Here is a 71,258-nt window from a genome sequence, read left to right on the forward strand (position 1 = left end):
ACCTGGGTCATCATTTGTGCAGTTGATCCTGAGTCCTTGGTGCTTAGGATTCCAACTAGCACCTTGCAATGGTTGTGCCCCAGCAGATATAGTGGATGCTGAGCATCTAGAGTTGGGTTAGGCATGTGCCCCTCAGCAGTGCTGCCTGCAAGGCTCTCTGCAGAGCAGGTGTGGCTGTTAACCTGGGACTCCCTTTGCAACGATGCTAGGAGGTTGAGTGCTGCACAATGCAGACTGATGTTGCGGGTCATCGTTGACGTGTGGTATTAGAGATTCTGGCTTCCCATCTGAGCATGGTAGCCACAGGGCTTGGATATCAGGTTTGGAATTCATTGCAAATGACATCTCTTGAGACTACATCTCTTAAAATTGTGCTCACACCCCCGAGGATCGCTGTGGTCTAAATTTGAACAGTGTGCAGTCTCTTGCTTGCTGTGTCTTCAGCAGGAAAACATCTCATCCTCTGTGGGTGAGGCCCCAATCTCATGATTCTCACTTAGGGGAGTCAGGGGCAGATGCGGAGGACCTGAGGGAGTTGATGGTCAGATTGGCCCCAGATCTGCCATTTTTTTGGGAACAGAGTTGGTTCCCCTGTGACACTTTGGCACAGAGGTTCTTCTGCACTTACCTGCAGAGGTGAAGGGTTTCAGCAAAGCACAGATATGAGGTCAGGAGAGACAGCCCTGGGACAGGGTGTCAGGCTTGCTCAGCAGGCGCCAGACTCAGTCTAGGCTAAGCTCCCAGTGAGGGCTGAGGACACTGCATCTTGACTGGTCAGCAGCAGAAAGCAGTAGTTTTATTGTGTGTGTGTGTGGGGGGGCGGTCCTTATACTGGTCAAAACAGTGATTTGGAACCCCAGACCTTAGACTATGGTCTGCCTTGTACCCTCTTGAGAAACAGAAGTTCTTATTTAGGGAAAGACTATGTTTTCTCAAAGGGTCTACGGGAACAGCAGGTGGAAGGAAGGGGAGGCACAGGATGTCCTCCTGATATCAGGGGTGGTGGTCTCCCTGGTGGGGTGATCATGGAACTCGTGGAAAGGATGGGCAGCCTGTGATGTCTAGCTCTGTTGAAGAGAAGGGTTTCTTGCCCCTGTGGTGGGGTCTCTGCTGAGCCCTAGGAAGTGGTGTTGGGGCCTCCAGCCTAGACAGGGTTCCTCCAGCAGGAAGAGAGATTCCACAGTTCAGGCAGTGGGTGGTGGTGGGGAGTTGGGCCTGGAGAATGCTCTGGAGATGGAGGGCATCTCCCAGGAAGTCTCTGGTGGCTGCTGTTTCTGGGAGCTGCTATGAGGGGCATGGTTTGTGGAAATGTCTTGGTTTTTCCTACAAGATGCCTCAGGTGGGCAGTTCTGAGTAGCCAGAGCTCTTTCACCCTCCTGAGCCATGAAGGAGGGTCTGCGGGTGTTCCTTGTAGACAGGACTGTGCATTCTACAAGACCTTTCTGTTGCTCTCGATTTTATCCAGGTCTGGGATTTGATGTTTGTGCATTTTCACTTCCTCAAGCAGCTTCTTCTCTTTCTCCTTCCTGACCAACTGTCTGTCCACCAACATGACGTGCTGCCTGTGGCCTCGGGGGGCCTCATGGTTTTACCTTCATTTTCCAGATGAGCACTGACCAGCAGCAAGTCGCGCCGGGCCTCTTCCTCGCCTTCCTCCCTCCTCCATCAATTGCCTGCTCCGACCTCTCATTGGGGACGGAAGGCTGCATCTTTTTCCAACCACCCTCTTTCTTCCTGACTTTGTTTGTGTTGCAGAGCCATGACTTGCTGCTGATGGCCTTCTGAAAGCTTGTTGTGAGGTTCCTCTTGATTTTTTGATAGAACATTGGCTGCCTGCCTTCCTTTTTCTTCCTGTGATGGCACAGTGAGAGCTCTTCTCTCCACTGGGAAGGGAACGGGGCTGCCCATTTTGAAACGTGGCAGACAGTATTTTGTCCTGGGATCATGATATGACTTGTCAGACTTCGAATTTTGTCACCCTGGTGTTCAATTGCTTTCTGACTTGTGGCGCATTGGATGCTAGGGGAAGGTGTGTAAGTGGGTGGTGGATGGACCCCCCCCCCCAGTCTCTCTTTGGTTGAGGGGTGCCCTGGGGGGGGGGTTAGCTCCCCAGAACTTGTGGCCTAGGGCCTGTTGGGCCATTTCTTTCCCTGTCTACACTTTTGCCTATGCCTCCTCAGCTCCTCAGCATGAACCAGTTGTGGCTTTAACTGCTCAGTCTCTGATGAGACTTCCTATCTTGTGAGGAGAGTCTGCTGACTTCACTATGAAACCAGAGCCTGAGAAAGGTCACACTGGGAAGGGAGTCCAGAGCAGTCCCCTTCCTTTGAGGACTTAACAGGGGTCTCCTCTGCTGCCTCCCTGGGAGCTCGCATCCTCTTGGCTTCTCCTTTCTGTCTGTTGACAGGAAGCCTCGGGTGACATCCACCAAGTCCCCACAGTCCCCATCTCAGAGGAGCAGCAAGAAGGGGGTTCTGTACCTTCAGAGCCATCCTAGCTGCAGTGAACCCTTGGAGGGGGGATTTTTGGTCAGGAAGGACTCTTCAAAACTTTAAAACTAATATTCAGAAACCTTGCTTTTCCTTAACTCTAAGTTCAGTTTGCGATTCTCTGCTCTGTCAAATTCTATCTTTCCCCTTGAAGGGAGGTGGTGAGATTCTGGGTCACTTTCAGAGCAGTTGGTGATGAGAGTCCCCACCCTTGCTCATGATATGCTGACAGCCACAGGCTGACTCAGCCTTCGGCTGACTGTTGATAAGTTCATTTCTTCCTTTATATTCAAAAGGTGCAGGGCCTGCTGGAGGACCCTGTGTCCCATGCACATGGCCTTAGGCTTGGCTTAATGCTCTGTGGCTGCCATCTTGAGATTGGGGGTTTTCGAAGCAGTGGGCTCTGTGTCTTTTAGCCCTGGGCCCTACAAATCAATTTCTGGATCTGAAGAGGGGCCGCATCAGTGGGAAGTGTGCTCTTAGAAGATTACTGAGGGCAGTGAGGGGAAGAACAGCTGGTGTCCAAGAGAACCAGTGGTCCAAAAAGGCCGGAGTGGAGGGGAGAGTGGAGCCCGCAGGAACGGAAAGACTCGGGGGTTTTCTTACTAAACAGGAGGAGCAGGGCGAGAGGACGGGCATTTCATTTGGGATTCAAGAAGTCAAGAATGCTGGCACATGACCTGTCAATCTGCCAGATAGGACCGTGCTAGCCCTCAGTGTGCGTGGAACACGGTGCATGGCCTGTTAGCAATGCTCCAATAAATAAGTTGCTAAACAGCCACACCTTCACATTGGGACCAAATGAGTTTCTGGTCAAGGGCACGGGTTAAGCAAAAACCTGTGGGTCATGTGGTGTTGGAGACAGTTTCTTCTAAGTGACGGAGCCTGCCTGCACCTAAGAGCAGTAGGTTGGGATCTGGTGGCTCTCACCTCTGGGTTAGCTCTGTGCTTGTGGAAGAGCTTTCTTCTCTCAGTTTCTGGCCCCCAACTCTGCAGTCTTTGGGACCCTGTCAAGTCCCATTTTCCTCCATCTTCCCCACCAGGGGCTCTGTGGCTTGCCCACTGTTGGCACCTTTAAAATGTCCCCTGAACAGAGAGAGCACTGCTGGTGCAGCCCACCGCTTCTTGCTTTTTCCCTATTTTTCATTACCTATGATGCTCCACACCCTGCTAGCATTCCTGCCCTGTCCCCACAACTGAACAAATGTGTAGGTGGTCTGTAAATGACCAACCTGCCTTCCTGGGGTGCTGCTCCCCGTGGGGCTGACCCTCATCCTTGGTGCCTCACTCTGTGTGACTTGCTGGAGAAAATCCTCCAGGCTGAGGCACCTTTGGGAAGGCGGTGATGCTGGGAGCCCTGGACAGGGACTCATACAGTGGCAACTCTGGCCTGGGCAACGTTGCAGGGTGGCCAGTGAAATTTTCCTTTGGAGAAGGTGTGTCCCGAGGGGTGAGCTCAGCATGCTCCATGGGTCCTGGCAGATCACCACTGATGGTCCAGGTAGGGTCTCTCTCCTCTTATTCCCTTCAAGCTGGGTTCCTCATTCTCTTGCCGCTGTGGGCGACTGTTGAGGTATGTCAGTGGTGCTTTTCTTGAGTGACCTAACAAACAGCATTGTTTGTTTAGGTGCTTGTGATTCACATAGATGGCATTATTTTACCAGTTCTTATTCTCTTTTCTTTCTCAGCATTGTGTTTTAAGATTTGCCCCTCCCCTCTGCACACTGAAAACTTATTGAGATTGCCCAAAGAGCTTTTGTTTATGTGGGTTAAAACTATTGATATTTGCTGCATTAGACATTAAAACGGAAACACTTAAAAATACTTCCCCATTCATTTGAATATAGCAACGATGGTAACATTGCAAGCGAAGGTAAATAATAATTTAGCATTATTATGAAAATAGTTTTTACCTTGCAGATTCCCTGTCCCAGTTAGGTGGCTTTTTGTTCCACAATATGAAAGGGCACCATGAAGGACTAAACTTAGAAAGTAAATTTAATTTGTGTTGCTTTATAATACCTGTGTCAAGAAGCTATGAAATGCATTCGATTGTAGCAAAATCTGCTCAGGTTTGGTGGAATTGCCTCTTTGGTTATTGATACTGTTGCCTGTAATATGAAAGGTCATTCTGGATGGCAGAGATTCTGTTTCTTACCGGAATACTTTTTGGTGCTTTATGTGGAATTTATAATGTCCTAGAACAGATTACTTAACATCTAGAAGAAAAAAATCTTCACATATGAGCAAACTATATGTATAAGTTCTCTACTAAGTTTACTTATTTTGCGGTCCATGTATCCATAGGCCTTTATTTTTAAGACTATTATTTTCCGTTTGGAAGAGTCAGTGGTTTTTAGTGTATTGTTGGGCTGTGAAAACATTACCACTATCTAATTTTAATTCCAGAACATTTTCCAAAATGAAATCTTCATGCTCCCTTCCCTCCTTGGCCTGTGGCATCCCCGAATCTACTTTGTCTTTTATGGGTTTGCCTATTCTGGACATTTCATATAAGTGGAATTGTGCACCACGTGGCCTTTTATGCCACAGATTTTATGCAGTATGTGGTTCCTCTTAGCATAATGTTTTCGAGGTTCGTCCATGTCAGTGCATGCATCAGCACTTTGTTCCATTTATGGATGAATAATACTCCATTGTATGGATATACCATGTTGTATTTCTCCATCAGTTGATGCACATTTGGGTTGTTTCCACTTTTTCTGCCTCCTTTTAAGAATGCTATGAACATTTGTGTGCAAGTTGTTATGTGGACACGTATCTTCAATCCCCTTGAGTCTGTTTCTTTTGACATGTTTTGTTATCAACCAAATGGGTAACTGAGGCCCATTTCCCAGGCAGCCATGACAGCTCTTCAGATGCTGCCTTCTCAAATCAGAAAGAAATGAAGGGGAAACAACAGGGTATCTTTTTACACTGGCAATGATCTTTGGGATTTCCCAGTGGGGTCTTGGAAAATCACAAAGATTTGTTCTTTCAGTTTAGAAGCAATCAGGTTTGTTCAGTATATTCCTGTGGTAAGATCTGCATGAGAAGAGTTGTCAAAAGAAATGCTCAGCCTGCCCAAGGTTACATTTACACAGACAAAACGTGATCCATAAATATTAAAGTGTTTTAGAAATTGTATATTTTGCGGGAAATCCTTGGAGATTGGTTGAGGCCCTGACTGCCCATAATATTGTTACTCTCAGGGGACACACTGAGAGGGGGATTTGCTGTGCTCCACTCTGATAAGGCTCTGCTGAGCTACGGCTGCAGCCTGTGTCTTCAGTGATAAATGACTGGAGTCTCATGGTAAACGGGTGCCAGGGGCACCTCAAACTGACCCATTTGAACAGACTTGTGGGTACAGGCTCCTGAGATGCTGCCACTTCAGCGGATGGAGTCGGGGCCCTTTTTAATCCAGAAGAGGACAGCTTCCCGAGCACAGACTGCTCACCCAAGATCCCATGGAACAGCCCTCCAGGCTGCAGGAAGGGGTGTGGGAATGCCGTGTGGTTATTGGTTTAAACTTTTGTTAATGTTGTTCAATGTTCTATTTTTAGGCTCTCTTCTTCAGCTCCTTGTAACCCACAGTGATTTAGTGGACTCTGCTTTGGTAAATGGAAATAAAACATGTAAAAATGACACTTTGACTGGTGTGCGGGGATATTTTGACTGGTGTGGGGGGGGTATCCCGGTTGCCACTTACTCTCCTCTTTCCTTTGGGCCTGAGGTGGTAACGGTGACCCCACTGTAACACTGTCCCTCCCGGTTCACCCACGTGTTTGTCAAAGACCTTTGTGAACACAGATCCTCCTTGAATGATCATTTGAAGTTGCCGTCTGTTTTCTACCGGGACCTGGACTGATTAGTAATTGGCACTAGAGATGGCCTTAGGAAACAGAGCCTGGATATTCTGGGATTGGGTTGATCCATTATTCAAGCGGGGTTGAGACAGCCTTCTCATCAGAGGGAAAATGGAACACGGATTCTCCATAGCAGGCGGTGACATCCCAAATCCTAGAGGATTATCTGTGGTAGCGATAGGGATGATAGGCAGGTAGAGGGTAAAGCACTGAGATTTCAAATGTTTGTGGCACTTGGTTTCTATGGCAATAAGAGGGGATTTAAAGATTTTGGAGTTGCCTGGATTCTATAGAAAGCACGCAGGGAAAAGAATCACAAAACCACAAACATACACTTGAGAGTGCGTGAACCAGATCTCTGGGGTGCTCTTGGAGAGTCATCTCCAGTGGTGAAGGACAAATGTGGTGGAGGACCAACCCCAGGTGACATGACATGTGCTGCATGCCTGCAGAGGTGAGTGTCTAACACGTGGACCTGAGACGGGGTGGCAGTGTCTCGACAGATGTGGGTAAGACAGAGGTTTGAAGCCTCCGTTTGTCCTGAACCTTCCTACTTTACTCCCAGAGGAAGCCCCTTCCCTGTCCAGTTTTCCTGGTCACTGTCCCCTGTGTAGGAACCTGCCCTCCTTAAAGTGGCTGCACGTGAGTCATTGGATCATGGGCTGATGACCCCTGGGCATGGTACCACCTTCTTTGTCCTCACTCCTCATTCACACCTTGACAGTTCCCCTGTCAACAAGCCCACCTCGAATTATCCCAGGACCATTGTGCCACCCGTTTCCTGTTGGCATCCCAATGGAGACGGCATGTTCAAAATCTGAATTCCCCGCCCAGCCTCTTCTAGGAATCATCCCACCTTGGCCTTAGGTTCCAGAGGATGCAACTAACTCCAGCTTACCGAGTCAAGGTTCTGTGGACTGTCTTCCTCATCAGCACTGGGCACTTCTATATTTCTGCCGTTCTCTGTGTTAGAAGCTGAGACAGTTGATGGGGTTGCCTGAAGAAAGCTTTAATCTATTTTCTGTTGCTATAATTGCATACCACAGACTGGGAAATTTTATAAAGAACAGAGGTTTATTTAACTTATGGTTCTGAAGGCAGAAAGGACCATGCACAAGATGCTGGCGTCTGGCAAGGGCTTTCTTTCTGAATCATAAGATGAGCATCAGATGGTGAGGTACAGCAAGCATGCTAGCTTGGGTCTCTTACCATCTTATAATGCTACTATTGCAATCATGGAGGCCCTGCCCTCATGGGCTCATCTAACCCTAATTACCTCCCAAAGAATCTACTTCCAAATACCATTGACATATGACTTTGGGGGTTGTGTTTCCAACACATGTATCCCAAACCACAGCCAAGGGTAACCTCTTAAAAAAATGTCAAAGAACCTTTGTGCCCTGGGGTCTGGGCCATTCCTGTGGTGGGCCAAGACATTGGGGCTCCACTCCAAAATATAGGATTATAAGGATTTGTGCCTGGATTTCAATAATCTTCCAACCAAAAGGAAATTGAGTGAATCTAGAATGTGCCTGGAGGTATCGCCTTTAGCTACTGTAGCTGTTTAGTTTTGGTATAGTTTCCAAGCTTCTATTTGGAGTGGGAAATGTTGGGATCCTGGCCTCTCAAGGGATAGGAGCTGGATGAGGATTTTCCTCCAAAGGGTTGTGCTTGGAGTTAAGGAACAGATAAGCCTGTGCCCCAGCTCCTAGGGCATCTGAGAGAGATGAACCGTGCCACCCATGCTCCCCGCCACCTCAGTCCTTGTCCTCTTAGTGTGGAGAGAGTCTGTAGACCACTAACTACAGACCACTAGTTTGTAGATGGCACCATGGTGACCTGTGGGTTTGTTCCTCTGTCCCTTTGTCCTGATGTGTGTGTGCTCAGAATTAGCCAAATGGCTCATTTAAAAAGACCATTTCTTCCTAAGAGCATGAGTTTCCCCTCCTCTGAAGGGAAAAGCATGCTGGGAGGTGGGCACCAGCAAAACTGCATCCCAGAGGTACAACAGGCAGACCCAGCTCTGCACCCACCATGGAAATGCCTTACCCTTCTTCCCCCCTCCAGGGAGCACTGGCTGAAGACCAGGGAGCCTGGATTCTGTCTGACGGCTCCCCTACCCACTCCTTCTATGTTCCAGTCTCTTTCTCTTCTCCTGTTCCTCCTCTTTTTTTCTCTCTGGCTTTTGGCTTCCCACCAGTGTTTCTCCTACATATCTTCTCCACTATTGTCTGGCTGGCTCCCTCTTCCCAGGGTCTGTATTTCTGTCCTTCCTAGCATCCAGATCCAAGCATTGGCTAGCCATATCACTACCTCTAGTCTCCAAGCTACGTTTCCACCAAATTTGAACCCCACACCTCTTGCCTGACAGTCCAGGCCTCAACCACACCCCATCTAGGATCATATATCTACTCTTGCCCAGTCAGTGGTGGGTGGGCGGGCAGGCTAGGCAGGCAGGCAAAGGTCATGGCCCACTGGGCTGTACCATCTAGCCCATGAGTAGACTGGGATCTTTCAGAAACCGGTGTGGCTGGGAAAGAAATAGGGATTAAATCTGATTCAGGGGCCAGGATCCTTGGTGGTTTCTTGGTGGGTTCCAGGATATCAAATCAAGTGACATTCCCACAGGTGACTTTGGAATCACACCAGCCCATATTTGAAGCCTAGTTATGTCACTTAGGAGTTACAGTACCTTGAACAAGTTAATGGTTTTTTGAGCCTTAGTTTCTTCATCTGAAAATAGTATCTATCTGTTGGGGACCACAAATCAAGATGGCGCCTGGCAGTTTGCCAGGAGGAGTGGTTTGTGAGGCGACGCCACCGAGCCATTAAGATGGTAGGGATTCCTTATTGGCTGACTGCTGTATCTAGATGATGCTAATTGAGTCAAGCTGTGTGTAATCAGGTATTTATACCTCTGCTGTTCTGCAATAAAGCGGCTCCCGCTACCTTGGGTGCGGGCTGAGTTCCCGCTGACACAATAAAGCAGTTCCGGCTTCAACCTTCACAAGTTACTTGTCACCTCCCGGTTAATTTGCCCAGCCGGACTGCGGCATCTATCTCATGGAATTGTTGTGAAATCAAATGAGGTAATTCTGTCAAAATGCATCTTGTGGACAATAAGTGAGTATTTAAAAAATATCAGTTATTTTTCTATTCTAGGATCTTAAACAGCTCTGTGAACTCAAAGCTCAACCTGGCCCTAAACCAAGGAGCTTCTGATCAGGTGTTACTGGATTATCTGCACATGGAACTCCTGGCTAGCAGTTCCCTGTGTTTGCGGTTGATCAATTAGTCCCAGCACGGCCACATCCCCTTGGTATCCCTACTACAAAGGGAGGCGATGGTTTAGAAAGTGGATTCCGTCTGCTGGATTCATAGTCTGGCCTGTCCCCAGCTGGCCATAGCTCAACCATTGTACAAAATCTTCAGTTTCCTTGACTGTGCTGAGAACAGTCAAGGTAAGTCTTAAATGGTTGAGACCAGCAGCCAGGCCAGCTGTTCGGCATAAAACCCGGACTTAATCAGCTTTCAGCGAACTGGTGGCTGCTGTCACCTGAGATGTCAAAACAAACCGGGAACAAAGAAGTGACTCAGGTTGGCGCAGGGACAGGCAGGGCATGGCGAGTGGCGGCCGTGAACCTTGGGTCCTGCCTGTCGGTTCGGTGGTCCCAGGGCCTTGCCCACCCGCTCGAGAGCAGCCCCCCGCCCTTGGCAGAGGAGAGCGGCTGAGAGGCGGTGACCCCTCGGCAGGACACGAGCTCCCACCGCAGAATGTTTGCACTTTATTGTCTGTAAACTCTTCTTTGGTAAACAGAAGACCAGAAACCCAAGAGAAAGGGAGCACGCACATACAGGAGGCGAGGAGAGGGCAGAGGCCCTCCGCAGCGGGAGCTCCGGGAGACAGCGACCCCAATACCGAGGCGGTGGGCGGAGCCGGAGCCGGGGTGGGCGTGGCCCAGGGAAAGGCGGGGCAGCGAGAGGGGGAGGGGCGCGCGCACCGTTGGACCGAGAAGCCTAAATCGTACAGCAAATGAGCTCATGCATCACAGCAGAGAGAACGAGGGAAGCTCCACCCCGGCCCCCACCCACCTTCCATGCAGTTGGCGATCCGCGAGGGCAGCGCTCTGTGCCTGGCCGGGCTCAAAGAGGCCCCTGGCCGCCCGCCCGGCCTCCATCTCTCCTGTCCTGCTCTGCAGGCTGGTGGTGTGCAGGTTGCAGGGGTGGGGGAGGGGCGCTCACAATCTCTGGGTCTGGGGAGAAGGATCAGGACAGCAGGGGCAGGGTTTGCGGGAGGTGGGGAATCAGCCCCTGCCTCCCCTTTACATGGGGGGTTCGCTGCAGAGCACAATCTCCAGGTCCTTTCGGTAGAGCTTCCCCGCCTCGGCCAAGGACATGACGCTCTTTCTGTAGTTAGTGAGTTGTTGGATGTTCATTTCCTAGGAGATGGAAGGAGAGGGTGAGAGCAGGCTCGGCGAAGGGCCCCACCCCAAGGAGCCCTCCTGCGCATTCATAAACACACTGGCCTGAGACTTTCTTCCCATCCCAGGGCAAGTGGCTCACAGGGACACAAAGCCCAGGCTTTGGATCCAGACAGACCTGGGTTAAAACCCTCTCACTCGCTGGCTGCATTCCTTTGGGGAGAGTCAGATTTTTCTGAGGCTCAGCTGCTTCACCTGTGAAGTGGGTGCCTCATTGAGGTGTTAGATGATTAGAGGGAGGAGAGAACGTGAACACTTGGTACAGAACCTGTGCCACGCACTTCAAAAAAGGGTACCCATCACCATGCTGGTTGCTATCTGTGCATAACTTGTAAACATCCCTCCATCTCATGGGGCTGCATTTACTCAGAGCAAATCTCTGTCCCCACAGGTGATGGAGGGATGGCCAGGAAAGCTCCCTGGTCTATTTCCAGGTGGTCTGGACCATAATTCCCTAAGTCTCCCCCATGTCTCCACCACAAACAAAACTCGCCATCCCACTTCTTGTTCACTGGCTTCTTGTGGGCCTCTAAGGTGATCCATGAACATACACTCATGGAAAACGGAGACCAAAATTAAACAATACTACACCTGACATGCCTTATGTTGAATGTATGGTGTGTGAAATAATTGCTTTGAATACAAACAACCAGTGGGTCTGAAATATAGCAAGGTCACCATCAACACTGGAAATATCACTTAAACTCGATTTCCCTTCCTTCCTTTTTACTACCTTTACTCTTCCTTCCTGATCCTGCCTCCCTTCTCTTTCTGGTATTTCTCTCTCTCTCTCTCTCTCTCTCTCTCTCTCTCTCTCTCTCTCTCTCTCTTTTTCCGTATTGAAAACATTGGCAGATACATAAAACAAACAAACAAACAAAAAAAACCTCTCTCCATTCTGCTATAAGAAAACGGAGGCATAAAGACTAAGATACTCACTAAAAGGTTGGACCAACTTGTCATAAATATCCTTAGTTTGTCCTCTGAGCCCTGAAGTCTACCTAATTATTTACCTGGCTTACCTGTCCTTGATCACCTCTTTTTCAGTTCCCAAAGTTCAGTCTTATTCATTGTTGTTTAGGGACATCCCCCCACATAACTGATTTCTGGTTTTGTACCACCACCCAGTCCAAGGGCACTTTGCAAGCATCTCTAGTCTGGGGGACATCTTTCCTAAAGTTGTAAAGTCCCTGGAAATGTCACCTGATTCATAACACTGGAGTGTGCCTTGGCTATCTGCCACTCAGGAACTAAGGAAGGGACCCTGCATTATCAACCCCATGCTTGAGAAAACTCCCATGGTGAAATGTGGCAGTGGAGAGACCTTGTGTCCTAGAGGGAGGGGCTGCTTACTTTCTATGTCTCAAAGTTTTGCTTGACACTGGGGAAGACGTTAGTGAGTTGCCATGGCCTTAGGTATGCTAAGAAATACTGAAGTCCAATCCCATCAGCCTGTCCCTTTAGGAGCCCCCAATATTAATCAGCTCAGAAACTTTATCATAGTCTGTGCAGGCACCATCAAAATGGAATTGCGTTACCATGTGAGCTCACCACAAATGGCCTTTCCTTTCCCAACTCAGGTGCTGTTCCGTTAGTCATGCAGCTTGCTCTACTGATTCATTCTCTCCATCCCCAGGTGCCAAATCTAGGGCCTGGTCCAGGTGGAAGGCTCTCAGGTAAACAGCTTCATTAATATCCCATCCTCTAACCTTCAGAGTTGTTTCTGAATCCTGACACCCGAATATTTGTCTTTGTTTCATATGTGGGGTCTGTGCAAGTCTATGCATGGTTCTTAGTCAAGAAAAAGCCTAGCAAGTTGATGACCAGGAAATTCAGGTCACTCTGAAATGTAATGCATGCCTCAGGGTTTATCAACCTCAGGTGTCAGACAGGGCCTTATGAAGAATAATTGTGCCTCATTAATTCAATTATAGTTAAAGACATTTTCCATTAAGGTGCCAGCATTCCTTGGACACCTAGGGGTGCCTAATTTTCTACTGGGTTATGGTACCAGTTCACGTACCTGGTAAGGATTTCCTTCTTCCTAGGAAGTCTTTGATTCCTTATATTTTCTGCCTCTTTCTAAAAGGACTTGTAGGACACACACACACACACACACACACACTGCAACATGAAATAAATGAAGGATGATATTCAAGATGAAGATAAAGAGATCAGAAAGCACTTGGAAAGACAGATAGACTCAAAGGCTGCAGCAAAATTTTTTTTTCCTGAAATTGAGCATTAAATTTAGCTCTTGCTTGGCAGCCAAGGCAGTCAGACAACTCAAGGAATTATAGAGCTTGCAACGTCTAATTAAGGAAAGCAGAAAAACCATTTGCTCTGTGAAAGACATTTTCCAGGGGGTGAAGAAAGACAACTGCAAAGGCCTGGTCTCCTAGTTGCAGTTTTCTCTGATCCCTCAACCAGGGCACCAGGGTGAGCCCACTGGGGGTGTCTGCAGGATGCCCAAGAGCCAACCCCAGGCAAAAGAGTGAACTTCACTTCTCAGCCTTTTCTTTGAGATGAACAAACTCCTCGGTGGCTCCTTTTAACTCCTTCCCCAGCTCTGGATTCTGTACTGAATCAATTCAGAATAGCTGCTCCCTCCTTCCCAGTGGCCCCTGCCCTCCAAAATTTCTATGTCAAAAGTCTTTTTTTGTGTGTTGGGGGGAGCAATTTGGCTAACACTGCCACAAGCTGGGCTGTGTCAAAACTGTCATTGCTTTGTAGCATTATTGGTGAGAGCCCACAAATGGAAGCAAGTGTCATAGGTGAGAAATGGGCAGACTAAATGTAGTTTCCATACGCAAAAGGACGGAGATTCTGACACACTACAACACGGATGAACCTCGAGGACATTACTCTGAGTGAAATAAGTGAGTCACAGAGGGATTGCATGATCTCCCTTCTATGAGGTACCTTCCCCGGGGCACCTGGCCCAGGCCTCTGGTTCACTTGCTTACCTTCTTGTTCTTCTCATACAGATCCTTCAAAAGGGCGTCCAGCTCATTCTCATCAATGTAGCCACTTCCATCCTGGAGGTGGCAGCAGAGAGTCAGCTCAGAGCTCTGAAACCCAAGCCCCTGCACCCGGCCTTGCCTTTTGCTTCCCCCAGCCCGGATCCCTTCCAGGGGTCTATCCCGAGGATCTATCCTTCCTGTTACTTTGTACAAAAGAGGCATTCAGACCATGTAATGATAGAATAATGTGTCACTCTGTCTACCAGCCAGTGCAGGAACCAGGCAGTTCAGGACAAGCCTTTTCTCATGAATATATATAAATGAGGTTCCAGAGGCATCTAATTAGCTCCTTGAGTCTGGGGGCTATTTCAAGTCACTTTCCTAGGCTGAGTATGTTGCTTAGTGGCAGAGTGCTTGCCACCATGTGCAAGGGCCTGGGTTCCATCCCAGGCACTGCAAACATAAATAAATGAAGTCTACCTCCGACCCTTTGGTCATGGATAAGACCACAGAGTCACATGGGTGTGGTGTGGGGTGTGTGTGGAGGAGGTCATCACAATCCCAGCACTGATTCTAGTGCAGCCAACTGGCTCTGTCTCCAACGTGATCACATTTAGCTTCATCAGCCTCTTCTAACTATTCTTTGCTGCACTTTAAAGAAGCCAAACCCTTGGGCTCCTCAGGCCATGGATAGAGGAGGACACTTGTGTAATCACAGAGCAGAAGATGCTGCAGGAAGGAACCACATGGCCCAGTGTCCCTCTGGAGAGCTGATCTCTTCCCACAGATGAAATTGAGCCCTTCTGGCCAGGGCTTGGGGGTGGGGTGGGGGGAGGTTAGGGGCAGGGGTAGGGCCCTGCTTTTCCATCCTGTGTGGATTTGCTTCTCTCACCTTGTCATAGAATGTGAAGATGGCATTGAACTCCTCTGAGGTCAGCTTCATGCCCTGTAAGGACCAAGGTATTAAAGACAGGAGCCGAAGCCCTGGAGGGTGTGAACACGAGCATGCGCGTGAGGCGTGAGGTATGAGGTGTGTGTTGGATCGGGGCAAAGGAGGGTAGAAGGCCCCGGAGCTCAGAGAGATGAGGGGCAGGGAGGAAAGGAAGAAAGGAAAAGTGGCTCTTTTTACCTGAAATTTAAGCAGAAAGTTTTCCTGGACAGGCAAGAGTCTGCAAGGAAAATGTCAGAGCAGAGATTAGGAGATGAAACGCAGGGAAGGACCATGCAGACAGGGGCAGCAGTGGAAATGATGTCTGAGCACCTTGTAATTAGGAGTTGATGAAAAATTGAAGAGGGAGAGGGACAAGGTGAGTTTTGGCTTTGTTTTGTGCTTCATGATACCTGGACCTGCCACTCTTTCCACCCCGCCATCTTGGCAATGGGAATGGAAGACAGGAAGTCTTGTTCAAGGTGTCACAGTGGTGAGGGCAGGCACTTACCGGGACATCTCTGAGAGGCCCAGTTTGCCATCCCCATTCAAGTCAAACATCCGTAGCTGTTGGGGACAGAAAGAGGGGCTGGCGTTATTTGCTTTGACCTTCTCTCATATGGGGCCTTGACCTGCCACCTCCTTCCACTGAAGAGGGGGAGGAAGGCAGAGTGTGCTCATGCCTCCTCTCAGGTCACCTGGAGGCTAGGGACCAACATGGTCTCAACCAGTGACTGGAAAGGACAGCAGGGCCTTGGTTCCTGCTCTTCTCTCCCCTTCTCAGGGAGAGGGGTGGTGGAGGGATACCAGCCAACACCAAAGGCCCAGCCTCTCCAGGTTTATCCTCTCCTGGGCCTCAGGGCTTGTCAGGGAAACAGATTGCCCCCACCCCGACCCCTCCAGCTCATACTGGCCCAGAAGTCAGCTTAGTGGGGATCTTGAAGGATGTGTGGGGCATGAACTCACATCCCTATGGACAGCTGCCACTGTGAGTTGCTTCACCCAGGCCAGAAGAACCAGCAAACAAAAGACCCTGCACACCAGGATTCTAGTGGCCTTCACCCCTGGGAGGGGGGACACTTCTGTTCACTCACTATGGTTTGGGTGTATTCCTGGAGCTTGGGTTCATCATATGGCCGGTTGGCCTTCTTCAGCAGGTCCGACAGGAATCCCTGGAACACAAAGGCCTCTTCAGAGCTTGACTCACTATTCTAGTCCCTCATTCAGACAGTTCACATTGTTCTTTGAGGTCTACCAGTTATGTAGCTTATGTCCCTCATAATTTCTTGATCTTTAACACTTGTGCAGTGAACTTAAAGACCTTAGGTAGCTTCTGGCTGCAACTTTTTCCCATGCAATAGGTGGTAGAGACTGGCTCTGTCACACAGGGCTCACCAGTGCCCCAAGATCAGTGGTTGCCCAGAGGAATTTAGGGATGGATGTACCCTCCACTACATGGCAGAAGACCAATCTTTCTGGAATTGCCTCCAGGATGCCTTTCCTGGGTTCCAGGGTGGAGAGGAGCATGGGGTGGTTGAACTCTGTGGCCCTACAGCTCCACGTTACTGATTTTACAGGGCTTCTCCGAACAAGTCCAACAATCCAGTGCCAAGCTCAAGTACTCCTAAGCAGGCCATGAATCCATGCTCTTGGTCCAACGTCCACGCCCTTCCCAGGTTCCTTAAACCCATGGCCACTCTAGCCTCTGGCTCATTCTCCACATTCTCCATACCTTCCCCAAGGCTCATCCTACCTTGAGCTCATTGGCTTCGATGTAGCCACTTCTGTCGGTGTCATACTTCCGCCAAGCCTGCAAGGGGAATGTCAGCCTGTTCATAACGATGTATCAAACCTACATGCCTCCTTCCATTTCTCCTTAATGGACCAGGCAGGATCTTATTGAAGGAGTAGAATGAGGACATAGGGATGGTCTAGCCCAGTTACAAAGGAGGAAATGAGGGGAAGTGTCTTAGTCAAGGTCACACAGAGAAGGAGAAAACTGCTTGAACAAGGTCACCCTACTCTAACTTGATGCAGGACTGGGTCCTTCTTTGGATCAACTTGTAACTGGTGTTGATGTTTTCTAAGGTGTTAAACCAAGTGGCTTCTACCAGGTCTAGAATGGGGATCTAGTGGATCTTATTTTTGTTCTGGGCACGTGGGTATCTTTTTTCTGCTCTGAAAGCTTCCCATACCAGGTGGAGGCTGGAAGTAAGGGGAAGAGCCCCCTGGTAAGGGAATGAACGGGCTCACTGTGCCCCCTCCTCCATCCCTCCACCACATGGCAGCCGTATCTGATGGTGAAGCAGAATTGGTAATCAGTTTCTTTTGTATGACTAAAGTCACTCCCCTACCTTATGATTAAAAACATCCTTTTAAAATAGGAAACCCCCTATCAATCCATATGGTTCAGGGAGGTTGACCCCATGTCCACAAGTGGGCATGTGACAAATGCCTGCCCAGTCAGATGGCCCCCTGGATGGATCCCATCCCACACTGATTGTGGGTTCTGATCTGAGTCTCAATTTGGTGTCTATTGGAACCAGGCACAACTTTCTGAACATAGAAACTGTAGTCTTCAGAGAGGCAGCAGTGACATGGATTTGACTGCCTCTCTGTTCTGTCCGCTGGAGCAGGAACAGACATTACGCAGGAGACACAAACACAGTAGCCATGGTCTTAAGATATTCAGAGTTCTTTACCTCCCTTCCAAAGGTAGAACCTAGTTCTCCTTCCTTGGCTGTAGAGTGGATTGAGTGACTCACCTCCAATGAATAGAATATGGCAGATAAGAGAGTGTGTGACTTCTGGGACTAGGTCATAAAAGGTAGGTATGGCGGCTTCCTTCTCTCACTCTCTTGGGTCACTTGCTCTGGAGGAAGCCAGCTGCAGTGTCATGAGGATATTCAGCACTATAGAAAGGCCCAAGTAGTAAGTAACCAAGCCTTCCTGCCAATAGTCCTGTGAAGGAGCCTCTGTGGAGATGTCATATTTCCTAATCCCAGTCAAGTCTTCAGGGGACTTCAGCACAGCTGACATCCTGACCAGCAGTTTGTGAGAGACTCTGGGCCAGAGCCACCCAGCTAAGTTGTCCCTAAATTTCCCAACATAGAAACTGTGAGATAATAAATACTTATTTAAGGGTGCTTTGGGGGATAATTTGTTACGCAGCAATAGATGACTAACACAATATCCTAGGAAAGTCTGGTCCTGTATGCACATGCACTGAGACCCCAGCCTTTTACAGAAGTCCTCTGGTGGAGAAGAGTGAATGTCTTGAGATGGAGGTTCAGGGCAGAAGGTGCTACCCATGTCTGGCCAAGAGGCCCAGGGAGCTCTGTTCCCCTAAATCTTGGGATTAGGTTGGTGTCTTGGATTTCTTATTTCTTAGATTCTCTTTCAAGTTTTGTTCTCTTGACTTTTCTTCCCTCTATCCCCTCTTGGCTCCAAATTGCACACCTGAACACTGGCTAGATTTGGTTTTCTGACAGCCATCAATCCTGTTTCCTGAACTTTATCTCTGGCTTCCCCCACTTCTCCACACACCCTCCCTGTGTTGACAGGAGTGTCAGCATTTATGGATAATTTAAAGTCTTTCTTTTACATCAAACAAGGTGGTGTGATTTTCATGGTGCATCAGCGCCAGGGCTCAGGAAATTTGGTCCTGATTTTTCAAAGCTAGGAAACAGGAACAAATTCCAGCAAAAGAGTTGATGTGCTGTAGACAACTTTGGTAGATGGTATTTGATTAGGCAAATTTGTTTTCTCTGAAGAAAAAAAAATACCTTGGGTTCCACCAAAACATGCCTTCCTGTGCCCAGAAAACCCACCCTTGAAAAAGGCACTAAGAGCAGGTATTTAGAGCATTAGAATTTAGCTCCTTAGTGAAGTCTTGACTGAGAAATGAAGCAGACAAACTCCAAGATACTGAAAAGGCAGGTGACCTGCGGGGACCCCAATCCTCCACAGAACAGAGCATCCCCAGACTGCTTTTCTGATTGATCCTGTCAGCAGGCCTGACCTCCCTCCCCAGACCCACCCCCACCGTAGCTGGCTGTGGGCTCTCACTCTTGACTTCTCTTCCCTGCCAGTGCCTGGTGCCCATCCATCAGGGTGTCCTTATTCTCTTCTCATTCAAGGAAAAGAGTTCAAGAGACCCGGGCTTTGTGAAATCTCAAAGAAGTCCTGAGGTGTCCCTAAAATTAGAAGTCAAAATGTTGTGCTGAGCAGCGGGTCAGGAGCTGAGAGCACAAGGCTTTTGGGGCTCTGGAAGGACCATTTCCTGTTTCTGGCTGATAAAAACAGAAAGAATAGATACCCCAAAAGGGATTGGTACTGCAGGAAGGTGGGGTCCCAGGAGGTGTGGCGGTGGAGGGTGCTTGTTCTACAGTTATGCTGGGGCTTAGAAGAATAAAAGTGTGTAAGAATATGGAATCATGCCAACTACACAGAGATAAAATACTAATAATTTTGAGGAGGGAGGGGGAGAGAAGCTTTTTGCTCCTCTGAAAGCATCTCTGCTCCCTGAAAGCTATCCTCATCCCTATTCGGACCAGAGATGGAGGAGAGGCCAATTTTTGTCCACTTCTCTACAGGGAAAGGAGGGGTCAGAAACAGTAGTCCCTTCTCTTTGGACAGAAAAATGGACACTCATAAAAACAGGACCCCCCAATTAGAAGAATAAGCTGTACTTATCTCCCCCAAAGTCAAAAGAACAACCAAGACAGAATCCAGAATATCAATTACCAGCTTATGGGATCTTTCCATCTCAGAAAAACTGGAGAGAATCCTTTAAAGCACCATAAAATTAAACCCATATCTGATGCTTAGGCAAACTGCTCTAAAAATGACTCTCCGCCTTGAGAATTGGTTCTTTCTCACCGACTTTGTATCCTTGCGGGGAGGTCGCTGTTGTGTGGGTTTCTGGGCTGGCTCTGCTGTTGTTCTCAGCAGTAAATCATGGGGAAGGGATTCCTGGTGACTGGGAATGGATTTTACCTAGTGAATGGCAACTCCGAGTCTCGTTGAAGATGGTCGTTGAGTATCAGAACACATAGTTTTCACTGTGGGAACAGGTTGGATTTCACTCTGAGAGACATACGTTATGAATGGCTTGGGTGCGAAGTCCCAGAAAAATGGTAAAAAATAATTGGTAATTGGCTGGATATCAGGATTAGTAATATGGATTGAACCATCCAGAACTTCCAATTTTTACATGTCAAAAAGCAGTTCAATATCAGCAGTTTTATGTGGTTCCATCTATCCTTGAATGTTATTCAAAAGACATTTGAGTTTTGTGTGCAATTCTTATTGCAAAGGGGCAATGCTCATTTTTAAGGGGGTTGCTGGAGCCCAGACCACAGGCAAAGATCAAATCCAGAAGACACTGGAAACGCGTTCTCACTGGGGTTTTCCAGCTTTAGACAGGCACATAAGTCTGTCCTTCCCAAACCTTGGAACTCTGACTTCCACTCTAACAGGAAGGGTAGCGGTGGTAGGATGAGCTGGAGCCAGGCTGAATGAAACAAGAGTCTTCAGTCTGATGTCATTTGCAAATGCCACCACACATCCCCAAAGGGGAGATGCAGGTACATAGCACGCCCCAGTTGTCTTTGACCTAAACTTTTCATCTCGATCCCCACACTTTAGCAGGCACACGCCACCTGGGGATCTTGTTCAAATGTCAGCTCTGATTCAGCGGCGCAGGGAGTCTGCCTTTGTGACAAGCACCCAGGTGACAAGCACCCAGGTGGTACTAATGCTGCGGGGCCAGGCCATGGACCACACCCCGAGGGGCAGAATTCTAAGGGGTTTAGCATCTCCCAGGGACCCTTCGTGGGCATGAATGTGGGCCTGGCTTTGAACACAGGAGGAAGGCTGGTCCCAATACCTGGAGAGAAAGTCTCACCTCCATAAACTCAGCGCTGGAGCCCACGTGCTGTCTGAAGCACAGGAGGAAATTCTCTTCGGTTGGCAGGATCTGCGCCAGCTGGAGACACACAGAGCAACACCAACATTAAGGGGGGACCTCAGGAGGGAAGCAGAGTTTCCACAGGAAGGATGGAAGGGGCCAGTGGAGGGGCAGTGTGGAGGCCACGTTTTTACTGGCTGCCCTTCAAAGGGGAAGAAGATTGTTCTTTTACTGCAATCCTTAGGATAGGAGCAACGGGACAGACAGAAAGTGACACTCCTTTAACATGCAAGCACCCAGAACTGGGCAGTTTGGTGGTTGCCTGGGGTGAGATGGCCTGCTTCAGGTAGGAGGAACATTTGTGGGTGACAGAATGACTGTATCTTGATCCATTGAGATGGTGATCTCATGGTCTAAAATCTAAACTCAAGAATTTTAACACTCTAAATGGATGCAATTTATTGTATGTAAAATAATACCTCAACAATTTGATTCTCAAAAATTGTAAGTACGTTCATGCAGTAAACACTGCCAGCTGCCCACCAACTGGCCTTCCCCCTCTGCTCCCAGCCTCCTGTGGATACTAGCAAATCATCTAAGTCAGATAAGTGTGATAATTCCACTCCCTCTGCCTGTGATTGGCTTACGGATAGGCCTGTGACCCAGTTCTGGCCAATAAAATGTGAGGGGAGGACTGCTGAGGGCACTGGGAAAGGTTTCTTTGCACCCAAGAGGGGCCCTTTCTGCTGGACATGGTGGGATCTGGATGTGGTACCTGGATCTGCTGCAGCCATCTTGCTGCCAGTTGAGGAGGAAGGTGTTTTGGAGGTAGAGAACTGCAGAGAAGCGGAGCTGCAGCCCTGGCCTCCTTTTCAGAGCACCAACCCTGCCCATGACCTTTGTCATTAGGAGCTTCTCTTGGTTTAAACTAGGAGTCAGTAAACTCTGACCCCTGGACCAAATACGGCCCAAGGCTTGTTTGTAAAGTTTCACTGGAACATTCATTTGCATTTTGTCTGTGGTTGCTTTTCGGCTGTGGTAGAGTTGGAGAGTTTTGGACAAAGGCTGCATGGACCATAAACCCTAAAGCATTTTACAATAATTTGTATTTTTTACAAAGTCTGCTGATCCTGGTTTAAGCCCTTGTGACTGAGGATTTTCTGACTGCAGCACAGACGTCCACAGCAGCTGTTCTGGTGCCCCTCCTGGTGCGTCAGGAAAGGGCAGAGAGGGGGCGAAGTGGGCAGGTGGTGTCTGCCAGAGCCCAGCCTCAGCCTACCTCATGCTGCTCTGCAGGCTGCAGCACCATCCCTCAGCGGCCCTGAAGTTTGCTAGCTCACTGCTCCTAGCTGCCCCCTGCACGAAAGCAGCCCTCAGACAAACCAGAGCTGCCCACCCAGGGAGGTTCCTGGTCTCCTCATTCCCCAGAAAGGGGCAGCTTGCTTCCAAGGACTGACCAACATGGTGGCCTCCAGGTGGGACCCACTCTGTGGCACAATCCACACCCTAGAGCTCCCCATGAGGTAGCAAGGTTGGCTCTGGCAGGCACCACCTGCCTACTCAGCCCCCTCTCTGCCCTTTCCTGATTCCCTTTCTTCCCTTCTCTTAAAAGAGTTCTTCTGCAAAGAATCCCATCCACTTGAACTGGTGTCACAGACTTGGCTTCTAGGACACCGGGCTCTAGAGCAGCACCTGAAACAATTTACCTGGGGGAAGCTATGCCCTCAGTCACGTACCACCATCTGACCCCTTGACCATGAACGGCACACTGATCACCAGAGTTTTCCACAGACATGTTTGTATATAAGCATATGCATGTATATGTATGTATGCATGGATGAATGAACACATGTAAGTATACAAATTATGCATAGTATATAAATTATGCTTATATGTGTAATTTATATATGTGTGAATTATGTATCTATATAAATCTTTCATAGTTGTGCCTTTGGATGCCTTGAGGTGGGTGGGGCATGAGCTCTCCTGTCCACCTGTCTTCCTCTCCCTACTCCCTTTAGTTGTGCTTGTCCCACACTTGTGCATTGACCCTGAGAGCCCAGGTCCCATCACATGTTGGCTGGGCCTGGAGAATGTGTAGAGTCTCCTCTTTCCCTGGGTGGAAAATGTGTAAAGGGCGTCAGCTCTGGTTTGTCTGAGGGCTGCCCTCCTGCAGGGGGCAGCTGCCCTTGTTCTCTTTGGTCAGCCCCAAGCACTGAGGGTGGATATCCTTAGGGCCTCATTGGTGGATACTGTTATACCCTCATTTGGGTGCCCGGCAGGAGGCATGTGGCCAGGAGAGGCACAGGGGTCAGACAGCCCTTCCTTCGCTGGGTCCCTGCACTCACCTCCGCCATCTCGATTTTCCCATCCGAGTTCTTGTCATATTTCTGCATAAACTCCTTCATCTTCTCCCCAAAGTTGTCACTCTTTGACATCTGTGGAAAGAGCAAGGGCTGATTTTGCTGCCACCTCGCATGGGAGCTGCGGATCTCAGTGCAGCAGTGTCGGGAGTCATCCTGTGTCCCGACTGGCACAGATCTGGTACAGCCAGTGCTCTGAGGGATCTGGGCCGTGACCTTTTCCTTGTCACCATCCCTCCCAATCAAGTCGTTTCTTATTCAAGTCTCCGTCGCATAATTTTCAAAGTGGGACAGCACATGCTCTGTACGAGGTTATTCACGGCCTTCAAAATGGATTCAACCACAACTCCATCAGAAGGGTTCAGAGTTTCCCATTAGTCAGATGGGAGAACTGAGGCCCCAACATTTTAAAATTTTATTTCCCCACATTCTTATTGGTGTCTTATAGTTGTACATAATGGTGGGATTTGTTGTTTGCACATGCACACGATATAACAGTATAATTTAGCCAATATCACTCCCCAGGACTTCCCTCTCCCTTCCCACCTCTCAACCTCTGGTCCCTTTCCTCTATTCTACTGATCTCCCTTTGATTTTCATGAGATGCCCCCTAAACCTTGCTTTTCTTTTTTCCTCTCCAGCTTCTGCGTGTGAGAGAAAACATGTGATGCGACCCTTGACTTCCTGAGTTTGGCTTTTTTTCCTTAACATAATGGTCTCAAGTTCCACCCATTTTCCTGCAAATGACATAATTTCATTTTTCTTTATGACTGAATAAAACTTCAGTGTGTGTGTGTGTGTGTGTGTGTGCGCGCGCGTGTGACATTTTCTTCATCTACTCATCCATTGATGGACACAAAGGCTGGTTCCAGATTTTGACTATTGTGAATGGTGCTGCTATAAACATAGGTATGCACGTATCACTGTAGTAAGATGACTTTAATTTTTAAGGATAAATACCAAGGAGTGCTATGGCTGGGTCATATGGTGGTTCCATGCCTAGCCTTTTGAGGAACCTCTGTGCTGATTTCCATAGTGGTTGTACCAATTTATAATCTCACCAACAGGTGTAAAAGTGTTCCTTTTCCTCTACATCTTCTCCAGCATTTATTATCACTTGTATTCTTTTTTTTTTTTTTTTTAATTTTTTATTGTGGGTTCACTTGTATTCTTGATGGTTTGCCATTCTGACTAGTATGACATGAAATCCAAGTGTACTTTTGATTTGCATTTCCCTAATTGCTAATGTTGTTGAACATATTTTCATATATTTTTGGAGGCTCCAACATTTTACCAAGACAGGTTGTAATAGAACCTAAATTAATCCAGTGCCCCTGCCCAGTATTTAATCGTTCATTTCTCTCTTTGAAGACTAACTAGCAATTCCACAATATTTCTTACTCTGGTTTTATGCCAGGAGGAATATGAGATGTCATTACATGGTGAGGGACAATTTAAATAGTGCATTCAATTATTCTGACTATAGAAAAACAACTTAAGTTCCTTTAGCCCATTACTTCCTGTCTTTAATGTAAGGCTATCCTGGGCGGGGGCTGTAGCTCAGTAGTAGAGCGCTCACCTAGCATGTGTGAGGCACTGGGTTTGATTCTCAGCACCACATATAAATAAATAAAATAAAGATCCATCAACAGCTAAAGAAAAATATTTTTAAAAAATGTAAGACTGTCCTGCAGCTTTTAGATCTTCCCCTGGTTTGGGATGCTGTGGATTATTTGCACCAAGGAGATCTTCCTCATCCCTATCAGTAATGAATCCATCGTGGGCACCTGATGCCTTTGCTTCACTTATCTGTTGATTTCCTGGGTTTCAGATTCCTAGTGAAATTCTACCTATTCCAAGGACCTTTTCTAAATCTCTTCTACCACCTTTACCTTTGGAACTAGTCTCAATTTGCCAATCTTTATGTGTTGGTCAATATTTATGTATTTATATTTACACCTGTGCATGGTGTGATGTCATGTATTTATCACAAATGTGGTCAAACCTTTTGAGTTTTACCATGGCCCCTTTGAGGTTAGTGGACTCTCCTTCTTAGACTCTAAGAAATGACTTCTCTCAAGGTCAACCAGTTAAGGATAGCCAGAATTTGAACTCATGGCTCCTACTTCCAGGACTGATAGTCTTCCTACCATTTAACAAATTGTTCTGAGACTCAGTCATGGGTGACAGCAATTGGGATTGTTGCTGGCAGACTTGAAAATCACCCTGATGCCATCTGAGGAAGGGAATGACTAAGAGAAAAATTTCAGATTTGAAACATTCCATTAAAACACATTCCTCTGCCTAGTCCATGATCCTGGTGTCAGTTTTGAAGCCCTGATTTCTGTAATCCAAGCTTCATTATTGTAGTAATGAGGGTCGATGAGACAACTATTGATAAACCAGCCCATGAATCATCTCCGACCCTGCAAGCCCAGGGTTGCTCTTCTCACTGGGGTGCTCTGCTCAGCTTTGAACCAGGAGCTCCTGGGTGACTGTGACTCATCTGTGAACTGCTTCCCGAAGAGTCGTGAATAAGCAGTGGGTAGGACAGTAGACGTGCAGCAAGGGACAGGAGAGAGACCCTCAAAAGACCTGAAGGAGCTGGTGGGAGGGAGTGGGCTCCAGCTTTCCAGAACCAGTCATGGGAGTCACAGGAGACTGATTCCAATCACCTCAACTATTCAATATCACAGACCTTCACACAGAAATGACATTCCTTTGACTAAAGGGGCCTGGCTGTGATCTGGAGTCTCTGAGTTCAGGCTCAGAAGTTCAAGACACCTCCATGCACAAGGCTGGCCAGCACTGCTTCAGAACAATCCTCCATTTTCCTCCAGCTCCATGCTGAGGATCCCAGCCTCTGTTGGTCTACAAGGGTGGTTCTCTACTGAGGACCATTCTGTCCCCACCTAGGGGAATTCGAAGGAGGGTGCTACTGGCCTCTCCTGGGTAGAACTAGGCACACTGCTGGACATCCTACAACACACAGGACACCCCTGCAACAAAACTAGCCCCAAATATCAATAGCGCTGAGACTGAGAAACTGATCTAGAATGCAGCCACTGAAGACCCCTGAGCATCCAGTCTCAAGTCCTACCCCTCTGAAGCATCTTGGGGAGGCTGTGGACTCTGTCCCAAGGAAAAAAAAATGTTTCATGCATACACAGAAATACAGCTATGTAGTTTTTGGGGGGAATATTGACCCTGGGCCCATTATGTCACCTCTCAATCCCAGACATCCAAGATATGGAGATAAGGTGCTCTTAGGGAGTGTTCTAATAATTTTTCTTTTTATCCTTAGGATTAAAAGAAAAACTTGAAGCGTCAAGGCCAGATGCCGCAGGAGCAGACCATGCTCAAGGCCACATGGGTCAGGGCACAGACAACCTGAAATGATGGGAAAGGGGCTGGGCTTACCATGCCAGAGCCTTTTCTTGCCTTCTCCAACTCTTGGAAAAAGTTTTCTAGCTCTTTACCTTCAATATATCCATTTCCTGTAAAGACAGAAAAAAGAAAAAAATAATAAGTGCCTTCAGCTAAATAGTAAGACTAAAGGGGGAGTGTGTTGGTATAACAGGAGTGCGGCAGGAAAGCGGGGGGATTCATGTAGAACTTCTCCCCACCAATCCCCCAAAAGGGGTCTTAGCCAGCAGTGTGAGGGATATGGGTTCCGCCCTCAGGGCATTTCCATGCATAGATTGACAGGGGTCCTTGGGATATTCAGCCAGAGAACAGTGGGGAAACTAGCATCTGACTCAAGCTGGCAGAAGTGGATGGAAGCTGGGAGCTGCCACCTCAGCCTGTGACCTTCAGGGAAAGCACTAGGGGGCTCAGTGGGAGTCAGTCATCTGCATCAGGGTTTGTTAGCAGGTGGAGGGCTCTGGTCGGAGGCAGAAGTCAGGCCCCTGGGATTGGAAAGGTATATAGAGTTGAAGGGTGATCTCCCAGAATCCACCTTTACCTGGAATCTCAGAATGTGATTTTATTTGAAAGTAGGCTCTTTGCAGATGTCATTAGTTATGAGACCAAGCTGGGCTAGGGTGGGCTCTAAGCCCAGTGACTGGCATCCTTATAAGAAGGCCATGTGAAGACACACAGACACAGGGAAGAGGGTCATGTGACGATGGAGGCAGAGATTTAAATGCTGCATCTACAAGCCAAGAAAAGCAGCAGATCGCCAACAAATGAGAGGCTGGGAGAGAGACTTGCAACGGCCCTTCCTCAGGGCCCCTAGGAAGAACCAGCCCTGCAGACACACACCTCAATTTCAGACCTCCAGCCTCCAGAACTGTGAGAGAACACATTTCCGTGGTGTAGGTCATCTAGTTTGTGGTCCTTTTTATGACAATCCTCAGAAACGAATACAGAAGGACACGGTGAAAGGAAATTATCGAACCCATCTCATCTGCAGGATGGATTATTATCATGAAATGGGATTTCATATGTAAATCACACAGTCCATTATGAGTGTGCAAAAATGTTGGTATTGCTTGCATTCAATTACCAGAACCCGTGTGCAAGCAAACTGATCAGAACCAGGCAGCAAGGTCAAAGCCTGACTTGCTAGAAGATCACAAGTGGTGAGAGGTCCTGTTGGGTCTTACACCTTGAGCCCAGATGGCCCAGGCACCAGGGGCTATGGCCATGGTTAGCATGCTATGTTGGAGTGGAGGCATTTGTGGGAGGGAAATCAGGGCTAAAACAAGCCTTCCCAGGCACTACTACTGCAGATTGGATTCTCCTGGGGATCTTTAAAAAACATGGTGTCTGACTCTCACCTCCAGACATTCTGATGTAATTGGCTTGGGGTGTGAACTAAGCATTGTGATTTTTTTTTTTTAACTCCTAGATGATTTTCATGGGCAGCAAAGTTAGGAAACCACTTGGATCAAGTCAAGTTCCAAATCTGATCTAAAGCCAGTGAGCAAGGTTCCCACAGACAAGTTTCAACCTGAACAGGAAAGGGGCAATCTGCTTCTTCAAGAGAGATTGGAATTGCAGACATAAAAAAAAATAACCTAACTGAGGGCATTCGTCCTGGCCTCTGGATGGGGTGGGAGGTTAGGCCCAGCCTCTCCTCCTAGTGCCACCTGAGAACTTAAATTCCAAATAAATAACAGAGGCACCCTCTAGTGAAAATGCTACAGTAAACACTGTATGACATGTTACATGAGATAAATCATGCATTTTTGTCTGATTACAATGTATGGAGGGAAAGACTTGAGTCCCCTCCCAGGACTGGGTGGTCATCTTTCTTCCTCTGCAGAAATTTTTGGGAAAGTTGGAATTTCACAAAAGGGTAATAGCTTAATGGCCTATGAGGCCTGCCAGAGTTGGGGAGGGAGAAAGAAAGGGGAGGAAAAGGGACTTTCTGAGCAAAAGGGCAGCTATCCAGTTGATGATGTGCTGCGGGCTGGAGGAAGAAGTCACTTGGTCTCCTTGGTCACTCCCTGCAGTGACCAGGCCTTTCTCCCATAGCTTTGGTGCAGCTTCCTCCGGACTGAGAGGGCCAAGTCGTGTCCTTGTTCTCCAAGGCTTTGCAGAGTCAGACAGGGAGGTAGAAAGCTGAGCTGGGCTCTGGGTCCATCTGCAGCTTCCAGAAGCCTGAGGCTGTGGTGGGAGGTGCAGGCGGCTTGGAGCTGGCACCAAGAATGTGTATCCTGGTTCAATGAAGCAGAGGCCACAGGACCTGGACCCTGAGCCATGTGGGTGAGGGTGTGTCTGTTTGGGGAGTGTATCTGGAGGGCTCTTCAGAGCCGACAAAATGGGTCATGCTGCCGGGCACGGTGGCACACGCCTGTAATCTCAGGGGCTCGCGAGGCTGAGACAGGAGGATCACAAGTTCAAAGTCAGCCCCAGCAACAGCAAGGCGCTAAGCAAGTCAGTGAGACCCTGTCTCTAAATAAAATACAAATTTTGGGCTGGAGATGTGGCTCAGTTTTCAAGTGCCCCTGAGTTCAGTCCCTGGTACTGCCCCCTGCAATGTGTCATGCTGCTCTGTGGGGCTGCCCCTCCTTCAAGCTACCCCCTCATACTCTATGCTCTGCTGTTTCTCCTCCAGCCCCTTCACCTACTAGGTCAGGGGTTGGCAAAGTTCCTGACCCTTCCTGTCAAGGTCCCTCGTTCTTCTCCTACCTCTATCATACCTCAGTTTCTTTAATTATAAAATATGGCTCATATGGCTGCTGTGAAGCTTCAGTGGGACCATAATAAACAATGCGCCTAAATTGCTGGCCCAAAGTGAGCCTCAAGAACGCCTGCAGCCATCATCGCCATTGCAGCTGGAGTCTCAGCCAGCCACTGGCTCAGGGAAGGCTTGGCCTTGGGCCGCTTGCTTCAGGCTGGGAAGATTGGCAGGGGCCGAGGGAGGCAGAGCGGGCTCCTCTGACCAATTCCAACCCCAAAGCGAAAAGTAGAAAGGCACAGACCAAGAGAAGTCACCTTCTCCTCAGGGGTTTTCTGGACCTTGCTACAACTTACAATAAGCATTTATTTTTACTCCATCTCCTTTGAAGGCTGGGAGGAGGTTCAATGACCTCAAGGAACTCCAGCAGCCAGTGCAGCAAAGTACCGCAGGACACTTCTGAATGCCCACAACCCCGGTATGGCAACAAAGTCTTTCATTTTTCAGAGCACTTTTGACTTCCTTCTTTGCTTCAAGCAGACAATGTGAGGCCTGACTATGTGTATGGCCTGTGTGGGTTGCCATGGGGACCATGGGGATGTACAGAGTTGTCCCTGCCTTCACACCACAGCATCTTCCTGGTGACAGAAGAAACCGAGGCACAGAGGAGGTACGTAACTTGCTCAGGATCACACAGTGAGGCAGGACCAGAACTGGAGTGTCCTAACTCCTGCTTGGGGCTTCCTTCCTTCCTTCAATCCTTACTCAGCATCTATGGAGCATGCGTTTGTGCAGGCCATATATATGCTAGGTGCTGGAAGGGCAAAGGCAAGCCAGAGCGGCCCTGCCATCCTGAAGCTTATTTCTGACTGGGTGGGGTGGCAGAAAGGCCGACCCTCAGCAAGGAAAGGATTTTACACCTGGTACTTGAGAGCATGTGGAGTGCAGTGAAGGCTGGTGATGTCCCAGAGGTGACTCCCAGGCCTGCTTGGGCAGATTGGGCCAGTGCAGTCCTCTCTGAGCAGCCCCAGGCCCTGGGAAGAGGGAAGGAAAGGTGAGGAGCGAACTTAGAGGCAGGGTGAGGGGACCGGGGGCTGGGTTGGTGGCATGGCAGAAGGAAGCCCCTGCAGCAGAAGGTTCCAGATGAGCCCCTCGCTCCAAGCTGGGACCATGCACCTGCAGCCCCCGATTTCCGAGTGCCCCAGCCAAGGGATGGAAATGCAGTTTGGCACAACATTTTCTGTTTTTTCTGGGACCTCTTACAGGGGGGGTTGGGGTGACTGGCCACCAAGCAAATCTCACAAGGATGAGCATTGATAAAGATGTGGTTACCATAGTAACCAGCACTCCTAACCTCCTTATCAAACCGCATCAAGTGAACACGAGGGAGAGGGGGCAGGGCGGGAGCCTGGGACCCTTGGTCCTTTCTGAACCTACCTCTTGCTTCCATTCTTCACCATCACGTGCCTCAGTTTCCCCCATCTAGTGGGGGACAACACTACTTTGGAAAGCCTTGACTTTCCAAAGGAGGCTCCACCCTATCAGGGTTTGCTTGTTTCTCCCTGAAGTTCGTATATGCAGATTTTCTAAGAGTTGAACAGGTAAGAGGTTCTTGAGTCTAATTCTGCCACCAGCTCTGTGCCTGTCCATGTTCAGCAAGTCAATACCCCTTGTTTTCTTTATCGCTACAGTGGACATAACTGCTCATGTCCTCTCTATAGAGTAATCATAAGAGCCACACAACAGGATGTTGTGAAAGCATTCTAGAAACTGTAAAACCTTACTTGAACCAAAGGTGTGTGTTTATGCTGTCTTCTCTAATCGTCTTCTGAAAACCCTTCAGCCCAGAGGGTTCCAGCAGAACTGCTTTCATCAGAGTACCAGTTCTCAGCCCAGGCTGGTTCCCGGAATCACCTGGGAAGGGTTTACACCATTGCCTGCCCTTCCCAGACCTTCTGACTTAATTGGTGGTGTGGGGTGTTTTCCAAGCTCTCCGGGTGATTCTAATGTGCAGTGAAGGTTAAGAACTCCTGTGCAGCAGCAGGCCTCACCTGTAAGGTGCTGAAAAATTATCTGGGGATCTTATTAAAATGAAGATTCTAATTTGATAATTTTAGAGTAATGCCTAAGGGCTTGCTGTTCAAGTGTGGTCTGTGGACCAGTAACATCAGAATTACTCAAGAGCCAGTTAGAGATGCAGAGCGCAAGGCCCCTCCCTATACCTTCTGAATCAGACTCCTCTTCCCCAGAGCAGTGATGTTCAGCAATCTGTTTTATTACCTGGCTCAGGTGATTCTTTAACATGCTAACATCTGAGATATTTACAGTTCTCAAATTGTGGTCTAGACAGGCAGCATGGGGGTCACTTGAGAGTCTGTGAGAAATGAACATCATTAGGCCCCACCCATGACCTATTGAATCTCTCTGGGGGCCATGGAGGCTCTGAGACCTGTATTTTAGGGAGCCCTACTGCATGTTAAGTTTGAGAATGCATGGCCTGGATGTTGTGACCAGTCTCTTCTAGCTCACCAATCTGCTAAGTGCCCCAGAATGTGTAGGGCAGGGAGGTGGGAGGAGGGAAGTTACACGGTTTTGCACTTCCTAATACACGGCATCCAAGCATCCTTGAGGTCAGGTCATTTGTTGGCTGCACAGACAATCAAGTTCAAATTGATTGAAAAGCTAATATCCCCATAACTTTCAGCCTGAGCATTCTTTTTTTTTAAAAGTATATATATTTTTAGCTGTAGTTAGACATAATATCTTTATTTATTTATTTTTATGTGGTGCTGAGGAATGAACCCAGCACCTCGCACGTGTTAGGCAAGTGCTCTACAGCTGAGCCACAGCCCCAGTCCCCACCTGAGCATTCTTTGGAATAATCGAATCCCACCTTTTGAGTCAAGAAATCGACTCCCAGTATTATAATTACTTTCCCTAAGGCACACCAAACAAAGCTTCCCGCTTCCCACCTCACCTGGTCTTCTTCACAACCCTGCCAGGTAAACAGATGGGCATCAACAATCCCACCTTATAAAGGGAACTTGGAAGGGGAAGGAGTTTGGTCACAGGGCTAACTGAGAGCCCAGACCAGCCTCTTTGCCTTCTGTTCAGCCTGGCCATAAGCTCTCTCCATGTCTGTATTTGTCTGGGTTTTTCTCTCTGTTAATTACACATATGTGCACGTGTATGTGCACGTGTGCGCACACCCCTATCTCCCAGTAGCTTCTGGAAGAACAAGTCCCAGGGCAACCGCTATTGGATGAATGTTTGGACACTTGGATTTCAGTCTGTTCCTGGGCTCTGCTGCTTCTGGAGTGTGACTCTGGAGCTGGGCTGTGTCCCCTGAACCTGTGGACAGCAGGCTGCTGAATGCTGGGCTGAGCCCCAGGCATGGAGGAGACCAGAGGATGGGGCAGATTGGGTGAGGGAGGAGGCAGCAGAAAGCCAAAGTGGAGGGGAGAGGGCCGGAGCTGGAGGCCCCAGATGGGGCTGGCTCGGGGAAGGAGGGCATCTGATGCAATCTGCCAGGAGCCACGCCAGCCGGGCTGCCCGGGGAGGCTCTGTTCCTTGAAGAGCCTTGTGCCTGCTCTATTAATTCGGGCTCCCTAGGTATTGGAGAAGATTTCCCCGAGGGGTCTCCTGAGCCCTGGAAACCTCCCCGAGGGCTCAGCTAGCAAAAGCCTCAAAGATGGAAGGGGAATAAACAAGAAGAGTTGGGCAGGGACATGAGCTGGCGGGTGGCTGCCCAGGCAAGGCAGGCTGAAATGTCTTGTTTGTGAAAACCTGTCCCCTGGGCCACTTCCCGGGGGACAGACCCAGCACCTCTCCCTGGCTGGTGCAGTCACAGTCTGAGAGGCAGGACCATGGTCATCCAGAGGGCAGAGCTGGCACATCATGGATACCCCACACCAAAGGGCACAGCTAGTGAAAGGACTGGAAACTTGGGGGTGAAAGCAAAGAGGGGTGGGGACGTGGCTCCAGGACTACCCCAGGGGTCGGGGCAGGAGGTTCTTCTAAAGAGCCTCAGAGCCTCCCATTATGCTGGGCCGAGATGTCTAGAGACCCCAGAGATTCCCAACAGCGTAAGAAGAAAGCCTCTGTCAGATGATTTTAGTCTTGGTTCCCAGCCCCCAGCCCACTGACTTTAATGGCATAGCTGTTTTTATAAATCCCGTGACTCTCTTATGAATTATAGTTAACTTACCTTGTGAATATTGTATTTGCGTAAATACTTAATATCTGCCCTGTTTCTTGCAATCCTTTGTGGCGAGCCTTCCCTGGTCATATGTCAGGAGTCTTACTTGTCTTACCCAAAACCAGTTGTCCAGACCTCTCCCCACCTCTGAGAGGTGCTGCTGTTCCGGTTTTCCTTCCCTTTTCCCCTATGGGGACAAAAAGGAGCAGTGACCAGCACCCTGGGTGGGCAGATCTGGATACTGGGTTCTGGCTGGTGGTCCTTGGGGGTGTGTGGGTTGCAGGGCACTTCTGTTAGGACCTCTGGGCTTGGAGGGAGAGGAGAAGAGACAGGGCAGCACTCCTCAGCTCTGCATGGTCCTTCCTAATTTCCAGAGTCCTACAGAGCAGTGGGGCTCAGAGGACCTTCAGATAAAGAACCAGGCTAGGGGCTGGGGATGTGGCTCAAGCGGTAGCGCGCTCGCCTGGCATGCGTGCAGCCCGGGTTCGATCCTCAGCACCACATACAAACAGGGATGTTGTGTCCACCAAAAAACTAATAAATAAATAAAATTCTCTCTCTCTCTCTTTAGAAAAAAAAAAAGAACCAGGCTAAGTCCCCGTGAGAGGTTTTGAGAGAACCCCTGCTTCACGGGGGCCACTTGGCAGTGGAAAAAGCCCATAAGAGTCTGGAAGGTGTGTGTATATGTTCTTTTAGGGAAGTGTCCAGAAAATTATCTTCTTTTTACCTCTTTATTGTTTTCTTGTATGTATAAGAAAACACGCCCTCGTGAAATTTTCAAATGTTACAGAAATTAACTTAGAAAGTTATTTATTTTAATTTGATCTCATCTCTCCAGAGAGAACTACTATTGTTTGGTATTTTCCCCCCTCCCCAAATATTCTCCAATGTACTTATGTCATTAACAATAAAAATGGCCTCATGGGGCTGGGGATATAGCTCAGTTGGTAGAGTGCTTGCCTCACATGCACAAGGCCCTGGGTTCAATCCCCAGCACCACTTAAAAAAAATGCCCTCATGAAAGTATTCTTCTATAGATTTTTTTTTTTTTTGTACCAGATATTGCTTAACCACTGTGCCATATCCTCAGTTCATTTTTTTCTTTTTTTAATTTTAGGGTCTCAGAGTTTCTCATGTTTCACTAAGTTGCTGAGGCTGGCTTTGAATTTATGATCCTCCTTCTATAGTTAAACAAACAAACAAACAAACAAACATCTCGGGCATCTTTCCATGGCAGCACAAAAGCTCCACGTTAGTATTTTTGGTTGCATAAGAGTCCATCGTAGAGATGGTCATCATTTACTTTTCTGATTCTCCTCCCCGCAAACCTTCAGTATTTCGAAGAACTTGTGAATGGGTTTCCTCATTCACATACTATTTTGCATGCGTAGGCTAGCTATTTTAATTATGTAGGGTAGATTCTTGGAGGGAGTGGGGTTCCTATACTTGGTCCTGTGGATGTCCACTTGCCTCTAGGAAAGGGCTCATCTTCTCCCCACACTCCTTATTGCTTCTAGAGGGATAGCAAGGACTACGACATTTCTTTTCAGAGTCACAACTTGACCAGCATGGAATGGTGGCCTCAGTCAGAACCACTCAGAGAGGGCGTATCAACTCTAACCTGTGTATCTCTCAGCCGCCTGGGTCTTGTAGCAAAGAATGACCAGGAAACAACAGAACAATGGCCTCAGACATGTGGGGGGTCCCCCACCATGGAGGTGACATGTAGAAGAGCCCTAGACCCCACCTGGCTCATAGGGTGGTTGGTTGTACCTTCCTGACCCCTGATGTTGACTTCAAGTGATAACATCTGAACCCTCCCAGTGCCTGGCTTTGGGAACCACTGAGGAGGAGTCATGGGTGGTACTTGAGACTAGGCAACCAGGTCCCCAGCCCCTTCCTGCTTTGCTGTGTGATCTTGTGAGGAAGTTTTGCTTCTCTGAGTCCCACCTCTCTACTCTCCAAATACCTGCTCTTTTTTTTTTTTCTCCACAAGGCTAATGGTAATTTTGAAAACAATCTCTCTGGGCAAGGACACTAGGATGAGTTTCTTCCTCTGTTTTAGAACAGGCTGAGTGAGGGTCAGTGCCTCCTACCCCCCAAACCCACTCTCCCTGGGATCCAGCTATTTCTTAAGGTCTCCTTGTCTTTGTTTAGCAGAGCGTCCAGAAGGTGTGGGGAGGTGGCTCACTCTCTCTGGTGGCTGTGATTAACTGGGCTCCAGTGAGCTCACTCCAGGGACCTTGTGAGCTGCAAAGGAGGGTCCTTCCAGAGGTCTTTAAGGCAGTGAGCACTAAAACTCTTTGAGTTGGGAAGAAAGCCTATGTTGCAAACAGAAGCCAGAGTTGGCCAGAGAGGGCCCAGGCACCCCACCTGGTGAGCTGTTGGACTCACCTGTAGCCTGAAGGTATTTAGGAGGGGAGGGATGGGCACAGAGAAGGTCAGAAGTGAAGGTACAGAACAAGGTGGCCCCAAAGCTACCTCTGGATCCTTCAGTGGAATCCCATTTTGGCTGTATGTGCATTTCCATACCACCTCGATTCCATCTCTGCCACCTTAACCCTCTTTGTTTTCCTCCTCCATTGATCCAGGGTGCTCCAGTCAAGCCAAGGACCCCTTTCTGGGATAAAAGGAAGTGCCCATTGCCTCCGAGGCTAAGTTGGGGGCTCTTCTGTGGGCAAGTGGGAGGGAGATTTGCATCTGTCATCACAGAAAAATCCCCTCTTCCAACTCCAGCAGGTGTCCAGACCCCCACCTGGGTGGGGAAACAAGACTGGCCAGGCACCAGCACCACCACTAACTTGCTACCCAACCTGGCCCAGGTCAGGCCTCCTTTCTCTCTCTCATCTGCAGGAGGGGAATCTGCCCAAAAGCTTCACAGCGGGACTCAAATAGGGTGCAACGGTTTTGAAAAGTACAATATTTCAGATTGTTCATCAGCTCAAGGCTTTGCATGATTACTGAGAGGGCCATTGCTTTCCCCATGCAGAATGGGGAAAGTAGAATTGTGGAGTCCTCTGTTTATAGCTGACTCATCTAGGAGGCCAGTGGTATAACCTTGGCTGTTTGGTAACTTTCCTTGAATCATGCAAGTCTCTGGTGCAGATAAACTGGCAGGAGCATCCTTAGGGGACGTACATGCCATGTGGAATACAGAGGCTGCAATCTTATTACAGTTCTTTTCACCAAGTTTTATGGAAATACAACCTCTCCTTAGCCCCATTTTTCAGATTGAACAATCTACCTCCTCCTGCAGAAATTCACAGACAGTTCACCGTCCTACCCAGGTATCCAGATGCCCAGTTCTCTACTTCCACTTTTTTATTGCCTCCAAGGAAACAAAACTTCACCCATTAAGTCCCTAGACATTAACCCTTGCCTCCCCACAGCACTCTGAGCAGAGGATGTCTGTTTAGCTACCTCCACACTCTGCCGAGGTGAAGCAGGGAGGAGGGAAGAACTGAGTGAGCCACCACCTGGTAGTGCCTCCCATCCCCCTCGCTCTCAATCCCAGGATAAACACCTTGAGCCACCACCCTGCCAACGGGTCTGAGATGCCAGCACATGTTGGATGCCAGGACCTTGGAAAGGAAATCAGATGGCTTATTTATTTTGAAGTGATGGAGAAAAAGTCTCCAGCGACATCAGAAGCCTCTATGGTGGGGCTTCCCTGTATGTCTGAATTAGACCACCATAGATGCTTGGAGTCCCAAGTGCTAGGAACGATCTCCAAAGGCCATTTGGTCTGGACTGCACTTTTTGGGTTGGTCAACATCAAGACCACACAGTTTAAGGTTATAAGTCTGCCCACATCCAGAGACAGAGTCAACAAAAGCCCAGAATTATCATCATGAGAGAATAGGGAGGCTGGCACCCTAATCCTGCTCCAACACACCCACTGCTGCTCTGATTGGGAAATCCAGCCATGGGGCTGGAAAATAGACAAAAGAAGCCCAGGTGGGTGCTAAGAGGCCCAGGTGCCATTCTCCACTGCTGGTCCTGGCCACGAGGCTTTCCCTTCAGGATGCCCCGAGTGCCCCAGCTTCCAGAATGGTGATGGGGCTAGCAGCACTCAGACAGAGGAACAGAGGGAAGAAATGAGTGGGCTTCTGAGACCTGTGGCCACAGCAGTTGGAAGCAAGAAGTTATCTTTTAAGGGAAAGGTGGGGAAGATGGCAGGGGGAATCATGGGGTGCCTTTTCCTGCCCAGGCCGCCTCTCTGGGAAAGCTCCAAGTTGCCCAGAATGAGAATGCAAAAGCGGTGGGTTCTGTGTCCACCTCCGTCAGGGAGGAAAAGTTACTGACAGCTGTCTCCAAAGCATCTGAATGTCTCCCAGACTCGAAACCCCGATCCCAGCAGCCCAAGGGGAAACGCACACTACCCGCACTGACCTATGCCCCCTGCCCTTCCACCGCAGGTCCCCCGGGGACTAAGAGGCATCAGAAGTTGGGAGCTCTTACTGACCGTCTGCGTCAAAGTGCTTCCAGATTTCCAGGAACTGGGTCGCTGTCAGCTCCGCCAGGTGCAGGTAAGGGGGCTGCTGCTGCGGGCTAGCCATGGCGAGCCGCTCGCGGAGACCTCAGGCAGCACAGCGCTGTGGCTCTGCGCGGCTGGGCTCGGGCACTCGCGCTGGTGCTGCGCGCCACGCTGCCTTTATATGCGGTCCCGGGCTGCGCCACGCCAGGCCGCCAGCAGGGGGCGCGCGGGCTCAGGGAATCATTCAGGGGCGCGGCGCGGCGGGGGTGGCCGGGCAGGGCGGGTCGCCCTGGCTCCTTGTGGCCGCAGTCTGCGCTGAGACCCTCAGCACTGGCCAGGGACGCCCGAAGCCCTTGCAGAGGAAATGGGCAGAGGCTGCACTTGCTTTCCCCCTCTCTGACCGTCTTGTGTACAACCACCAATTATTGCTAACAGTGGCAACAACAACAATAAGAGTAGTAACAATCGCGACACATAGTAATACTGACACAAATTGGATCAAATATTCTGCAAACTTTGGAGTTCGCTAGGTCTCTCTGATGCTCCCTCTCACCTGACGCTTTCCAAGCAGGAAGAGCAGGGAAGAACTTGAGGCTTCAGATGATTAAATAATGTGCCCAGCAAATAAGTGACAGATCTGGAATTTGAACCCAGAACTCTTCTCACACCCCTAACCCCTTGGAGGGGGGTCCAGACTTGCAGAAGGGCAGAGTTCTCAAGGCATTACGGGGAGACAGCTGGTACTTGCAAGGCCCAGAGAGGGTTCAGGGAGTGGGGAGGGGCTTTCACTGTCTCTGGGGCCTGGTCTGTCCCTCCTCTGGGTACCTCCCTCCATCCCTGTTACCTGCCTTGGCCTGGACATGCTCTGGGACTTTCAGATATTTTTCAAGGGGGATGGCAGAACTAGACCGCACGGGACTACTTTTTAACCATGCCCACCTATGGCCATGTGGGGGGGTCCGCCTAGGTACCGGTAGGGAAAAGGTCCACCTAGTGATGCTCTGAACTGGTCTCAGACAAGATAGAAGCAGCTATTGACCGCACATCCTGCAGAGGGCAGATAGGACTCCCCAAGCAGGGAAGGGGGTCCCCTCCCATCCTCACTGATGATCTGTGCTGGCCTTGCAGCCCCCTTACTCTCAGAGGGACAGCACCGTCCCTCCCTCTCCCTTTCCTCCCACAGAGTGACTGAGACATGAATTGGTGCTTATTAACATGTGCTAATGAGTGTTAGGCAAACTCCCCGTGTGCAAGGGGGAGCACAAGGAAGGAGGTGAGAATCAAAAGCAGGTCGCTAGGGGAGGGGGAACCCAGGAGACAGAAGGGAAAGTTGACCTTTGGGGACAGGGGTGAGCCCACAGGGAGCCTCAAAGGGAAATACAGAGTGCAGCTTCTAAAGCCACAGTGTTTGCCCAGGGCGCAGGTGTTTAGAGTTACTTGCAGGTACAGACTAGGAAGGGCCTCAATGTATGTCCCCACCACTGCCCTCTTGGGCCTAGGGGATCCTGAGCTGAGAAATTCACCAAAGTCATGGGCTCCTTACTTTGCCTTTGGGGAGGCAAAATGGTTCAGTGGTTGATAGTAAGCGCTCTAGAATGGGGTTACTTGGTCTGAATCCCTGGCTCAGCCCTGGCCCTCCAAGGATCAAAGCCAATGCCCTGCTTTCTACCTTGGATGAATTACACAACCTGTCTGTGCCTCGTTTTCTTGACTGCAAAATGGGAACATGGATGTTTACCTCTTAGAATTATTCTGAGGATTAAATGTTAGTGCTCCTGCTGCCCTTCATGAAACCAGTGATTGGTGGTGAGCTTAGCAAGAAATTCCAAGGAAGGGCTAACACTAAATCAAGTCCCAGGGGAGAGGCTGAGACAGATGACTTCTCTAGAACATGAGCTCTTGACCACTATGCAGTATAGTTCCTCAAGGGACCAGGCTGCAGCCTCTGGGTTTTGACATCTGTCATTCTGGCTTCTCTCAATCGCCTCCAGTCCCCTCCCCTGCCCAGGTCCCTAGGTGAGAGAGCTCACCCCTGGCCCTCTAAGGATCAAAGCCAATGCCCTGCTTCCTACTGGGGAAAGATGGTCCTGGGTATCACTCCAGGGTGGCCACTGTGACCTGCAAACTCTTCACTGACAGTCCTGCGTCATTCATAGTGGATGCATCCCTGGAGTCTGTTGCTGGGGGGCCCATCTCTAGCTTTTAAGGACACATGCTCAGGGAGGACTGAAGAGCCCCAGCCAGCCCCTTTGTCCCCAAGCTGGGTCCTGCAGAAGCAGTCACATGTGGGCATTACAAGTCCCTGCCCTGGAGTCAGATGGCTGTGGGTTTAAAACTCACTTGTTGTGAGGCTTTGGACAAGTTATGTAACACCTTTGAACCTTAGTAAAAATAGAGGTGATGATAATAATACTAGTCTTACAAAGTCATGGGAGGATCAAAAATATTGGAGTTAAGGGGTTAACTAGCAAGACTCCTGGCTGCTGGCAAGGCTTAATGAAAAGGTAGGTATTATTATGAAAGCAGGCCAACTGCAGGGCTTTCTATTGTTGTTCTGAGAGAGTGGCACTTAGACCACACCTGGAAGCTGGGAGGCAGTCACCTCCTGTCTGCTTCCTGCTCAGCACTCCTCCCCCTCCAACCTCCAGCTGAGGCCCAGGAGAAGCCCCGGTGCACAGAGGGCTTTCTCTGAAGCCAGCAAACCTCTCCAGTTCCCAGGGCTACTGCAGAGAGGGGGCCACATGAGCCCACCTGGACCCGGGCAGCCTGGGCTGAGCAGGATTTGCGATTGGGCCACATGTGAAGGCAGACACGCTTATTCCTGACTTAGAACTGTCTGGAGTCCTGAGGAAGCAGCCAGACTGTCTTGTCCTGTCTAGAACGAAGATGAAGTGGCCACAGTCCTCTGCAGCCCTCGGAGGTTGCAGGGGCTCCTGGGAAAGGTGCACAGAGTGCAGAGGAGGAGCGAAGCCAGACTCCACAGCTGGTGGGGCTGTGTTTAAGGTGGAGCTGAGAACTGCTCCTAGAAGACCTTTCCTCCAATGTGCAGAGGCCCTTGTCTGTTGGTTGCTGTAGTAAAATGCATAGACCAGGTCATTCATGAAGAAGAGGTCCACTTAGCTCATGGTTCTAGAAGCTGGGAAGTCCAAGAACACGGTGCTGGCATCTAGTGGGGGTAATATCATGACCAAGGGCATCACTGGGGGATACAGAGCAAGCATGATTGCTTGAGTCTCTCCTCCTCCTCTTATTAAGCCACTAATTCTGCCATCAGCCCCCACCCTCATGACCTCACCTAACCCTACCGACTTCCCGAAGACTCCATCTCCATATACCATCAGCATATGAATTCTAATCGAATTTCCCACTCTCTTAATCCTGTTAAAATGTTAACAAAATTTCAGCACATTGGAACCATAGCACCTCCTCCACCTCTAGCTGTAGCCAGAACTGGGGATGCTCCTACAAACCACAGGTGTCCTCATAGTTGAGAAAAGCTCCTCCCTCTTTTCCTCCCAGCCCCAGCCCCTCTCCACCTGGGAGGGGACATCTGAGAGCCAGCCAATTTGCAGTGGGGGAGGGGACAGCATTGCACAGAGAAGAATCTGGAGTTTTAAGCCAGGCAGACCACATTTAAATGACCAAATGTGAGAGGGAAAACATGGAAGGAATCCTGAAGTGGTAGGAAGGGGAGGTGTACTTTGAAGCAGTGTAGGTAACAACAACACGACTCTTTATGTTTACATCTTAATGAATGGAGGCTCTTGTTCAGTCTTTTCAGATGCCTGAGGTTTTGCTCCTCTTCTAGGACTTCCCTTTCATAACCATGACAACAACTTGGCGAGGGTGACGAGGTGATGATCATGAGGACACCTTTCCATGGGGCTTTTGGGTATTCTGCTTTGTTGGTCCTCACACTGTCTATCTATGGGGCCCATTTTAAAGAGGAGGAAACCAGGGCTCAGGGAGAGGAACCCCAGTCAAGGCCTGGCAGGGAGGAACATCAAGAATACTTTGGCTCCTCCAGGATCCTGGGGTTTATGGCATCCTTGTGGGCCAGGTACCAAGTTCCTGGGCAATATCTATAAAATTCTCCACAGACCCTGGCCACTAGGGCCATAGAACCCCTCCCAGTGGCAAGGAGTGACACCATATGCACTGTTTCCAGGGGTGTCCACCGGTTCCCCTCTGGCTGGTTTGTCCCTTCTCTGGATAGGGCAGATTGGACACCTCCTCATTGTGCACCCCCCGCCCACTGACTGCATCCCAGGTGCTGTACCAAAGATTGGTGAGAAGACTGGCCCCCCTGACCCTCTGCCTTCGGCTCCCAGACTCGCTCCTCAGAGAGGGAGGGAGGCGTGCTGACTACGGAAAGGTGAGACACTGGAGAACCAGGACATACAACCTTCCAGCCAGTATCCACTGGGATGCGGTAATTGGCAGAGCTCCTCAGAGCACCTGGTGTTATTTTGGAGCACATCAAAGAAAAGAAATCAGAACCTGGTACCTCCCTCTTCCTGCAAATGTTTCTTTCAGATATTGCTTCTTTGGTCTTTATAATGGTCAGGTCTGGCTACCAGGGTGAAGAGAGCTGGCCTCGCTTCCCAGAAAGGAGGATGAAAGGGATGCAGGAGCCCAGCAGTTTCCATGGAAACGGATCGAGGTGGTAGGGAGAATAGAGAGTCCTAAGGAACCCAGAGGTAAGTAGGAGCAGAACTTTTGAGTAACTCAGTCTGAAGACTGAGATCTGTGGACAAAATACCTCCGGGTAGCCACACCAGCAGTAGGGGCTATTGAGTCCCCCTCTCTCAACAGGCGGGGATGCAGGGGCTGAGAGTTCAGGCTCCAAAATCCCACAGGTCCCTTTCAGCGCCTGGATCTGCTGCTTACCAGCAGTTCTGCCCTGTGTTGGCTCTGTGGCTCTGGGCAAGGTGCCTACCCTCTCTGAGCTTTGATTCTCTCATTGGTAGAAGGGAGAGTATCCTTGTAGCTCCCTTGGAGGCATTTGTGAACATTAAGAGAGGTTATGTGTGTGAAGGGTGAAGCAGGACCCGGAACAAAATCAGCAAACATTGCTACTGAAGGCAATGTGATGGGAAGTCTGATGTAACTGGTGCCCCCCATCCCCACCTGCCAAAGCAACTGGTTCAGGGATAGGCAATGAGATCTCATATCCCCAAACGTGAAAGAGTTGCTGGGCTTCCCTTTCTATCTGCAGATCATCTAGACTGAAGCTATTAGATCTGGAATTGCTGCAGCCATCTTAAGATTGAGTGAAATATCTAGAGTGGCCAGAGATGGGAGAGAGCAGAGTGGGGACCAAGGATGAAACCAATATTGCAAAAGGCTGGGCAGAGAGACTATAAGACAGGGGGACAGAAGTGATATTTGAATTGCTGGATCTAGCTGAGCCTGAAGTAGTATATTAGGACTTCAGAGTTAGATGAGTCAGTATATACTCACTAGTGTTTAAGCCCATTCATGGTAATTTGCTTTTGTTTTGTTTGCAACCCTGATAATCCACCATTGTCCTCATGGGACCTGGAATTGGGGAACCTTCAGGAACCAAAGCTGCTGTCTCCTTTTTCCTCTTAGAGCAACAGGCAGGGCCACTCCTTCTCAGATCCTGTCCCCCTCCATAGCGATTTTGCCTTCTTCTCCCTTGACCAGCTTGTCTCTCTCAATCTTGGCTTTTCACCATCTCCGGCCTCAAACTATCCTCAAGATTCTACAGCTCCCATTTCCCCTAAGCGGGCGGGGGCTCTCCATTGCCCTATTCCATATTCCCAAGAGAAGAATATGATTGGTCGAGTCCCCATTGTGGGGTGCTGTCCAGCTGTGCATGCCACCAAGGGTCAGGAGCTCATCCCTTGGTCTGGTCAGCTGTGGCTGGACTCAGGGATTAGGGGAGTGGTGCACAGTGCAGGGAGGAATGGATTTCCCTCAGAGGCAGCTGTGGGTGTGGTGGCATTATTGATACCTCTAATGCTGGGTGCTTAACAGGGACAACTCAAGCAGGTGACAGGACATGTTTGCTGTAAGTTAGGTGAAAAAACACTTCGACCAATGAGTCCACTTATAAAAGGGGGAGCCCCAGACAGGGATTGGCACACATTACTTTATAAAATTTCAGGTAGTAAACTCTTCTCTTGGCTTTGCAGGCCGTGGGAGCTCTGCCATTGCTGCAGAAGAGCAACCACATGGCTCTGTTTTAATAAAACTTCTTTTAGAAAACTGTATGCTGGCCCAGATTTGACCTGTGGGACATGGTTTACCGATCCCTAATCTGGTAAATGAATTCTAGGTTCTCCCCTGCTCCCCCTTAAGTTTTCGGTACTGGAAATTGAAGCCACAGATGATCTACCACCGAGCTGCATTCCCAGCCCTTTTTATTTTTATTTTGACATAGGATCTTGCTTAGTTGCTATGACTGGCAACAGCTTGCAATCCTCCTGCTTCAGTCTTCCGAGTCAATGGGATGACAGGCAAGTGTCATTGCAGCAGGCAGGGATTCTAGGTTCCCTGTAACCTCTCCAGGCTGTAGTTTCTTCTTTTGTGAAAGGAGCACCCTCACAGAGCTGACATAGAAAGATTGTGGTAATGACTCAATAACGTGATGCATAGGGCTATACGGAGAAGGGGGATGTTGGCTACCTTTCTGCTCTTTATTCTCGGGTGAAGCCTTAGAATAACTGGATTCTGGACCCACCAACTTGCTTTGTAAATGTACAAGTTGCTGAATCTTCTCTGAGCTGGAAGCCGATGTTCTGTTTCCATGAGGTGAGACAGGGCAGTAAGGAAAGGGGTGTAGTAAAATTGACCAAATTATGTTATAAACATGTAACATAATATGGCAGGAGGAATCCTACTATGTAATTAAGATGCACCAGTAAATAAATTTAAAAAAAAAATTAAGGGGGTGGAGGAGGTAGAGAAAGACAAGGTCCAGGCAAGAGGGACTGAAGGAAGTATGGCAGCAAATGAATCCAAATCTGCGGGGCCTCAGGACGAAGCTGGCTTGGCTCTGCTAAGGGACCTGGCAGGGAGCCCTGGGCTTGATTTGCAAACAAATTTGCTCCACTTCCTGCCAGAACAGAACTTCCTGGTGGCCGGGAATTTGAATCCTTATACCCAGGATGGAATAAGTGTCCCTAGAGGGGCAGTGTCCCATTTCCAGGATTCTCCAGTATGTGGCAGGATATTAGGATGAGATGCTAATAGATAAAGACAACAATTATGGATTTTCTAAAAATTGTGTTCATTAGTTGTAATCAAAAATATTTGTTAATCACCTACTTTGTTCCAGGTACTGTACTAAGTCCTAAGGATTCAGTGGTTAGCAAAACAGAAATGGTCCCTCCCTTCAGGAGTTTAAAAGTCCAGTGGGGAAGGCAGACATTGATCCACCCAGACAATCAATATATAAACAGAACCAGAAGGTATGAGAGGGATCCGACCTTAGCTAGCATTAATGAGGCCGCCTGAGAGTGGACACTCTGGGAATTTGAACAGGTATACAGAGGCCCCATGGAGGAGGGCCTGTGGGAAAGCCAAAGGGACTGGAAGTGCAGTGGGGTTGGTGACATGGGGCAGGGGTGACCAAGAGAGATGGCAGGGTCAGATCCCAAGGAATTGGGAGCTGTCAAAAGCATTTTCTTTGGGGGAACAAATGTGACCAGAGTTTCCTTTCTATAGGCTTCCTCTGGCTTTTTGGGGGGTAACCACAGAGGAATTTCAGTAGATACAGGGAGACCAGCTGTGTGACTCCTGTAGCTGTCCAGGAGAGACGGGTGTGCCTTGGACTTTTGGGGGAGGGGCAGTGCCTGTGGACCGAAGTGGTCAGGAGCTATTGAGGCAGCAGGTGGGATTTGGTGATGAGCTGAAGATAGAAGGAGAAGGGAAAAGAAATACCTCAAGGGTGTGGGTACCTGGGATGGGGGATGCTGGCCAGGGACTTCATCTAGGAGGGAGTTTTGTTGGATGTGTTGAGTTTGAGTTTGCTTTGAGTCAATCTTCTGTGTCTGTGTCCCTTCAAAAATCTATCAGTGAGGCCTAATCCCTAATGTGATGGTATTGGAGGCAGAGTCTTTGGGTGGTAATGAGGTCAAGAGGGTAGATCCCTGAGAAGATTTATATATATATTTAGTTGTTGATGGACATTTTTAAAAATTTATTTGTATGTGGTGCTGAGAATCGAACCCAGTGCCTCACGCATGCTAGGCAAGCGCTCTACCACTGAGCCACAACCCCAGCCCACCCCCCCAGAAGATTAATGTTCTTATAAAATGCAGAGAAGACACAGGTCTGTCTGTCTGTCTGTCTCTCTCTCTCTCCCCCCTTCCTCCTTCCTTCCCTCACCACCCCCACCTCCAAGGATATGAGAAGAGCACCATCCTCAAACCAGCGCACAGTTCCTCATGAGATACCAGATCTACTGGTACCTTGACCTTGGACTTCCCATCTTCCAGAATGGGGAGAAATGAACTTCTGTTGTTTAATCCACTAAAATATAACAATGGCATATTTGTTAGAAACGAAATCACCATCTAAGGGAAGGTGTGGACCAGGCAGGTGGGTTCATAGACGTAGAGCTTGGAGCCAAGGTCTGGGTGGGAGGGGTAAGTGTGGGAACTGTGGGAGCTGAGGGAGGGCCCTGCACTACTGCACTGGGCCTGGCCTCCTGCACTTGGGATGCTCTTTGCCTTAGGGACTGGTGGTGCCCTCCCTTACCCTGCAGCATCCTTGCCCCACAGCCATCAGGAGAGGTGACAGCGTCAAGGCTGAAGGGATCCTTGGTCTCGCTCTTCAAGTCCCCCATCCCTCATCTCACCTGGGAGGAAGGAGCTCTTGCTAAGGTGGACAAGCTGGCAAGGACCATAAGTCGCAAGTTCAGTATATCTCCTTACCCCACCCTCCATCCATCTGAATGAATTTGTGACCCAGCTGTGCCCAGCCCTTTTCTGTCTCCCCCTCCAGAATTAGGTAGGAACCTTGTCTGTTTCACTTATTGCCTTGCTCGGCTCCTCAGCTCAGTCTGTGCCCCTTCTGTGCTCAGTGAATAATCGTTGAATGAATGAAAGAATGAATGAAGGCGGGAGCGAGGATGTTTCCATGAATAGAGTCAGGACCCCTCTGGAAGCTCTAGCAGTGACCCTGTGCATGGACCCGGCAGCTCAGCTCCTGGCAATCAAGCGCAGGCAGTGAGCCTTCCTGGGCTCCCTCAGGAGGGCAGCTGCTAGCCCTGCTGGGGGCCGCAGTGCCTTCTGGTGAGGAGGAGTGGCCTGGCACTGTCCTCCCACCTCATTCATTATGCCCCAGGCCTGGCTCAGACCTCTTCCCCTCTGCCTTCCTGATGGCGTCACTGGGAATCCCCTCACAGGCAGGCCACAGGCGGGGGTCAGAGTGAGCAGGCCTGGCCCTGAAGAGGCCAAGCAGGGCTGGGTGCCTCCTGGTGTCTTCAGATCTGGCTGCGGTTGCTGATGATGGAACACAGGAGCCAGAAGCCCGGGCCAGCCCAGGGCAGGAAAGGGAAGGCCATGTGGTTTTGCAGGAGTTGCAGAGCTGGTTAGTGATATCTGGGCTTCCCGGGTCTCCTGCTCCTAGAGATGCCAATGGCGCCCTTGCCCAGGTCCTTCTAATAGCAGTGTCCATCTCCCAGCTGCTGTGAGTGTGGGGAGCTGAGGCTCACAGCTGCCGGAGAATTGCCACTGAGCCCAGAAATGTTCTTCCCACCTCTACCACAGGACAGCCTGGAGCCAATCCGAGATGGAGGCCTGGCCCTGGCCTCTTGTTATAGAGCGCCCTTGGGGATCAGGCTTAGGCCAGACTTCTGGGGGACCCACACCCTTACTTGGCTTCTTCCCCTGAACAGCCTTCTCCCTCCCTCCTTACAGGCTCCCCCTGGGAGCCACCTTCAAGAACTGACCTGCATGACAGTCCTCATCTCAGCCCTGCTTTTACAGTTGATTTACAACATGCTCTTAGGCCAGAATTTGTCTCTCACCACTTGGGGGCCCAGTCCTTCAGTCTAGGACCCCATGTGCATTTTCACGGGGTGCTTCCAGCTACTCTGCTCGGGGTGCCTGCAGAGCGTTCCAGTCCTGCCTGTATCAGCTGATGAACATGGCTCGAGACCTCTCCTCAGAGTTTCTATTTCCACATTTGAAGAATTGTGATCTGAATCCAACCTTGCTGGTGGCTGTGAGTCAGGGAAAGGCAGGGGAGCCCAGTGGGTGGCAGAGAACCCAGTTTGAGAGCCAGACAGACCTGCCACCGTGTGTGTTTTCAACTTCTCCAGCCTCCGTTTTCTCATGCATAAATTGAAGATGATAAGTGCCAATCAGGCTTGTCACCTGAGCCGGCACACTTGGTGAACACTAGCCACAGCATTTACACAGCACCTGGTACAGAACAAGAAGTGAGTGTTGTTTTAATAATGGGAACAATATGCCTAAAGTCAGATGGTAATAATAATAATAATAACCCTGGTAATTTGAGAGAGTGTCCCAGGAATGTGACAGATGGACCCCACGGGGCCCGATACGCCAGGTGTGGGCTCAGGATGGGCAGCAGATGGAACCACCAAGGCTTGCTTCTCAGTCAACTGGCATGAACCCTAGGTCAGCACTCTTCAGCAGCCTGTCACCAGTGTCTTGCCTGCACACCAGCCCGTTTGTCACCCTGTCATTGCATCCACACTTGAGAGCAGATCCCCAGGGACCATGGACAAAGCACGCAGAGCAAGGCCTGGAGAAGGGAAAGCAAGGATGGCATTCAGCAAAGACAGACCCAGGGCTTGTCCTTGAGGAGAGGCCCTTTGGACAACATGGGAAAGGACCAGGGGTTAGCAAATCTCAGCCAGCAGGCGATTCAGATTCCTCTTGAGTTTGTGTGGTGGCCTGCAAATTGTGGCTTTTATATTTGCGAATGGTTGGGAAAATTTAACAAGCATATTTTGTGAAAATTGATGAATTCACATTTTAGTGTCCATAAGTAAAGTTTTATGGGAGTGCGGCCACCTCCACTCCTTGATTTAATGTCTGTGGGTGTTTTGTGCTATGCTGGCAGAGTTCAGAGGTCGTGCAAGAGGTTGGATGGCCCCAGGAAGCTGGAAAGGTTGACGCTTCTACCTTTTCCATATATATTTATTTGTGTTTGTACCGGGGATTGAACCTGGGGCTCTACCACTATGCTGCATCCCCAGCCCTCTTTTATTTTATTTTCAGACAGGGTCTTGCTAAGTCTCTCAGGCTAGCCTGAAACTTGCAATCCTCCCACCTCAGCCTCTCAAGTCACTGGGATTACAGGTGTGTGCCAAGACACCTGGCTGTCCAGCCCTTTCCAGATAAAGTTTGCTGACCCCTGACTAAGAGCATCGGGCTGACCAGGATTGGCTTCTCCTCTATTTATCTCCCGCCCCCACTATTCCATCTCTTTTCAGCAACCTTTCCCCTTAAATGCTTGATACTTTCTTAACGCCTGGCTAATGCAGAGGGAAGAATCTGATTAGTAAATTCACACTAAGGTGTTGGTGACTTAATGTATTGCACCCTCCTTCTCCCAGGAGGACTAAAGGAATGAATCTTTGGTAGAACTTAAAGAACTGTGGAGTGAGAGTGTGTGTGTGTGTGTGTGTGTGTGTGTGAGAGAGAGAGAGAGAGAGAGAGAGAGAGAGAGAGGGAAAGAGAGAGAGAGAGAGAGAGAGAGAGAGATTTGCAATTACAAAGGATAGACACTTGGATGCTTCAGGGCCTAGGACCAAAGGAAATAGATACACAGGTCCTTTGGGGCCTGAACCACCCAGAACAAGGTGCTGCTCTTCCTGCTGTGACTCAGCCCCTATGTACCAGGCTCCTTTGATAAACCAGACGGCATTGGGAGGACGGTGACTCTGAACATGTCAAACAATGGGGTCAACACTGCTCCCCGAGGTGGAGCTCAGGAGGCCAAATCCCCTTGGCTTGGCCCAGAGGACAGGGGACAGCTGGCCTATGTCTCTGCCAGCTTCTATGCTGGCCCTGGAGGCCTCTGGGGCTCTGGGTACCAGCTGCCAGCCTTTGTCTAGCAGCTCTACCTTTGTCCTCCCCTTCTCTCTGCTGCCTGGAACTGAAGGTCACTCACAGCCAGAGCAGGGCCACTTCAGTCCTGTGACTGCTGCTCAGCATTGCAGGCTGTGGCATCAGCCACCCACACCTCAGGCTTTAATTGTGTGGGCAGCTTCCAGGGCTTCCCCCGCCTGCCCACCTCTAGTCTTTGTTCTCCAGGTGACACTCCAACTAAAACCAGGGCAAGCTTTCCACAAAACCAGCCCAACCGCGGAACTCCTCATGGAAATCTCTACACTGAACCACACCCGTGGTTCGCCTTCACCTAGGGCTTCCCACCCCTCCAGCCCCTCTCCTCCCCACCTCTCTTGGCCTTCACTCCGTCCATACCAAACTCCTGGAGCTTGCCAGGAGGCCCAGCTGTCATGTGGGCTGTGACCTGTCTTAGGAAGCTCCTTCCCCAGCCTGGCAACTCCCATTGCTCCTGAGCCTCTTCCTCTGCCCTCCCTGGTAGGACACCCACTAGGGCTCTGGTGAAGGTCCTTCCAGTGTTACATGCTGGATTCACCAATGATCCTCGTGTCCCCAGAATTCAGACCATGACAACAACATGATCCATGAAGCTTCCCTTTACCACTTTCCATGGGGTTGTGCTGAGCACCGAGGGGACATGATCTCATTTAATTCTCAGCAGCAAGTGGGCGTCACACACTTCCTGCCTCTGAGAGGGTGGTTTCATCGCAATGCCCATGAAGTATGTAGCGCAGGACTCCTGCCTGGGAGGCTTGATATGTGGGAACAGCAGTGAATGTCCAGGACACAGTGCATCAGCGCTCCACCCAGAACCCCTCAAATCCCTGTCGCAGGTTCTGAACACCCCCCTCAGCTTCTGTGAGCTTTGCTTCTAGCAGCACACCTGCTGCCGTCTTTAGGGACTGCCTGAGCCCCTTTACCTGCAAGGGACCCGGAAGTGCTCCATAGGACCAGGCAGGGGACTTGGCCTGACTCCAGGCCCTTGCTTGGCCCCTTTTCCTTGGCTGTTCTGCTTCCCCACTCCCTTACTGGCTCATCCTGGCAGCCTTTCCTTGAGACCCCAATCCTCATTTCAAGTTCTGCTTCTGAACTTGAAGAAGTAGGATTGGCAAACTTTCTGAGAAGGGCCAGATAAACGTTCTAGGCTTTGTGGGCCATGTTGTCTCTGTCATAATGACTCAGTTTGGCCATCACAGCACAAAGGCATTCACTGATGGCAGGTAAATGAGTGTGCATGGCTGTGTTCCAATAAACCTTTATTTGTGGAGACAGGAAATAGCTCAGATTTAGTACCGAGGGACACAATTTCCTGACCCTTGACCCCCTGGAAGGTGGGTCCTCTATTACATCCCTAGTTTTATAAATGAGGAAACTGAGGTACAGAAGGTTTACACACTGGTGAGTGGCAATGCCAGCAGATTGGTTCTTTTGTCCTCAACTGAAATGCCTCCTGTAATAGGGGTTCAATCACTTTGGGTGAGTGTCATGGGTCCAGGTGTCTCCCAGGGTGAAAGAAAAAGAAGGTGCAGGTGAGAAAGTTCTGGTTGGTTTAATGCAGGCTCCCTCCTCCATCTAGAGGAAAGGGCAGCAGATGTCTGTCTGCCTACCACTGAAGTTCAGGATGACTTCCATTGAGTTATTAATTGGTTCATTTGCCTTCTGAAAGCTTTGGGTGGACTGAGAAGGACTCCTAGAATCCCTTGTGAAAGCGACGTGTTGGAAAGGTTTTTAAAAATAGCCAGCCCTTTGACAAGTCGAGCGCTAATTACTCTGATGCTCTGGCACCCTGGCCGCTGTGCCGCTCAGGCAGCGAGTGCCCGCCACCCCCAGCTTTGTATCGCGAAGTCTTCCTTGAGAAGGGAGGAGACACTGCCAGAATGCCTTGAATTTTCCTACTCGGGCCATGGAGCTGCCTCATTATAGAAATCTCCAACCTGAATGCGACTCTGATGGGGTTTCAAAAGCAAAGCCTTGCTTTCTGTACATGCCAGGAAGTGGACTGGGGGCAAGAGGAACCCAGACCCCATGTCCAATGGCTGGCCAACCTGGAAAGCCTTCTGGCCAGCTGGGGGTGCACGCGAGCAATCCCATGTGCATGCACGCTCTTGCAATTTTTTTTTTTAAACAAAAATCCTTTATATGCATCGTAGTAAATGCTGCCGGACAAAAAGAAGAAAAATCACCCACCAGCCCACCCCTTGTGTTAGCTGTTATGAACATCTTGGTCTATTTTTTTCCAGTCTCTTGCCTCTGCTTATATTTACATATTATATGTTTATTGCAAAAATGAGATCCAACTGTTTTCTTAGTTTCAATGACATATTTTGACCATTTCCCATGTTACTGCACATTCTTCCGTAGAGTCTTTTTAAAGAGCTTTGCCAACGTGCATTCTAACTTCATTTGCTTATTCCCTGTTATTAGAGAAAAACTATTGTTTCCAGTCATTCCCTGTTATAAACAAAGTAGCTAATTCTTTGCTCAAGTCCTTGATGATTCTTTTACATTTTTCAGCATGGAATCACGGGCTAGTGTAGACTTGGGAAAACTGGATTTTTTTTTTTTCTGGATATAAGAGAGGAAGCAAGTAAGGGCACATGTACTGAGGATTCAGTGGCTGTGTTTGAATCCATTTGGTCTAGAAAAGGTTTGGGAACTGGGTGCAGTGGCACACACCTGTACTCCCAGCTACTTGGGAGCTTGAGGCAGGAGGATTACAAGTTCAAGGATAGACTTGGCAATCAGCAAGACCCTGCCTCAACATAAAAAATAATAAAAAGGGACTGGGGGTGTGGCTTAGTCTTAGAGCGCTTGCCTGGCATGTGAGAGGCACTGGGTTCAATCCTCAGCACCACATATCAATAATAAAATAAAGGTTCATTAATAACTAAAAAAATAATAAAAAATATTGGGGGATATAGCTCAGGTGGTAGAGTGACCCTGGGAGTAACCAGAAAAAGAAAAAAAAAATAAAGAAAAAGAAAAGATGTGGCTTGGGACGTTTGGGACTTGGGACATACTACTTAACCTCTGTAATGTGAGAACAATAGTACCTCACTATCATTACAATAGCACAATGAAGATGTGACTTCCTGTAACCTCCCTGACTTGATTCCCTCCCTGGCTTGTCCTTGCTTCTGCTGCCTTATGATACATTCTTCTTCCAAATTTCCATGTGGTCCTCTTTCTCAGTCCCCTTAGTCTTGGTTCAGATAACTCCCCTCCTGACCATCCCCTCTCCATCATTCTCTGTCCTTTCAGTGGGATTTATTTTTTCTTAGACCACTTATGACCACCTGAGACATTACACATCTATTTGATTTGTCTGTCTCTCCTCTAATCCCAAGAATAGAAATTCCTTGAGAACGAGAAGTTTATTATTTTGTTCATGGCCATGTCCCCAGTGTCTGAATTATACTGATATGATAGTCACATGGAAGGTGCTCAGGCATCATTTTTTAAATGAATGAATTTTGCATGAAGTACCATGCTCAGTGCCAAGCCCTGGTAGGAAGTAGCTACTTACCTTCTGGCAGGGCTGAGTGGGGGAACTGGGAGGTTGAAATAGCATGTTCCTGAGGCTCTAAGTAGCAGTGGAGACAGGAAGTGGGAGATGTCCTATCCAATTCTTAGCTGTCCTTGAGCGGGCAGTGGGAGCTGTGGCCACAGGGCCATTTCTTCCCACCTTCTGCTCCCTTCTCCTTGGAGACACTATTCTTCCACCCCCAGAGAGCCTTGTCTCAGCTCAGCTTCTCAATTCCTAACCAATCATCTCCTGAGATGTTTCAGTTTGAACAGATGCAGCCCAGAAAGAACCAAGAGGGTTTCCTTTCCTTGCACTTATTTTCTTCTTGAGCCACATCTTTCCTCTTTCACCCCATTCTCCAGGCCCTAGCTGTTGGACTCTTGGCTTCCCTGAATGCTCTCCCCACCTCTTGGCATTTACACCTGCTGTTCTCCTGCCTGGGATGCTTTTCCTCCTTCCCACCCATCCCCCGCCCCATCCCAGAGAACTCTTGCACCACCTTCAAGACTCAGCTTAGGTCTCACCTGGAAAACACCCGTGTCCTTCCTCCCAGGCTGGTGCCTCTGCAGCCTTCATCTGCCTGCTCTTGTTCTTTTCCTTACGTTGACTTATAATGCTGTTTCTTATCAGCTCCCCTAACTAAATGTCTTGGTGGCCACAGGGACTCGGCATTGTTCATCATGTATCCTTAGCACTTTGCCTGACACAGAAATTGATGGTGGGGAACTTGGCACTGGAAGCGTCAGTGGGAATGTCTGGGTGGGACACTTGCTCACGGCCATGTGGTTCCTTGATGCCTCTCAGGCCAGGCACTATCTGTGGTTTCTGGAGAGAGCATCCCATCTGTCTGAGGGAGTGACATCCTCTCCTCTGTGACCAGGCCCTATCATGTTCAAATGCTTTCACCCAGTTTCTATAAATGAGGACATTTCAGTTGGGCGGCAGCTGCCATGGTAACTGTTTGCATTTTAGAACTGGGGACAGTCAGGGACCTGGTAACTTTTAAGAGGCTCTCTTCCAACCATGCTGATGTCTGAAAGCCCATTAGTAAGAAGTGACTTTTCCCAGGCACTGGTTGATAAGAGGTCTCAGTGCTTCCCTCTCTCTGGGAAGGAATCTTAAGGGTTTTCATTGTTCATTTTGGGGGAATCTCCAACTTCTTCTCTTGAATTTTGGGATGTTTGGGGCTCAGACAAGGCAGGCTGTGTTCCTTCGCTTTTCATTGCTGTGACCAATAAGAACAACTTAGAGGAGGAGAATTTCATTTGGCTCATGGTTTCAAATCATTCCATGGTCCACTGACCCCATAGCTCTGGGCCCAAGGTGAGACAGAACAACGTGGCAGCACAAAGTGGTGGAGGGAATCTGCTCAGCTCATGAGGGCCAGGAAGTAGAGAGCTTGAGTACAAGGAGCCAGAGATATCTAATCCCCAAGTGGATGCCCTCAGGGACCTGCCTCCTCCAGCCGTTTCCTACCTGCCTACAGTTTCCACCCATTAATCCATTCAAATTATTCATCCGTCAAATGGATTAATCCCCCTGAGGTTGCAGCTCTCCACTCATAATCTAATCATTTCACCTCTGAACATTCCTGCATTGTCTCACCCACGAGCTTATCCAAACCATGACACTGGCTGAGGTTTTCTTTGTCATTCCAACATGATAAGGTTGGAGAGGGAACAAAGTAAAGTAGGGAAAGGAAAGTCACTTCCACTTTTTATTCTTTCTTCAGTCAAACTTCCCAGTAACCATCCAGACTCACTCTCTGGAGCTTATTAAGTGCAGAGTGATTCCTTCCTTCCTTCCTTCCTTCCTGAACCCAGGGCCCTGTGCATGCAAGGCAAGCACTCTACCAACTGAGCTATATCCCTAGCCAGAGTGATTTATTTGAAGCACTAACTCACGTTGCTTCCTCCATTATCACCATCACCATTCAGACTGTGCAGGTTGTGCTCTGCCCTAAGTCCCCTGAGGCCAGATGCACAATGCTTCCTGGGATTGTGCATGGTGGTAGCCTTGGTGAGCACTGTAACAACACAGGAAAAGGAAAATCCTAATGCTTCCAGGATTTTGCACTCAAAAACCGTGACCCCTGGGAGACAAAAGGAATTCATAGGTTAAAGAATGAGAGGATATTGAATAATTGAGACTAAAGATTTCTTCAGCCCAATCTAGATAAAGATTGCTTGGGCTGCTGGAGAGGAAAGCCACAAGTGCATAGAAATTAGTGGTTCATTGAGAAAAGGATCCTGCGCTCTGCTTCAAGCGCCAAGTCTGGCTAAGGGCAGCAGGTGTGACAAGAGTCCTCAAGTTTACTCAACCCAGTCACAGTGACTCACGGGGCAGCAGAATGACTTCAGTGCTGTAGATCTGGCTTCAGAGCCATCCAGGGAGCTTCTGACTGAACAGCCCTGTGTTCAATTCACGGATGAGCCATGGCTTAGCAGGCTCCTGCAAGAACCAACAATGCTGGTCACGTGATGCCTGAGACCAGGGAGGCCTGAAGGGACAGGGGACAGCAAGAATCACATCTCCCACCCCTTGACACTCCTGGAAACTTATGTACATGTGTGGGGAAGTAGAATTGGGTGTCCTCATTTTGGCCAGGATCTACTGTCCTTTCTCTGGTGCAGTAAGAGGGCAGAATGGAGATAATGTGGTATTAAAGACAAATAAGGTCCTGCTTTTTGTAGTCCTGAGTTTTGGATGCAAGACTTACTCCAGCAACAACAAATTGTTTTTGAGAGTCTTAAAAAGAAGCCTGATTGGGTGTTGCTAGCTTTTGCTAGAGGCTTGTTCACCAGGGCTGCTACCTAGAATCTCCTGGAAGTTTTGCAAAAACACATGAGCCTGGGTCCCACTTCAGACTTGGGGGGATCATCAGTGTTTTCAGAGAGGGGCTGGCCTGTGCCTCCTGTTGAATTCCTGGGAAAGAGCTGAATTTGCTGTGTTCTCTTGGGAAAATTTCTTCCTCTTTTTCTTATTTTTATATCCATTAAGTTGGGAAAACCCTTTCCTTCTTGTAAATGGACCTGAACATTCAGAAATTCTTAGAAGAAAGATCTTAAACAGAGCAATGCTGCTTACTTAAAAGTATTTCATTATTATTGTTTAAAAGTGGAGTTTTTCTTTGCCACTTAGAAATGTATTTTTAATTATTTTATTATGTTTTATTTATATTTATTTTACTTATGAATCTATTAACAAATTAAATAATGGTATGATAATTAATTTTTTTTGTAGCTGTAGATGGACAGAATGCCTTTATTTTGTTTATTTTTATGTAGTGCTGAGGATCGAGCCCAGTGCCTCATGCATGCTAGGCAAGCACTCTACCCCTGAGCTACAGCCCCAGCCCTATATTGATAATTTTTTTAAAAGCTAATTATCTATAGGGGATTGGAAGGAACAGGTGGAGGGGACAGGGAGAGAAGCTAGACTTCTAGGAGTGTACCTTTTCTTTATATTCAGAGTCATTTACATTCACATAACTTCAGAGTCATGTAAATGTTTTATATGATAACAAAACATAATTCACTCAACAATGAAAATTACAACCCATGAAATGTGGAAGAAATGTGAAACCAGTGAATCTAATTGTGTGTCCAGTTGGAGGCAATCAAAGAGAAAGGATTTCAAATTACTTTTAAAACACAGTATTTTAATTATACACATGTAGTGGAATATGTCCCAAGGAAAAAAAATCTAAAAAATAAAATTTTCAGTAAAAATACCATCAGAAATAATATTAGTGTTTATGTTAGTTCATTTTCTGATAGAATCAAGATTTTCAGCAGAATATAAGCAAATATGAAACTAAAGAGTTCAAGGAAAATTTCTGTAATTTTAACTTTGGAAATACCTGCTGAAAACTTATGTCATGTCTTCTCTTTGAAACATGTATGTGTATGCACGTGTGCACGTACGTACACACACACACACACACACACACATACTTTGTATTTTCTACATCTGGAAGTCCCAAAAGGCCTACAAGAAATGATCACTTCCTAGCAACGAGAAGTCCAGAATTTAGTTTATAGTTTCCAAATACTATTCCCTACAATAGGGGAACATTTCAATAGAATGCAGCATGTGGACCTCATTTTGATCCTGATTTGAACAGAATAACCATAAAGAAACATTTATGAAAAGGTGGGGAAAGTTTGAAGACCAATTTGATATTTGATGAAATTAAGGGATTATGATAGTTATATTTTGGTTATGTTTTTAAAGATACCTTATATTTAAAAAATATATGCTGAAGTATTCACAGGTGACAAATCTTGAATTTTCTTCAAAATAATCCAGTAGGAATGGGAAAAAAAATTGGGTGAAGGATAGGAGATAAAAGATGGTCATGTGCTGGCCTTTGGTGAAGCTGGACAAGGGTTACATGGGGGTTCATTGCACTGTCCTCTTGTTTAGTTTAGTTTTGAAAACTTCAGTCAAAAATGTTTAAGTAGAAATGAGAAGAAAAAATGGGGGGCGGGGGAGGAGAAAAGGGAGTAAGAGAAGAAAAGAGGGACATTCCCCAGATTTCCCAAGTTGAAGGATTCTCAGGTTGTCCACAGAGACAGAAGCCCAGGCAGCTCCAAGCACAGCCACTGCCCTCTGCTCCAAAGGTCACAGAGCCAACGGGACAGAGAAACACGTGATGGTGACCCAGGCAGTGATTCGGAAAACATGGCAGTGAACTGGATAATCCATTTAGAGGCAGCTGGCTGAGCTGCCTGATGGAAGGGTGGCCATGAGCCTGGCACAGGTGGACAGGACAGGGTAAGGGAACCAGCTATGGGCTCTGACCCCCTTTTCTCTGGTCATGGCTTTTAAAGGAGCACATCTTCCTTGTTTTGTGTGTGTGGTGCTGGGGATTGAAGCCAGGAATTTGTGCATGCAAGGCAAGCATTCTACCAACTGAGCTATATCCCCAGCCCCACACATCCTCCTTTTTAAGGTGGGTCAATCCTGTTTAGAAGGTATCAACCAGGATGCTATCAACTGAGTCAGCCTCTGGAGGCCCTCTTGTGATCCTGGGTATTTAAAATACCTTGTAACTTTCGGATTATGAAAATAACATATCCTAAAAACATAATGTTGAGTGAGTCAGACCCATCAGAATGCAGACTGTATTGATCTATTTATATAGACTTCAAAAATAGCAAAATTAAGCTTTGTTTTGAGAGACGCGTTTAGGGGCTGATGTTACAGACTAGAGTGTGACAACTTGATAGTGTTGATGGTCATCTACAGGTGGGAGGGAGGACAGTGAGAGGGTCACACAGGGCTTCCCAAGGGCTGAGATATATAGTCCCCTGTGATCGTTCCACCTACCCTGACCTTGAAGATCATTTTAGAAGGGGTCTGGTTTGGTGATTAAGAAGATGAACTTTGGAATTTCAGCAGATCCAAGCAGGTTTCAAATCCTGGCATGGCCCACATACAAACCTGAGAATTCAGGCAAATTACTACAATCATCCTCTTCTGTGAAATAAGGATGATACAGTACTTGTCTTAAGGGGTTGTCGTGGGGATAACATAACATCATGCATGAAAAACACCTATTTTCAGTCAGTGTTAGTCATTCATTTAACTCATTCCACTCTTTAAGAAAAGCTATGTGTGTATATTATATATGATATCTGTGTATTATATTTATGTATATACCATTCATATGTTTTTATGAAATTGTGACTGCAGTTCTTAACAATTCTTCTAACTTGAGACAATTTTTTATAAAGTAATGATGCCTTTTTGAGTTGAACTCCTTAGAGATATAATTCTATATCAGAAAGCCTGAATATCGTGGTACAGCATCCAAAACTGTCCTAACTTACATTTGCCAAAGAGTTTGATGATCTCTCCAGGGGCCTTTGCTTCACCAGGTGTCCCTTCCCCTTTCTCCTGGTTAAAATTCTTTTTAAGAACCCCTTTGTTGATGTATGACTGACATACAAAAAATTGAACATATCTAATGTATACAACTTGATGATGGGAGGTAAGTACACAGTTGTGAAGCCATAGCCACAATTAATGCCCTAAATCAATCCATCCATCACCTTCAAGGGTTTTCCTCCAACTCTATTGATGATTATGATGATGATGATTACATTTAACCTAAGATATACCCTATTAGGGAATTTTAAAGTTTATAATAAATTGTTTTACACCATAAGCACTATTCCTTACTAGGACTTATTCATCTTGTATAATTGAAACTTTATACCCTTTGACTCACATATTTGCATCCTCTTCCCCCAGCACCTGGCAACTATTATTCCATTCTTTGCTTCTTTTGCGTTTGATTAACTTAGATTCATCTGTCTGTGACTGTCCATCACACACATGACTCTATCATGTGAACTTATTTCAAGTATGTGTCCTCTGGCTTATTTCATTCCATGTAATGCCCTCTACATTCACCACATTGCTGCAAACAATAGGATTTCCTTCTTTTTAAATATGAAGTAGTATTCCATTATAATCTACATCACATTTTCTTTACCTATTAATCTGTCAGTGGGCATTTAAGTTGCTTCATGTGTAGGCTGGTGTGAGTGGTGCTGCCCTGAACAGGGGAGTGCAGTTATCTCTTTGACATGCTGATTTCATTTCCTTTGGATAATTCTCCATAAGTGGAGATTATAGACGTTCTGTTATTAAATTTATGAGAACCTCCACAGTATTTTCCATAACGGATGTACTAATTTACATTTTCATCAACACTTGCAAGGTTTTCCTTTTCTGCACATCCTCACCAACATTAATCCTTTTTATTATATTAGCCATCCTAACAGAGGTGTGTGTGTGTGTGTGTGTGTGTGTGTGTGTGTTTGTACTGTAGATTCAACCCTGGGGTGCTCTACCGCTGAGCTACATCCTCAGCCCCCTCCCCCTTTTTAAAAAGTTTTGAGTCAGGGTCTCACTAAGTTGTGTAGGGACTTGCTAAGATGTTGAGGCTGACCTTAAATTTGCGATACTTCTGTCTTAGCCTCCCGAGCTGCTGGTATTACAGGTGTGTGCCACTGTGCCAGGTTTCTTGAGGTTTTGATTAGCAATGTTGAGCACTTTTCATGTACCTGTTGGCCATTTGTATATCTGAAAAATGTTGAGTTAGCTTCTTAGTCCATTTTAATAAATTGAGTTTTTTGATTTTTTTTTGATGTTGAGTTGTAGAATTCAACTTATATATTTTGAATATTAATCTTTTATCAGATATGTGGTTTGAAAATATTTTCAGGCATTTTGTTGATTGCTTCATTTGCTGTACAGAAGCTTTTTGGCTTGATATCATCCAATTTTTAATTTTTTTTTCTTTTATTGACTGTACTTTTTTGACCAAGGCTAATATCAGAAATTTTTTACCCATTTTCTTCTAGGAGTTTTATGATTTCAAATATTATTTTAAGTCTTTAGTCCATTTTGAGTTGATTTTTGTTTATAGTGTAAGATAAGGAGGGTTTCAATTTAATTCTTTTGCATGTGGATACGTACAGTTTTCCCAAGTCTATTTATTGTAGAGACTGACTTTCCCCCATTTTGTAGTCTTGGCACTTGAGTCTAAGATGTTTGACCTTGTATGTGTAGATTTATATCTGGGTTCTCTATCCTATTCCATTGGCCTATGTATCTTCTAAAATGCCAATATTATACTGTTTTGTTTATTGTCAATTTGTAATATATTTTGAAACCAGAAAGTACAATGACTCCTGTTTTGTTCTTTTCACTCAAAATTACTTTGGCTACTTAGAGCCTTTTGTGATTTCATATGAATTTTAGAATTATTTTTTCTATTTCTTAAAAAATCCCATTGATAGGGATTGCATTAAATCTGTAAGTTGCTTTGGGTAGTAGGAGAATTTCAACAATATTAATTCTCCTAATCCATGAACATGGGATGTCTTTCCATTTATTTATGTCTCTTTAATTTCTTTTATTAATATTTTATAATTTCAAGTATACAAGTCTCTTAAAAATAGCAAGTCTCTTACTTCCTTGATTAGATTTAGTTCTATTGTATTCTTTTTTTGACATTATTGTAAATGGAATTGTTTTCTTAATCTTCTTTTTGGATAATTCATTGTTAGTGTATGTAAACATGTTGACTTTTGCATATGATTTTGTAGCATGCAACTTTGCTGAATTTGTTTATTATTAGTTCTAATAGTTTTTTTTTGGGGGGGTGTGTGTCTCTGGGGTTTTTCTACACATAAAATTGTGCAACTTGCAAACAGAAATCATTTTACTTCTTCCTTCTGATTTGGATGGCTTTTCTTTCCTTTTTCTTGTACAATTTAGTTAGGATGGCCAGTACCATGGTGAATGGAAATGGCAAGAGTGGGAACCCTTGTCTTATTCCAGATTTAGAGAAAGTGCTTTCAGTCTTTCATTAGTGAGTATTATGTTATGAGCTTTTCATATATGATCTTTATTGTGTTCAGATAAATTCCTTTTATACCAAACATGTTGTGCATATTTATTGTGAAACAATGTTGAATTTTGTAAAAAAATGTCTTTATCTACATGTTATATTTATCTTTCATTTTTCAATGTGGTGTATCACACTGATTGACTTGCATATGTTAAACCATCCTTGTATCCCAGGGATAAATATTAGTTGCAGTGTATGACCCTTTTAAGGTGCTATTGAAATTGGCTGGCTAACATTCTGTTGAGTACTTTTGCATTCATGTTCATCAGGGATATTGACTTTTCTTTACCTGTGATGTCTTTTTCTGGTTTTGATATCAGGGTAACACTAGCCTCATAAAAACAGTTTGAAAGTGTTCTCTTGCTGATTGTAATTCTATTCATTGTTTTGGACCTAACCCTAAAAATTAAACCTTCCATGAAATCTTCCTTGAGTTTTCTATTTGGGGAAGGAGAGAGAAATCCTTTACACAGGGATTTCTGTATTATGGAAGCCTTAGCAAAGATACTCACCTCCTATCTCCTACCTCCAAAGCACAGGTATTTAATCAATATTTACCAATATGGATGATGAATAAGTCCCAAACTTGTTTCATGTTGATTTAAAAGCCATTGATTATGAGTCTCAGGTCAGGGCTCAGGCTGGGAATAAACTACTAGGTGCTAGTCCCTGAACAGAATTGTAAACAGTTGGAACTAGTAGGATTTCTCCCTATCATCCAAAAGCTGAAAAAATTTTGTTAGTTCTAACATACAAGGGTTTATCCTTACCTGTAGAAAAAGTGAAGAGGTTGTTGGCCTAAGCCTGATAACATCCCACAGTGTTATCAGGCAGATTCTTATCTCTTTACTTTGCTACCCCAGTGTGTAGTTATCCTTAAGTAACCTCATAGTCTAAAATGGCTGCGGGTACACCAGCCATTAGATATTCATGCCAGGCCATAGTTCAAGTCATAGAGGGGGATTAAAGGGAGGAATGCTTTTATATTTAAAGAATCATTTCATACAACACTTCCGCTTATATCTTGTTGGCCATACCTCATCACTTGGCCATACATATGTTCAAGAGAGTCTGGGAAATATCACTGCCCCACTACAGTTGGCATCCTGGTATGGAGCAGGAAGATGAGCACAGTTGTTGGTTAAGTTCAAGCAGTTGGCTTAAGCTCCTTGTCATGGTCCAAAGGCTCTGTGGACAGGACAGGCAGTGTGGCTGGCATGGCTCTCACCTGTAGGGGTTGCTGGTAGAGGCCAGGCCTTTATAGGGGTGATTGAGGGTGACAGTAGGATGATGTGAGAAAAGTGTCATTGTCACAGCCACATCCAACATACCCTGCCGTCTTGCAATGTCACCTATCCTGCACTGCAGTCATTTCCTTGGGTCTCCTTCCTCTGACTCTGGAGTGATCTTTGAATCTTGCTTGAAGGTGACCTTCAAACTCCAGCCCCAAATGTGATAGACTGGTTTATAGGACCCTTTGGAGTGTTCTCAGTCCTCTGTACTTTTCAAAGCCCTTTGCACACATGGCTCTATTTTATTCTTACCAAAGCCCCATTGGATAGTGAGAGGTAGTAGTTATTGGTCTTGCTGTGAGCCGTGTGAGTGCTGAACACTTGTATGGGCATCACCTAACTTCATTCTCACAATGACCCTGAGAAGGGTTGGAAGCCCATTTTTCAGTTCAAGAAATGAAGGCTCAGAGAGGTGAAGTGTCTTGCCTCAGGTCACCCAGGATGGAGTTGGGATTTGAACCCAGTTCTGTTGTATTCTGAAGACTCTGCTCCTTACCCTCTTATTTCCATTTGGTAATTTAGAAAAGAAAATACCCTAACACAGTTTAAGTGACCTATAAAATATTATAAACCCAATGGGTGGTGATGCCAACATCAGGACCCAAGCTCCCAGCCCTCTTACCACTGAGCCGCACGGTTCTGTTTCCCAGGACCTCTGAGCCCTTGCATGACAAGCTGATTTATTTGGCCCAGATTATCCTTAGGTCCCTGCCCCCTCCAAACAGTTTCCAACCTGGAGGGATCCAGATTAATCAAGACCAAAGGAGGATTTGTGAGGTGTCTGGGAGAGGCTGCAGACTTAGTGGGAGGGAGAGAGGAGCATCTTTTGATTTGTGAGCTGAACTCCTTTGATCTGAAAGTCAATAGGAGTAAATTGGTGAGACCCAGGGAAGTCTTTCCCTGCCGTGCCCTGCTGCAGGAGCTCTCGAACTTGCTGCTGTCCGCCAGCTTCATGACTCCCTCCAGAATGCCCCCACGGAGACCCCCCTTAGAAAAGCCAGCAGCAGAAGGAGTTATCAGCGCCAAACAGGCAATTTTTTTTTCCTGGTTCCAGTCCTTAGTGTGATTTCAATATCTCTTCCCTGCTGTTTGGCAGGGGCAGCTGTTCTAGAGTCTCAGCTGTAGGAAAGAGACCTGGATTTAATAGGTCTTTACAGCAAATGTCAACTGGACCCTGTTGAAGCTGTCTAGAGACTCCACAGGGAACACCATGGGGCTGTTTCAAGACTCCTCAGACCTATTGACTGACTTGGGCCAGCCAGGCATTTAGGACGCATGGGTTGCGGGGCTGTAGTTCATCCCTGGAGCTTGTTGTCTGTCCTGCCAATCACTGAGCAGAAATTAGAAGGTGGGCAGTGGGCCACCTGAACAGCTTCAGGGTGCCCAGGATGATGAGCCCCAAAGCTGGAAGGGAACATTACAGTCATCTTGTCCACTCTTGGCTGAACCAATGCAAACCAGATCAACTGAGGGTATTTTCCAGTTTTAAGTAATTCTCAGTGGAGGGCTTAGCATCCTGCCTCAGTTCTGGGCGCATCGTAGGCACTCCAGCTATAAACAGCACTGATTGAATGAATACACTGTTGTGGTAACTAAAGCTGTTAGAGCTGGGAAGTCCTGCAGGGGCCTCTGAGAACTCACATTTGATCAGCAGCTGTGGAGCTGAGAACTGCATGAGGTGCTAGGTGTACCCAGCCCTCTTCCTCCTGAACACCGAGCTGGGACCCTAGCCCCCACCTCCTTGGTTTCCTGGACTCTGGTGGCAGCAGCCTGATGGTCTAGATCATGAGCTTTAGTACCTGGTAGATCGCGTTTCAAGTCCACACTCTGCCAACTGTTTCTTTTCTGATATGGCTTCATCTTTTTTTGAGACTCACTTTTCTCATAAGCAGAATGAAGTAATAATTTTATCTAATTCTTGGTCTTTTTACAGCGTCACCTGAGACAATGCACTCTATTGGTAAAATAGGAAATCACCCTAAACAGAGGCATTAAAGCTATAAAAATTATCATCATACAGTTTTGCAGATAGAAGTACAAAATCGGGAAGAGGGTCAACAAGTAGTAATTGTTGCCATGTTATCCCAAGGACAGGAGGTCTCTGGGTCATTCTTTCTTGACTACCTATCCCTAAATCCAGATGGATTCTCCTGGCTTCAATATGGACCTACCCTTTTTCATTTCTCTAAAGCTAGAAATATTTCTGGTGGTACTTCAATAAGAAAAGAAGGGTTGAGGGTTAAGGAAATAAATGCTTGCTCACCATAAATTGGCTTGGTTGTCTTAGTTTACCTAATGTGCAGTTCTAGAATACCTCTACTTCATCATATCCTTGTCTGAGGGCCCTGAATAGTACTAATTTGTTATTCATGGATTGGCTTATTATTTACATATTTATGTCTGTGATCACCCAGGATTGGTAGTGGATCGGACAGATGATAATGGATAAATTATATCAGAACACCCGACAGTTGTCCATGCCCTAGTACCAAAGACCAGCAGTGGTGCACTGAGAACTGGACTGAGTTGGGTTCATGGCATTGAGGGAGAATGTCCACATCTCAGTCAGATGTTAGAAAAGCAGATTTGGGGAGTGGTGATGTTGGGGAGGATTCAAGGAAGTGAATCATTGCTCTAGATTAGATGCTGCCCAGGCAATAGGAAGCATTTTCTACCTGCATGCCTATATTTTCTACCTGAATCACCTATATTGCTGCTGTAATACATTCACATAAACCTACTGGTTTAAAAATGACAAAGTTGTACAGTTCTGGGGGAAGAAGTCCAAAATCAGTTCCACTGGGCTAAAAGTCGAGGCATCAGCCTTTCCTATAGGCAACATCTAGAATGTTGCTTAAATCCTGTGGCTTGTGGCCCCACCTTTAATCTTTAAAACCAACAACCGGGTGTTGTCAAGCCTCTCTCACTGACTCTATTTCTCTTATAAGGACCACTGTGTTTATGTGGGGCCCACCTGGAAAAATCAGGATATTCTCTCCATCTCAAAGTCTTCAACTTAATCACATTTGCAAATTCCCCTTTGTGATATATAGAGCTATATTCACAAGTTCTTGAGACTTGGATGTTGTCACCTTTGGTGGGGGGCATTGTTTGGTCTACTGGGTAACTCAACAATTCTTATCTAGGAGGCAAGGAGGACAGAGCAAGTGCCAAGCTGTAATTCAAACAGCCGTGGTCACTCATATTAGCCAGCATGTGGGGATATTTGGTCGTTGTCATGTTTTGGACAATGCTCATATTTTCATCTGTTTAAACATGCTTTTGGAGGGGTCTCATCTTGTCTTGATTCATCAGAGACAGAGTGGAATTTGTCTGATGTTGTTTTTCTGCTGAACGGTTTTTGTTCAACAGAACTCTGCAGCCAAGTTGAGGGTGACAGGCCAGCTCTTGGCTGTCAGGGGTGGCTTTATGTACTTCCCCTGGTGATGAATTCTTTGAAGAATTATAAGACAGTCTGAGGAGGGTCGACCATTCTTTGGTGTAGTGTGCTCTTATTTTACAGGCACAGTCAGGGAAAGCCTCTTGGATGAACTTGACATTTGAGCAGAGACTTGAAAGATATGAAAGGGGAGACTCTGTGGTCCTGAGGGGAAGAGAATTCCAGGCAGAGGGATCATCAGGTGAAAAGCAATAAGACGGGAGTCTGGTTGGATGTTGGGTTGGCTGTGTATAAAAGATACTGGAGTCTGTGATGTGCATGAAAGTTTTGGCCTGAGTAACAGGAAAAATGGAGTTTTCATTTTTTGAGATGGGAGACTGCATTTCTTTGTGAAAAGGACTAGTTTTTTTTTTATTTTTAACAAATGTTTTGTTTAGAATGGCTTACAGAAAGACTGTTAAGATTATAGCTTCCATAGTGTCTCAGATACTTCTTGGTATTTTTTTTTGTTGTTATTGTTTTGGGGTGTTTGTTTGGTGCAGTGCTGGGATTGAATCCAGGGGTGCTCTCCTGGCCCATTTTTTTTTTTGAGACAGGGTCTTGCTGAGTTTCCCAGTCTGGCCTCAAACTTGCAATCCTCCTACCTCAGGGGTGCACCACCATACCCAGCTGAGACCTGCTTTTTTTTTTTTTTTTTTGATGTCCTTGACAGTTTTGAGACGTGCTGACCAAATATTTTATAGACTTTCCTTCAAATAGGATGTGTCTGATCTTTTTCTCATGATTAGATGGGGGTTACATATTTCAGGGAGGAAGACCCCAGAGTTTAAGTGCCCTTCTTGTCATATTGCACCAAGGGCACATACTGTCAACCTGACTGGTTGTTGGTGTTGACTGGAGCACCTGTCTTAGTCAGCTTTTTCACTACTGAGACTAAAAGGATCTGATCAGAACTGTAGAGGAGGAAAAATTTATTTGAAGGCTCATGGTTTCAGATGTTCTAGTCGAGAGAGAGAGAGAGTTAGTCAGTTAGTTCACACTCTAGATACAAATATGTACTCAAACCTCATGCTACAATTCTCACCTCCTTCATCCACACCCTACCACTTCAGTTACCACTCAGTTTATCCCTATCCAGGGATTTAATTACTTATTGGGTTAAGACTCAATAACCCAATCATTTAGACCCAATCATTTCTCCTCTGAAAATTCTTGCATTGTCTCACACATGAGCTTTCAGGGGGACACCTCACATCCAAACCATAACAACCTGGATGTGGTCATTTTTTTTTTGCTGTGAAATTACTCACTGTGACCCTTCTCTATGCCATACTTTTTGAAAGGAAGTCATTAGGATCAGGCCATACTTTAGGAATATGACACTATACCTCCTTGAAGACAGAGGATCCACACAAATTATTTGGAAGTCTTTTGCATTTATCCAGTATTCTTCATTTACTAATTGATCACATCATTTATATCAATATGGGTTCCAGGGTTTTTATTTTATACTTTGGTTGTAATTCAATACCACTTTATTTTGTTGCACAAATTGTTCCAGCTTTGACAACTGAGAGCTGTTTCAGTTGGCCCTATGTCTTTTTGACACACCACTCTCACTCTGTGTATGTGTGTGTGTGTGTGTGTGTGTGTGTTCAGTACTTCCTTACTGGTACTTATAATAACTTGTTGGCTCCAGGATTGTCTTATACAATTTCTGTCCCAGCCCTAGACTTAGCCATTTCTCTAAGGATCCCTGGTATAAAAAAACCTAAGATCTGGATACCAAGTGTGCTTGTTGCTAGTGGGGAGCTGTTTCTTCTAGTTCAGGAGTTCAATTTTGGTAACATTAAGTTTCAACCTCTCATTTGACATGTAGGTAGACACACACACGTGGCAGTTTTACATAGATGGAGCTCAGGGAGTGGTAGGCATTTCAGAATCATCATATAAAAATGGCATTAAAGTTAAAAGACTGATGGGACTTGAGAGATGGAGATTGAGATGACAACGCTGAGGAGTGATAGGTGAGATAGGGAGAGTGGATCCCAAAAGCCAAAGGAAGAAAGATTTTCAAGCAAGAGAGACAGAGGTCATCTGTGTCAAATACTGATGATATGGTAAGTGAAATGGGAACTGAGATTTGGTAAAGTGGGTTTATCCATGGGGAGGTCCTTGGTAATCCCAACCAGTGCTCTTTCAGGGAAGTTGTAGAGACAAAAATGAGAATGGAAGGAGAAGATCTGGGGACACTGAGCTTAGATAACTTCTTTGGAGAAGTTTTGCTCTAAGGAGAGCAAAAATAAGGGGAAGTAGCTAGAGAGGGATATGGCTCAAGAAAAGGATTTCTAACTAACCTTTCTTTTAAATGGGAGCTATTATGGTATACTTCTCTGCTTATGGGAATAATCCAGTGGAGAAGGAAAAAACTGATGATTCAGTAGAAAGAAGAGCCCCTGTACTTTTTTAGAACCACACTAATAATAGTCTCTGATGACTTTGAGGTGCTTCACATGTTCATCTTTTCCAATGAGTGGTCCAAGATCTTTCCTCCCTCCTCTTTCTCCCTTCTTTCCCTCCCTCCTCTCCCTCCCTCCCCTCATCCATCCATTCCAGAAATAGACTGAGCACCTGATGTGTGTTAGATGCTGGAGATACAATGGATGAAATGGACATAGTGCATGAAACTTCCCTTCTTGAGTACTTTTGGACAGAGGTGTTTCCATGTGGGAAGTAAAGTGACCTTTTATTGTCCTCTGGTCTCAGGCAGATAATAAAGGAAGGCAGAGGGGTTGGGTATACTAAAATGGGAAAATGGGTACCATGGTTACCTCTAAATTTCATGCCCCACCTAAACAGAATAACCACTTCTCAAATCAAGCTGAACCTGTGTTATCAGATAATTGTACTTTGTCAAAAGAAGGTGGAAATGAATGCTTTTATATGAGAGCTCCCAATTTTAAGATTTGGGCAATTAATTTTAATAAATACTTCCCTGCCTTCCTTCCTATATTCCCTTCCCCTGTTTATGAGTCTGATCCAATCTATGGGGTTTGAGTTTGCCAATTTGGCTTTAGAGTAATCCAATTAATTGGATGAGCAGGGAATTTACTATTTAGTAGATAATACTTTATCTTTGTTGCTCTTTGGTCTTTATAACGAATTCAAGATGGGAACTTCAGTCCTGCAAATATCACCCCTTAAAAATAATTTCTCTGAAATGTGCTTCCTGGTTGGTGAGATTACTGAAGTGTGCCTTGAGAATCTATGCATGAACATGCATTTAGCTATGTGGATGTTAATTTTTAAATGTTAACTTTAATTTTTAAAAGCCACCTTGCTTAAGGAAGACAAATAAATGTATTATGGGAAAACTCTTAGGTCTTTTGGAGTCCCCTTTAATACCAATGGTAAGAGCAAGAAGGATAGAACACACAACTCAGAAACCTGGAACTGGGACACAGACAGTTTTTCATGTCTAGGTCACTGAGTTGAATCCAGCCCAAGGCAAAACTGTCTGAAATGTGTAAGCATCACCAGCTGCTCAGTGGACCATGTGCAAGGGACTTGGGATCTCAGTGCACTGTCATAGTTGGAATTTTTATACCACTTTGTCATTGTGCTTAGGTGCCACCCTTTGTAATAATTCTGTCATTGCTGGCTAGATAATATAGAGACAGAGGTCCAGGAAGGAGTGGGGGGGATCAGTGTTTAGATGGTCCAAGAAGAAGCCAAGACTGGAATGTTTCTCATGAGTCTAGGTTCTTTGTCTACCACATGTAGGTAGCATGGTGCTTCCTAAATGCCAGGAGTTCTCATGTTGCCGTAATGATTCTTACGATATAGTTGTACCAACTATCCTCTTATTTGCACAATTAAAAAATCGATGCACAGTTTTACTTAACTAATTTTATAAGGAAACTTTATCTCATCACCATTAGTCAAAAACCAATACTGCTTTCCATAAACAGAAAGTAATCAGAAGGTATGAAAATGAGTCACAAAACTATTATAGCTTTACCAATACTTAGCCATGTAGGAATTAAACTTATCTTGGTTACTGTTAGTAGAATATATTAGGCCTAAATTCCTCTGTAAAGAAAAAAGAGTATTTCTAGTTCTGGATTATACATTGGTGACAGGGAAGGCTCACCATTCTCCATATCTTTTTGTGGAGAGCTGTTAGCTCATTGTTTTATTGATTCACTCACATTGACTACATCCCTGTGCTGAATCCAGTAGAGGTCTCTATCCCTGTGATTTCTTCTGATATTACTTCTGTGGGTAATGGGTGCTTGATTTTTGTTTGTTTGTTTCTTTGATTTTTTTTGGGGGGGATGGGTTTTTGTTGAGCCTCTTTGGCTGCAAACTGGGCTTATCTTTAGTCAGGAAACACCAGAACAATCATAACGGTTTTATCACTAGGATCTGTTCCGGCTGTTCAGTGAATTTGGTTCAGATTGGTTTGTTGTTGAATATTTTGAATATCCCTCTAAGTGGCAGGCAATAGTAACAAATTTTAAAAAAAATTTAAATTTTTGATGTACCTTTGTTTCATTTATTTATTTGTATGTGGTCCTGAGAATTGAACCCAGTGCCCCCACACATGCTAGGCAAGTACTCTACCACTGAGCCACAGCCCCAGTGCAATAGGAACAGATTTGAATTAATTTATGCCATGGGGGATGCAATGGAAGGAACTGAGAGCCCACAGGTTTCTTTCGAT

At 47.1% G+C, this 71,258-nt stretch overlaps 1 protein-coding gene across 1 annotated transcript; it reads right to left on the reverse strand.

Annotated features, from left to right (window-relative positions):
- Positions 1–10,123: 10,123 nt before the first annotated feature.
- Positions 10,124–37,970, reverse strand: Calb2 (calbindin 2). The gene is made up of 11 exons (XM_046434840.2): positions 37,795–37,970; positions 26,425–26,501; positions 22,990–23,079; positions 20,639–20,719; positions 16,484–16,540; positions 15,825–15,902; positions 15,242–15,297; positions 14,932–14,971; positions 14,695–14,748; positions 13,806–13,877; positions 10,124–10,797 (listed from the first exon to the last, which is right to left on the reverse strand). Exons 1-11 carry the CDS (start codon positions 37,886–37,888, stop codon positions 10,681–10,683), a joined length of 816 nt encoding a protein of 271 aa, XP_046290796.1. The 5' UTR covers positions 37,889–37,970; the 3' UTR covers positions 10,124–10,680.
- Between the last annotated feature and the right edge of the window lie 33,288 nt (positions 37,971–71,258).

The sequence above is a fragment of the Marmota monax genome, unplaced genomic scaffold (assembly GCF_021218885.2).
Source record: "Marmota monax isolate L192 unplaced genomic scaffold, Marmota_monax_Labrador192_F-V1.1 WCK01_AAM20220418_F8-fsc00024, whole genome shotgun sequence".
Lineage (NCBI taxonomy): Eukaryota > Metazoa > Chordata > Mammalia > Rodentia > Sciuridae > Marmota > Marmota monax.

Bases quoted from the DNA above. Each gene is read 5' to 3' on its own strand.
- Calb2 (XM_046434840.2), bottom strand. From the start codon at position 37,888: ATGGCTAGCCCGCAGCAGCAGCCCCCTTACCTGCACCTGGCGGAGCTG. The intron at 26,502-37,794 runs GTCAGTAAGAGC...CTGTCTTTACAG, and splicing joins GAAGCACTTTGACGCAGACG to GAAATGGATATATTGAAGGT. The intron at 13,878-14,694 runs GTGAGAGAAGCA...TGCCACCTCCAG, and splicing joins TCTTCACATTCTATGACAAG to GATGGAAGTGGCTACATTGA.